This window comes from Salvia splendens, chromosome 17 (assembly GCF_004379255.2).
Source record: "Salvia splendens isolate huo1 chromosome 17, SspV2, whole genome shotgun sequence".
NCBI classification, from domain to species: domain Eukaryota; kingdom Viridiplantae; phylum Streptophyta; class Magnoliopsida; order Lamiales; family Lamiaceae; genus Salvia; species Salvia splendens.
In genome coordinates, this window is record NC_056048.1 from 13961886 (window position 1) to 14033582 (window position 71697).

Consider the following 71697-nt stretch of genomic DNA (forward strand, 5'->3'; position numbering starts at 1 on the left):
CATACTAATTAATGTTATATGTCATAACAACAATATGTTAAAATAGGGTGAAACTATAACTACATTCAAGTCATAACACAGGGATTGTATTTTATAACTCAAAAAATGAATGTATTCTAATATGTCATAACAAACAAAAAATAGGTCATGGTCATATAAATGTAACATTAAGCATAATAAACCAAAAATTGATCCATACCATATACCTATGGCCAAAAAGAAAGCCACAAAAAGAACAAGACTGAACTCCATTCATTTCTATAATCTTAACTTTGCAAACGAAGTGTTCAAACTAAATGAATTAAACAAACATCACTTTTAAAAACTATGCATCGACGGAGAATTTTTACTTATCTTCAACTGTAAAAACTATGCATAACTACATTCATTGTAATATGGTATGCAAATTCGACGGAGTATTGCAGAAGAATAAATTATGGGCTAATAAACTCAACTAGAGAGCAGTTAGAGGAGAGAATACGAAGCACGATTATAGGAATTAGTATAACTAACTATATAAAGTAATTTACTTAATTAGCCTTTGTCGATTAGAAATAATTAAAATAGTAATATCTCAAAATTAAATCTGGCCGTTATTTAATCTAATCTTAAGATTAGATTGTCTAATCCAATGGACATAATTTGGTCTGCAATTCTTGGTTTAAGGCCATTTTTATTTTGATCAAATACCCCTATGATGAATTAATGATTGATATTCGTGGTTGTTTTTGTACTCCACTAGTTAATAGTATAAAGGTATCTGAAGTTGTTGACTGACATTTTTCAGATGCACTAGAATTAATTAGCATGTTAAGTAGTTCATTCTACGTTAACTTGGTTCATTAATTTATTCCTTCCCAAATATCAAGATTAACCATGTAAATTATGTCTTTGCTTACTGCTCCTTTCTCAACTCAACTCAACTCAACTCAACTTTCTTTGCTTACTGCTCATTTCTCTTGCTTCGATCTTTCTACTACAATTTATCAATTCAATCTATGTCTTTGCCTTCTTATTGCTAATGCAAATCATGTAATACAAAAATCCCACATACATACTTGATTCATCCTTGTAGTATTTAGAAACATAGGATATACCAAATTGTCATATGCCATTCCGAGCAGTTCTACCAAGACATTTTATCATAATAAATTATTGATTCATCTTAGTAAAAGAAAATATTTTTTATTACATTTCTTAAAAACCTGTGTCCGACATACTAAAAGTGACGTGGGGAGTAGGATTCTATACACATACTACCTGTCGCTGAATGTCGACTGCTAACCTTTACACAGGGGATTTAGACCGTAAGAGCCAAACCCCATGACGTGAGAGTATGTTAAAGCCGTAGAAACCCGTTACAGCCAAACCCCATGACATGAATGGCGTTATGCACTTTACACCGAATTTACCTTGTGCTACCTTCTTGGATCGCTAGAAATCAATGCTGACTCATGCCTATGTATGTACACCTCCAGAAGACCCTTGTTGAATGTGAGGGTCCCATCTTTTTTTATATTCTCTCACAAAAATGCATTGTAACAACCTCCAAAGCTTCTATTGTGACTGGAAATAGCTGTCGTATATAGAAAGCCGGTCAAAAGCATCAAAGTTCTCCTTCATACCGACAAACTGGCTTCCAAATTGGGCACAACCGGCTTCGGGCCATCTACACCCTCCCTCTCGAGTGCGTAGAGGGCATAAAGATTCACATACCTGGTTTATAGGGTTGATGGAATCACCATCTTCATCTTCTTCACGGGTAACGTACACGAGACTGTCTGGTACAAACTAGACTGCATATCCACAATGGAAAAGAGAGATTTTTGAGGAATCTCTGCTGCGATGTTCTCGATGCCAACAATACAATCACCGTCTTCAGAAAACTGAACCTTGCACCCAAGTGATTGTATTGCCCGCTTTATAGCAACATTTTCCTTTTTGGCACTCCTAGCCCAGTCCCTTACCGAGCTGCTGTTGAGCTTCTCATTTCGCAACTCATCAGTCAAAGACGCCACAGTTGAAGTTGTTTCTCTTAGTTTTGCCTCTGCTATATCCTTTTCCTGCCAACATTTGTTAATATCTGATTAATTGGGCTTTGAATCAATCTTTATGTAAGCAGAAAAATTATTAAATCACCGATCCCAATTCCCAAACCCTTCCATCTCAACCCATCTTATATCCTAATCCTAAGCCTCTTGCCTCCACCACCAAAACCGATACAAAGATGCCAAATTCATGTACTTATTCAACTCAACTGAAACTCTGATTTAGAATGTCTTATGTGGAGAAAAGTAGCATCTTGGAGCTCGTGTTCCTTAAGCAAGAACTCTTGTGCACATTTTTACAAACAAACACACATACTACTCTTTCCTAGTTCAAGCATGACCTTGACATCGCATTGACATTATCTTCCTTACTTTGTCATGAGAATGAACAGTTTCTTTCAATTCGGTTTTTATGATGTGCGTGAATCAAATGATTGTAGAATCCCATGAGTTTCACAGACATAGATACAACGCAACAAAAATAGAGGATATAAGGGAATAATGACGAAGAGAAAATTATCAAGTTTTATTATTTGCAAGCACAAACCACTGTAAAAACAAATTACGTACCTTCTGCAATTCAGATATTTTCTCAGCCATGTTTCTACAATGTGCCTCTATCTCCCCAGCTTGGGCTTCTGATGAACATGCCCATCGAAGGTGGAACTGAGGCCAAAGTGTTGGTGCTAAAGCTGCAGCAGGAGGTAATAATGGACCTTGAACTTTTGATGCGTCGTAGAAATGGTTATGATGGCCAGAAGATCTATCTGAAGCACGCAAATCAGCCAAGTACACCCACAAGCACCCACATGCATCATAAATACCAGCTTGCTGCCTTTCTTTCTCACTGATTTAGCAAAGCATAAATGAGACAAGACTAACAATTTAAACCTTCTAACAGTCATTTAGTTTTGTTGCATAATGGAAAAGCTAGTCAAGTAGTTTTCAAAATTGAACACGGCTTTTAAAAAGGTTTCAATTATACTATTACCTTCCGATTTGTATCGAATCGGAGATCCCTCAGCGTTATAATGATGTCATTTCAACAATACACATTGTACAAAATTTGGGGATATTGGATTTCCACTGATAAAAATGAAGGTATAATTGAAATATAGAAAAGCGGTGTTGAATTTGAAAAATAGTTCAGTATGTTATGTTTTATTCAACAAGTATCCCTAATAAAAATAGTACATACAAAACAGGGAACTTGGAAGGATGATAACATAATTATTCCATTATTATGGCAGTGTGAGCAAGCAAGGAAAGAATAAATGCCTATACCTGTTACAGAAAAAGTTTCCAAACCGGCAGGAAAGTGCAGAGTCTACTAAATCTACAAGGAAAACCTGCAAAGCCATAAGTCAGTTAGCAAGCGGCATTATGGCTTAATTCATAGAGTTAGAAATCTCATTATGAATCTGATGAAGGTACATTAACTCAAAAGCGAAAGGATACATTCGTAACAGTTGCGAAACACAATCAATCCACTGTAGAAAAAAATTGTAATCAGTGACCCAGAACAGAGCAAAATGTGTCATGTGAGATATTCATCACCAAATTCAATTCAAACATAGGGCCCATCAGCGATTGAGAAAGCCAGCATTGTGACAAAAACAATCATCTGCACCAAAGTGCAACTCTTTGCCAGTTCGACCAGCTTCTATAAGTGACAACAATACACTTCCTGATGTAGCACAAGTATTAGAGGAACCTCTCTAATGTGCTAACGAAAATAAAACAACACAATTTGTTGAAGGAACAACTTCAACGTGTTGTGAGATAAGGCAATCCGAATCCACGGATAACAAGAGCTTAATCCAAGGCCCTCAAAAGAAAAGATCTAACCCAAGATCTAAAAGAGAACAAAGTTCTAATTATATTTCATATTCAAAAGTGAGTTGCATAGATTGAGGCAATGGCTCTATTTATAGGTTCAAAAAAAAACTTAACTCATTGACAACTATTAGACAACTAATACACAACCTATATTTGTGACAACTCATAAACAACTCATTCTTAGTAGCTAAGGCATCTAAATATATATAAAGGATAAACTTGCCAACTAAGTGACACCTAGTAGCAAAATTCAAAATGACTTTCTCTTCTTCGGAGTAGCAAAATTGATTTTTGATTTCTTCTCTCTTAAGTAATATGATTGGTTTTAGGACTTGAGTATTGATATTTGATGTCCCTCATCATTCTCCTCTACTTGTTTGAAACTCGACCTCGAGTTATCCTCGTAAAGTGCCTGCTCCGGGAGATAGAGTGATAAGTCTGCCACGTTAAAAGTATTTGAAATAGTCATCTCACTTGGCAATTCTACTACCTAGGCATTATCATTGATCTTCTTTAGGATAGTGTACGGGCCATATTTCTTTTGACTTAATTTTCCATGAACACCGTAGGCAGTCTCTCCTTTCTAAGGTACACCATAACCTTGTCACCAACTTTGAAAGTCATTTCCCTCTTCTTCTTATCAGCCAATTGCTTTGATTCCTTCAAGTCTTGAGCAAATTCTTTTGAATTTTGATTGATGGTCAGCATACTCTTCTCCTCTACTTTAGAAGCAATATTAGGAATTTTATCCGGAAGTATGATGATCTTCCGTTTATTCCAAATGAAAGAATACCAATTGTCTCTTCCTTTGTGTGTGATGTTTACATCATATTGCCAAGGTCTTCCAAGAAGAACATGACATGCATCCATATCAATCACATCACATAAAACATTTGAACGATAATGCTTACCCAAGGAAAGTGGTAACCAACATTGTTTGGTGATCTTGATTTTCACTTCTTTCTTGAGCCAACCAATAGTATATGGATTCGGGTGATCTCGAGTCTCAAGATTCAAGTGTTTGACCATTCTTTCAGAAACTAAATTTGTTGGGAAATAAACACAGGCAATCACGAATATGAAAGAGAATAAACACAAGAAATTGTTTACCCAGTTCGATACAATGTGTATCTACGTCTGGGGGCGATGCCAAGCCAGGGATTTCACTATATAATTTCGATTTAACAATGAGGGAGCACCTCTATTTATAAGCAACTAGAGAGCCCTAATTCTAGTCAAACTAGGAAACATATATCACAAGGAAAAAAATACTCCAAGGAAACAAATCCTAAACATGGTAGGAGATAAATTAGGCTCCATAATTAACAATCTCCCACTTGGAGACTAACAACTCCTAAACAACCATTTCCTCGTGATCTCATCCCTTCATCCGCTTAGCATCGCCTAACCTTCTCTTCAAGTTCCAAGGCCAATTGAAGCTATGCATAGCTTCAATTTCTCTAAGGTCACCACCTTAGTAAACATGTCTGCAGGATTCTCACTTCCAAGTATCTTCACAAGTTGCAGGATTTTCATCTCCACTAGGTGTCGAATGTAATGATACTTCAACTTCACATGTTTTGTCCTAGAGTGAAACGCTAGATTCTTCGCCAAGAAAATAGCACTCTGACTATCAGTGTAGAGTATGCTACTCTTGTTCTCCTTCCCAAGTTCATCTAAGAAACCCTGCAACCACACCATCTCCTTGCTTGCCTCTGTCGCAGCTACATATTCAGCCTCCGTAGTAGACAAAGCAACGGTCTTCTGCAACTTAGAAGTCCATGAAATAGCAGTACCACCATAAGTAAATACATACCCGGTTGTGCTTCTTCTCCCATCAAGATCATTGGACGTCAAGTCTGCATCCACATAACCTGCCAGCTCGACATCCTTGCCATTGAAACATAAGACACTTTCTGTAGTACCTCTCAAGTATCGAAGGATCCATTTAACTGCTTCCCAATGTTGTTTGCCCGGATCACCCATGAACCGGCTCACTACTCCCACTGCTTGTGCAATATCAGGCCTCGTACACACCATTGCATACATAATACTGCCAATTACTGAAGCATAAGGAATTTTCTTCATTTCAGCACGTTCTTCTTTTATACTCGGCGACTCCTTCGACAGCTTAAAGTGACTGCCTAAAGACACACTTACTGGCTTTGAATTATCCATGTTGGATCTTTCCAAAACCTTACCAATGTAAGCAGCTTGAGAAAGACACAATTTTCTTGCCGCCTTGTCACGCTCGATTCTCATGCCCAAAATTTGATTAGCCTCTCCAAGATCTTTCATGCAGTATCGTTCAGACAATTTCCTTTTCAACTTATCCATCTCCTTTTGATCACCTCCTGCGATCAACATATCATCAACATATAATAACAGGATAAGATAACTCTTGTCAAACCTCTTGTAGTAACAACAATGGTCAGCATAGCATCTTTGATAGCCAATCTCCATCATGAATCCATCAAACTTCTTGTACCACTGCTTTGGAGCTTGCTTTAAACCATACAAGCTCTTCTTCAACTTGCTTTAGACCAAATTTCTTGTATGCCTAAGCGTTCTTGAATAGAATCATTGAGACCGTTGACATACCTTGCAACTTGCTGGTCTTCATTTTCAAATAGATTGCACCTTACTTGTAACCGTAAGAACACCTCAGTATATTCAGAAACAAACTGGCCCCCTTGAACACAATTATGGAATTGGAGGTATAACAGTTGTTCATAATCTGCCGGCAAGAATCTCGCCTTTAAAAGTGCTTTCATCTGTGCCCAATCCCTTACACGATTCTGGCCCTTTAAACGTAGCTCTTCTTGATGACGATTCCACCAAGCTCCAGCACCTCCCTTCAATTTATATGCCACCAATGGTACTCGTCGATCAGGCGGGATGTTCATTATTTCAAAGAATGTCTCCACCTCATAGATCCAATCAAGAAATCCTTCAATATTTGCATTACCGTTGAAAGTAGGAATTTCTGCTTTAATTTTGTACATATCTCCACCATTTGCATATTCTCGTCTTCTTGGTTGCCGGTAATGATTCTCCTCCTTTGCATCATCTTCCTCTTCCATATGTTGTGGGACTCGTTGTCGCCTCGGATTTCCCCCTTGGTTGATGTTGTCTCTCTCGTACCCAACACCAACACCTTGATTAGATCTCACTAATATAATAAGTTCTTCAAACCTTCTAGTGAGATCTTGATGAAGGGCATCGATTTGTTGATCCAATCTTTCTTCTAAGCTGTTTACCCGTGTTGTAAGATCATCCATAGCTTGTTGCATAATTCCTCCGAGATATAACGACTAGAGTCGATAGATCTGGCTCTGAATACCAAACTGATGTAGCACAAGTATTAGAGGAACCTCTCTAATGTGCTAACGAAAATGAAACAACACAATTTGTTGAAGGAACAACTTCAACGTGTTGTGAGATAAGGAAATCCGAATCCACGGATAACAAGAGCTTAATCCAAAGCCCTCAAAAGAAAAGATCTAATCCAAGATCTAAAAGAACAAAGTTCTAATTATATTTCATATTCAAAAGTGAGTTGCATAGATTGAGGCAATGTCTCTATTTATAGGTTCAAAAAAAAACTAAACAACTCATTGACAACTATTAGACAACTAATACACAACCTATATTTGTGACAACTCATAAACAACTCATTCTTAGTAGCAAAGGCATCTAGAAATATATAAAGGATAAACTTGCCAACTAAGTGACACCTAGTAGCAAAATTCAAAATGACTCTCTTCTTCGGAGTAGCAAAATTGAATTTTGATTTCTTCTCTCTTAAGTAATATGATTGGTTTTAGGACTTGAGTATTGATATTTGATGTCCCTCATCACTTCCAAATTCGTGATCAAATCTGTTTCACCTTTCCATGTTATGTTGACACGGGTTGCGATCAAATAAAAACTAATTTCCAATACAGAACACATTAATTCAAATCGGCATATTAAAATTATCAACACAACATAAAAAATTGAATATCAACACAATGACATAAGTATATCAACACAAGACAGTTGATACGATCCCCCATCGATTTCACACGAAAGTGTGGAATAGCATATAAGAGGGAGTCAACCCTTTACCTTTGACCATGGTTTTGGGTTAAGTTAGGGCTTCCTATCATATATGCTTATCAACAGTTGATAAAGTTATATCTGTGTCGATAATTTTAATATACCAAAAATTGAAAAAGTTACGCATTCTGCATAGGAATTGGGAGTATTATAACGCAACCCATTTCGACACTGTTGCTAAACTTAAAAATGAGCTGCATAGAAAACTTGTTAATATATTAGTGGTGCATCAAATAATTATACCCATTTAATATCGTGAAGGTGGCCAGTGTACCATATATAAGCAGTATGAACAGGCACTTCAGCTCTACATCATATAACGCAAAGTAATGACTCTTTTCAAAACCCCCTAAAATCATTTACGAGACTAGTGCTTAATTATCTAGTTTCTAACAAGATAGCTACTTAATTACATGAATGATCTAAACAAGTGGAGACATAAACATAATCAAAGCACAAATTTAGCATACGTTGGTCAGACAATATTTCTAGTACATCTACCTGCAGGAAGATAGGTGAACAGTTATTTTGTGCATGAGTAGATGTAGACTGAGATGAGGATGATTGGCGACTAGGAGATGAGCTTAAACTCCCAGTAGATGTCTGTCGTGTAATTTCAGGGATGCTTTCACTTCCAGATACAGTAGGCAGTCCCAGACGATCTGAAAATGGATGACCAAATGCAAGCCGATCTTTTTCTACAAGAGCCTGTTTATTCAGAAAGGTTTGAACTCTGTAACAGAAGCCAGACAAATTTCACCTCATGACAGGCATAATGAACTAATTGTAATCTACATAATTAGCTATTTGCATCCAATTTGAACTACTTGTGCCACAGTTGAGCGTTTTTGTCTCACTCAATGATGGACTGATTTACCAATAAGAGGATACATACGAAAAAACAAAGAGAACCACATGAAAATCCGTATGACTTCATAATATCTATTTGAAACTGCTAGATGAAGATAGAGCAGTATATAGCCATACCTGGAAACCTTTGAACGTCCGGTAGTATGGATCTAGCAGCAAACTTGCAAGAGAAACCAGCTGAGTTGTTCTATCCCATCCATCACTACAAACATTATTTTTGAACATTTTTATAAATATCAAATCAATGGTTGTTCTCAGCCTTTGATACTAATAGTGTTGAAAACGATGCACAAAATAGACAAATTCTGCATTTGAAGCAGCCAAAAAATCTTCATGTGATATGGTTAAAAACTGAGATGTCCGCCTCTTCTGTATATGCATGCATATCAGGTTAAAGACGGAAAAAATATTTCTTCACCTGGTCCTTGGCGTCCGAAGAATTGGATAGTGATAATATGTTATGAATGACAGAGTAAAAAAATAGCATCTCTTACAAAATTAGAAACAAAGTTCCATTTTTGCCGAGTATCTTGATGAGGACAAAAGATATTACATATACTCCCTCCGTCCCACTCTTAGTGGAGCATTTCTTATTCCCACGAGATTTTATGCAATAATGTTTTCTGAGTAAAGTGGAGAGATAAAAAAGTAAGAGAGTGACATTTTTATTTTAAGAAATGTATCTTTAGATAGGAGAAAGTACTAGCAGCCTCTATATTCCCTATATAAGGCTTTCTAGATAACTAAGGGTCAGTGTTTTAGAATCAAGAAACATTTATGCTATACCTCCCACAGGACCAGTCAAAAAACAGATTGGATGAGGAATCCAGTCTGTTAATGGGTTAACCAACTGGCCAGAAGTGAGAATAATTTTATACCAAATAAGCATTTTCCAAACAGCAAAAACAAACAAAACCAGATTCAAAAGGAGGTCAGCATAAATCATGCTGAGCCAGTCAAGACACTCTGAATGTGTCTGTCAAAGGTACGACCTATCACTCACCATGACAAAACTATGGTACGGTGTATATAAAAATGATTACCATTTACAAAGACACATTCAAATATCTTACCTACAGTGAACCAGCACTGTAGCTGATTCTAGAGCAATGCGGGCAGCAATCCATGCTGAGCCAGCCAAGACACTCTGAATGTGTATCAACCAGCCACTGTCCCCCAGAGTTGAGACTGAAGCAGACATACTGCTGAGATTTCCTCCTCCCCGAGTCCATCCACCGTGCCTCTATCAACAGAAGTGCAAGAATACACATATAAACTAACAAAAATTATTAGCGAATAGACTAAAAACATTTCTTATGATCCCTACTAGCTCTGCCTACAGTTTGTGAAAGATGAAAACTCATTACCCGGCTATACCACATTACTACTACTAATAATTGGTGAAACAAAGTAACAGACAGAAAAAATAAATTAACAGAACTTTCTATTGTATATATCAGAACATAAACCCTTTGAAGAGATATTGCTAATTTATCAATCACTGCAACCTTGAAACCACCTTTCGCAGGCACAGTGACTCAATAGAAAGACAGTTAATAAAATGACAAAACAGAAACATATATTTACATGACGCATTACTTGGAGTGATGTCATTAGGGGAGTTGAGTGCATCATTAAATTTCAGGGAAGCAAGCTTCTAGATAAGAAAGTTTTTTATATTCTATGAATGAAGTGAAAAATATATAGTACAAAATAATTAGGAAGATGTGTTGTTTATCAGCTGAGAAATAGAGAAATAGAGAACAGAGATGTTGCTGCAGAAATTTACAGAATGGAAATGAAACAAAACAACCCGTTAAATGTATGTTGGATCGGTGGCATATAAATCAGATTCTCGATTAAAAATGTCCTAGTAAAAGAACATCAGGCCAGGCCAGAGCTGCAGATGTTTTCAGCCAAAAATTTGACATAACAACAGATTACAGTTAGGCATATTTAGTACTCCCTCTGTCCCATTAAAATGAACGTTTTGTTTTTTTTGGTTGTGCCATTAAAAATGCTATGTTTCCTAAAATGGAAACAACATCATATCTACTTTCCTCTCTCTTACTTTATTATCTCTTCATTAACTCACAAAACAATACTAAATGTTTCATATTTAATGGGACGGAGGGAGTAGTATATAATGAATGCAATATTGTCAATACATGAGGCAATTAATTTGCAATCTAGTTTCAGGAGTGAAAGGAGTCTAATTAAAGATGGCACAATACCAAATATCATTAAATTCTAGATGTTTAAAAGTAAATGAGTGACGAATGATTGCAACAAATGTAAGCAAAAGCCTAACTATACATAGTAAGTCTATCATTAATCTCCTAATAAAGACCAATGAGTATAAATTATAAGAAAATTATTCTCTTCAGGTGCAACAAAATCATACCAAAAATGAAGACATCCCGTCAGATGACTTGGCACCATGAGTATCAACATAGTCTCTCAGCCGAGCAAGACTCTCACGCGTTGCATGTATATTGTCTATACCAAAGAAGACAATCTGACATATTGAAAGGGGAGGATGAGAAGAAAGCACCATTTATAAAAATACAAAGTACTTCAATAAGTTAGGATGCACAATTTGTCTATAGATTTAGACAGACCTCAGACTGGGATTAGTTGGCGGAGGATTCTGACCCACCACCCATTGCACCATTTGCCAGTGCATTTTTTCTAGGCCTTGCATCAGCTATATATAGCTTCCTAGATGAAAATCTTGATTAGATGATTCACTAATGAAAGTATGAAAAAGAACTTCAGTTAAATATCTCACACTATTTAACAAATTCCAGGTTATTTAGTTGCTCGATAAACAAAACCAATTAATATAAGGGTGAGTCAGGGTAAGACCAATTGAAAACGAAACATGGTAGAACTATAGAGAAGAAAATGAATACTGTTGGTAAACAAAATTAAAATATGTTACCTCCGGCGTTCCCTTACTCCAGAAAGTTGAGTCCAAAGTGCCGCAACTAGTTTCTCATCAGCATTGCTGCAAAAAGAGTGTATGGGTTCAGCAGACCTTATATGGAAGAGTAAGAGACTACAAGCTAGTACAGAACTCTTACTTCCTATTATGATCACAATTATAAATAACAGTTTCTATGAAATCCCCCACCCACAGCCCTTTCAAATCAGCACACTGATAAGAGTAAAGGCACTTTGATGGTAATCGGGAATAGGAGCAGGTGATAGAATGGAAAATGATAACTTCAATATATGAATAGAGTGCTCAGATGTGAACAACCTCTAAACCCAATTGGCACTTGCCAATTACAACTCAATTCAGGAAAATAAAGTACTTAGCAATCTCCCAAAACCCTCCATATATAGTAAGGATGAGTAGTGGATGATAACTGACACAGACACGGAGTTAATGGAAAGTAACTGACTCTATAATGACAAATGACTGATTCTATAACGGAAAGTAACTGACTATCATGCAATAATGGAAATAACTGACTATAACTGACTCTATCATGCAATAATGGAAATAACTGACAATTGCCGCTGCACATCACTTGGCCACCTCCTGCATATCTTCATTCCAGTCAATGACGTGGCGATGACCCCGTTTGTAGACTTTCCACTTACTGCCTCCGTTATCAACTGCCTCGGGGCTGCAAAAAGCCTTGCCCACAAGGCGGAAGTAAGGAAACTGACCGCGGACATCCTCCACGTCCATCCACGTCGTGTCATCTATTGGGTAATCGAGCCACTTCAGTAACACCTGCTCCACTTCTCGCCCTTTACGATGCACCCTTCGGCTGTCGAGGACAAGTTCTGGTAGAAGGGTGGATCATCCATGTTGAGTTCTTCGGCAGGTTTGTGTCAGCAGTGTACACCTGCTCCACTTCTCGCCCTTCACGCTGCACCCTTCGGCTGTCGAGGATAAGTTCTGGTAGAAAGGGTGGATCATCCATGTTGAGTTCTTCGGGCAGGTTTGTGTCAGCAGTGTGTGCCCCGATGGCCTTTTTAAGAAGAGAGACGTGAAACACTGGGCGACTCTTAGCATCCGCTGGAAGTTGTAAGCTATATGCAACCTCACCAATACGCTCCTTAATAGGAAAGGGTCCAAAGAACCTTGGAGCAAGCTTTCGATTAGAGACCTTGAACAATGTCGCTTGACAGAAAGGCCGAAATTTCAGGAACACTAGATCTCCCACTTCAAATTCTACATCTCGGCGATGCTTATTTGCCGAAGCCACCATTTTTTGCTGAGCACCGTTGCTTGATAACATCACTGCAAGTTCGAAGTCTGTGATAAATCCATTTATCTCTCTCTTTGTATCACGGGTAGAAGATCGATGTTCATTCCTTTCCAAATGTGCATAGATTGATGTGCATTCCATTCCAAACATGCATAGGGGTGTTGAACCCAGGGGCGGAGCTAGGATTTTATTGGAGAAGGGACAAAAATATAATACATAGGAAAAATTTATGTATTTGAGAAGGGGCATTTAGTGTAGTTGAAGTATATAATCAAAAATTCATGTATAAATATACTCCTTATGTTCCATTAGAAATGAAACGTTTTCCTTTTTGGTCTGTCCCATTAAAAATGAAACGTTTCGAAAAATGGAAACAATACTCTCTGTTTTTTCTTCTCTCATACTTTATTCTCTCTTCATTAACTCACAAAACAATACTACATAAAATCTCGTGCCGAAAAGCAAATGTTGCATATTTAATGGGACAGAGGGAATATAAAAAATGAGTGGATAAGGAGGGACAAATGCCCCATATTCATGGATAATCCTCCCTTTTACAATTCTTAGGTTATTAAGGAAACGAATGACTCATTTTGTTTACACAACTAACTTCTATTGAATGTCTTCTATTTTTCTTTTTCGTCAGTCCGTCACTAATATCACAGTTTACATATATATATATATTTTTGGTAAATAAATTTCATATTCCACTAATTCATTCCACTCACACTTTATTATATTTTTCCATTAGTGTTTCGTTAAATGTCTTAATTTATTTATACTTTTAGTAATTGGACCTCACATTTCCATCACACTTTATTAGTATAACACTAATACTCCATCCACCCCCCCCCCCAAATACATCTGTTCGCCATTAAATATCTCATTTCACTTTTACAATATTCAGCAAGTCTCCCTACATTCTACTAACTTATTCCACCCGCATTTTATTGCAAACTACTCCTAGATAAGAAAGTTTTTTATATTCTATGAATGAAGTGAAAAATATATAGTACAAAATAATTAGGAAGATGTGTTGTTTATCAGCTGAGAAATAGAGAAATAGAGAACAGAGATGTTGCTGCAGAAATTTACAGAATGGAAATGAAACAAAACAACCCGTTAAATGTATGTTGGATCGGTGGCATATAAATCAGATTCTCGATTAAAAATGTCCTAGTAAAAGAACATCAGGCCAGGCCAGAGCTGCAGATGTTTTCAGCCAAAAATTTGACATAACAACAGATTACAGTTGGGCATATTTAGTACTCCCTCTGTCCCATTAAAATGAACGTTTTGTTTTTTTTGGTTGTGCCATTAAAAATGCTATGTTTCCTAAAATGGAAACAACATCATATCTACTTTCCTCTCTCTTACTTTATTATCTCTTCATTAACTCACAAAACAATACTAAATGTTTCATATTTAATGGGACGGAGGGAGTAGTATATAATGAATGCAATATTGTCAATACATGAGGCAATTAATTTGCAATCTAGTTTCAGGAGTGAAAGGAGTCTAATTAAAGATGGCACAATACCAAATATCATTAAATTCTAGATGTTTAAAAGTAAATGAGTGACGAATGATTGCAACAAATGTAAGCAAAAGCCTAACTATACATAGTAAGTCTATCATTAATCTCCTAATAAAGACCAATGAGTATAAATTATAAGAAAATTATTCTCTTCAGTTGCAACAAAGTCTGATACGAGTTGGCGGGTCTACAAAAGGGGGAATCGCCAGGTAGTTTGGCCAACCGAGTCAGAGGAAAAAGGGGAAGAATGAAGGAGAGGAAGGCGCACAAATCTCGGCTATAGTTAGGTTGTTAGGGGATTTCAAATTCAAATAAAGTTGTTGCAGATGCTGTTAGTTGTTGCTGATTTTTCTCTATTGTAAGTCTATATATTGAAGTTCCAAAATACAGAAAAGTATCTGGGGGATTTAGTATTGGGCGATCGTAGTATCGTAGGCCTCCTTGTGAGGATTTCCGTTTGTGTTCATTTCATTTCTCATATCAATAAAGCCAAGTTCTTCTATTTGAGTGAGTGTTGGGAGTTCATTTCTCCTCTGCGAATTTTATAGAGCACTTCTTGTGCTCTTCTTATTGTCCGGTACCTTTACTCTTATCAATTGGTGCGGTGACGATGGTTAACACGCGTAATACGGACACGCGGCTGGAGGGATTAGAGAAGGTCACCGGAGATCTGGAAAAAAAGACCGAGACATTGACTGCCATGGTAGATGAACTCAATCTCCAGTGTTCCAAAACGGGTGAGCAAGTTACAACGATTGGAGCGCAACTCGAGACCTTTATGGCAGAGGTCCGAACCGCCCTCGCCACAAGATCTTCTTCCAAAGCAACAGATCCACCTCCGGATGATGATTCCACCGGAAACACGACAGCAACAGGGAACAACTCGAACCTGCCTATGCCTACGTTTGACGGAACAGATACTCTAGCGTGGCTCGCGCGCGCGGAGCAATATTTCTTGGTGTCAAAAACCTCCCCGGAGAAGCGGCTGGACATCGCAATGGTGGCTTTGGCTGGGCCAGCCTTGCCATGGTTCCTACTTCTGCGACGCCGTCTTCCGACGCTCAGTTGGGAACAGTTCAAACGGGAGATAATGAAGCGTTTCGGTGATAAAATGGCTCTAGATGGCTACGAGGCTTTCGCCTCAACCCGACAGGAGGGCTCCCTCGTCGATTTCGTAGCAGCGTTCGAGGCCCGTCTTGCCCAAATACCGGATCTGGCAGATCACCAATACCTGGGGTTCTTTTTGGCAGCTCTTCGCCCAGAGATTCGGATGCACCTGAAGGCAGCGCAACTTACTTCTTATTCGGATGCAGTGCAAATGGCCTTACAACTGGATCAGCTCTCTGGCACTCATCAGGTCAGCCAACCCCTTTCATCCGCGGTTCTGCCGCCACAGGGAATGTCTCGCCCGAACCCAAAAGGTTTTTCTCCGACGCCTGCGTCGTTTTCCTCTTCAGGTCCTAATCGCCCCAGCCGTTTCCGGAATATATCCTCCGAGGAGTACAAAAAGCACATCGCCGCGGGCACCTGTTTCAAATGTGGCCTCAAGTTTGGCCCCACTCATCGCTGTCCCCCAAAGACTCTCAACGTTCTTGTCATCGACGATGATGATCCTATGTACGACGATGTGGAGACCGAGAACCAGATGGATAACGGGGCCCAACTAGAGCTCCAGCTTTCGGAACTATCTTGTAACGGCTTGGATACCTCCCGCACTATGAAGCTGTTCGGTGGCATCGAATCCCATAAGATCCTGGTCATGGTCGACAGCGGGGCAAGTCACTGTTTCATCTCAGATCAACTGGTCAGTCGTCTGCAGCTCCCAATCACGCCCACATCACCCTACTCCGTCACGCTGGGAAATGGTTCATCAGTCGGCGCTTCTGGAATCTGCACGCCGTGCCTCTTCGGTTGGCATCTGAAAACTTTTCCTTGTCCTGTTACGTATTTCCATTAAGGAATATTGATATTATTTTGGGAGTCTCTTGGTTGGAGACACTGGGCTATGTGGTCGCAAACTGGAAACGTTCGACTATGCAGTTTTTCGTCGGCGATCGGTGGGTGATGATTGAGGGCGATCCGTCCCTTACTCGTCGGGCGTGCTCTTCCTCTGACATTAATAGGCTGGATGATGGCGACTCGTGCTGGGTCCTGCGCTCCTTAGAAGCCCCAGGCCTCACGACAGAATTCGGGTTCGAACCTTCATTATCACTTGCCGACTGGTTGATCAGTTCCCTCGTGCTACCCGCCCATCATCGGCACTGCCACCTCATCGCCACACCGACCACCAGATACCGCTGAAACCAAGCTCACAGCCGGTCTCAGTACGGCCTTACCGCTACAATCACACTCAGAAAGATGAAATGGAGCGCTTGGTGGCGGAGATGCTCGACTCGGGGGTTATACAACCAAGCACCAGCCCGTACTCCAGCCCGGTGTTGCTGGTAAAAAAGGACGGGTCGTGGAGATTCTGTGTCGACTACAGGGAATTGAATAAGCGCACAGTGCCCGATAAATACCCGATTCCAATTATCCAAGAACTCCCTGACGAGCTACATGGGTCCTGCTGGTTCAGCAAGCTCGATCTGAAGGCCGGGTATCATCAGATCCAAGTGGCCGCCCACGATGTGCACAAGACTGCTTTCCGTACGCACTCCGGCCACTATGAATTCCTCGTGATGCCATTCGGCCTAACAAATGCCCCCGCCACCTTCCAAAAATACAGAAAAGTATCTGGGGGATTTAGTATTGGGCGATCGTAGTATCGTAGGCCTCCTTGTGAGGATTTCCGTTGAGTGTTCATTTCATTTCTCATATCAATAAAGCCGAGTTCTTCTATTTGAGTGAGTGTTGGGAGTTCATTTCTCCTCTGCGAATTTTACAGAGCACTTCTTGTGCTCTTCTTATTGTCCGGTACCTTTACTCTTATCAAAATCATACCAAAAATGAAGACATCCCGTCAGACGACTTGGCACCATGAGTATCAACATAGTCTCTCAGCCGAGCAAGACTCTCACGCATTGCATGTATATTGTCTATACCAAAGAAGACGATCTGACATATTGAAAGGGGGGGAAGAGAAGAAAGCACCATTTATAAAAATACAAGTACTTCTATAAGTTAGGATGCACAATTTGTCTATAGATGTAGACAGACCTCAGACTGGGAGTAGTTGGCGGAGGATTCTGACCCACCACCCATTGCACCATTTGCCAGTGCATTTTTTCTAGGCCTTGCATCAGCTATATACAGCTTCCTAGTTGAAAATCTTGATTAGATGATTCACTAATGAAAGTATGAAAAAAGAACTTCAGTTAAATATCTCACACTATTTAACAAATTCCAGGTTATTTAGTTGCTCGATAAACAAAACCAATTAAGATAAGGGTGAGTTAGGGTAAGACCAATTGAAAACGAAACATGATAGAACTATAGAGAAGAAAATGAATACTGTTGGTAAACAAAATTAAAATATGTTACCTCCGGCGTTCCCTTACTCCAGAAAGTTGAGTCCAAAGTGCGGCAACTAGTTTCTCATCAGAATTGCTGCAAAAAAGAGTGTATGGGTTCAGCAGACCTTATATGGAAGAGTAAGAGACTACAAGCTAGTACAGAACTCTTACTTCCTACTATGATCACAATTATAAATAACAGTTTCTATGAAATCACCCACCCACAGCCCTTTCAAATCAGCACACCCACAAATTTTTATACATCCTATAATTACCTTCGCATGTTCATCATGAGGCCAACCAGTGGTTGTGAAGATCGGGCGAGGACAGCTCCAGTTCCTGTAGCTAACCAGTCAGACTATCTTCAACGTGATAACAGGAAACATTATTAAAGTAAATTCAGCTTGGACCTGGATTACACCAGGAAATTACAGGCAATCTACAACGTGCAAGGAAGGTACAAGCCTGCTGTATCTCGACATCACTGACAGAAATTGCACGAAGAGACATGATGGAAACCGCTAAAATTAGAGTCTGAAAACTAGTAGTTATTCCGAGAAAAAAACAGAAACCGCATAGATTTTCTTACCTGATAGAGTTTGGGATAATCAAGGCAAATGGATAGGTAGGGCACATCGTATAGTTAGAGTTCAAATTGCTTATTCTCCACCATTCATGGAACAATGTGAATGATCCATCTTCAATTTTTCTAGAGGAAGCACGGTCTGATCCAAGCCCAAGGAGAGCCGGGAGTACTCATTCAATAACCGCCCCTTTGGGTGCTTGTTACTGTATTTTGAAGGTCCAACCACAAAAGCATAGAGATCCCGAAGTCTAGCTGGCCTAGTCAACCTTGATAGAGCATCATACACAGCACGCCTCTGTAAAATAAGCATTTACAACATCAGATCTATTGCATAACAATAATACCCATCTTCAACATCAATAGCAGAACCTACAAGCATAACTGAGATGCTTAAAAAGGTAAACTGAATTGGACTACTTCTTAATCCACACCAAACAAACGAGTATTGATACTTATCAAAAGTTCTTAGAAAGCCCAAAAACATGAAACTTTCCTGACTCTACACAGTACCTTACATCAGAAAGATATATCATTACGTACCCAGACAAATTGAAAAACAATAAATTAAGGTGGCCAAGCTTATTTTAAAAGTATTTTAAACTTCTTCATGAGTAAGGTATATTTTAAGCTTATAGAAAGCCAGATCTTCTCTTAAAATTGTTCATCTTTAGTCATGAATAAAGTCCAGCAGCTAAGCTAGTAAGTGCAGAATTTTAGTATATATGCAAACTTTAGAGGTCCAGATTGTCTATATAAGTGACTGTACATTAATAAACCCTTTCTAAATATTTCACAAAACCAACAACTTATGAAGTTTCATATAAAATCAATGCTAATTAAAATACATGCATACTGACATTATTGAAATAATTATGCTGTTATGTGTTCAATCAATGCATGCAAGTATATCACCATAGCATAAGCAAAGAGAGACTTATAGTTTCATGCCTACGATACAGAACAGAAAGCAAGAATCTTCTTCAAATATTCAGCAAAGTTATAGACTTATAGCAGAGTGTGGGTAAGTGTAAGTTTGGATTTTTCTATATAAATTAGATATTCTAATTATCTAATATGCTATTTCTGACAAAGGGAACCTCACATCTTCATACTCAGCTAGATCATTATTGAATTTAATTTTGTTTGGATAAGAATGTTTTGAATGCAAGGTCCACATGAGCCAGATGCTAGTCGATTATATATAAAGTGACTACAAGACTTTGAACAGAACAATTCCTCTGCAATCCTCACCAGAACAAACTAAAGGTTAAAATTCCATAAGCATCATGAATATAATCACCGATGTAGCATAAGAAAAAATAAATAAATGAATTTCCACATACATGATAACTGACCTGTTTCATCCGAGGCCGAAAGCCAAAGACAATAATTCTCATATCTTTACCTGCAAATTTTCATAGGATAATGAAATCAAAGAAAATCAATCACACAAGCTTAATCATGTATGAAGTACAAACACAGAGAACGAACAATAAAACATGCAAAAACTATAAGTCGCTGATGATTTAACTAAACTGGCATGCCATAATATCAATTACCACAAAAGATTGGGTTTTTTTTTCAACTTTGAGCCGAAAATAAAATAATGGTTCAAAAATGGAACCTTCTTTTTACAAAAAAACGCGTTTTCTCTGTTTTTGCAAAAAAAAAGGCGCCTCAAAGTAGGAAAAAAACCAAACGATTAGTCAATCCAAACTTCCAAAGATTATCAATTGTTCTCAATATATTTAGTTTTTAAGAAAGGATTCTGAGCATCATACCAATGACCTGAAGCAATCGTTGAGGTGGATACTTATCAATCTGCCTGGGAGCCGATGGCAGCTTCATACCCTTCAACCAATAACGAATATCAGAATTCAAGATCTTGCATTATCAAATAACAAAATAACTGCTTTAGGAAGAAAATTCAAGAAACAAATAATGCAAAAAGAAACATGAGAATATGAGATGCATAAAAGTGTAAAAGGAAAACTATCACATTTTCACAGGAAAGTGAAATTTTTATCGCACTGGAAAATGGATTGTTGTGACGATAAGTTTAAAACCAAAACCATAAGCGAGGCTATAGAATTCAGATGCCCCAAAGGCAAATTTCCAGATGGGCAGAGGACAAAGTGAAATCAGAGAAAACTATTTGTATTTAACTTTTGAAAATGATACGCAGTGATTACGAACATATAACATTCCTTCTGATTAGCATCTGTGAAGGATGTATAAGCATGAATATATTCAGCAAGACTCTAACTATGCAAAGCATCAGCATGCATCCTGTAGCCCTTGATCATCTTTATATACCACCTTATATGCACCTCCTGGCATTAGTCTAATTCCTCTAAGAAACAACTACGGATCCCATTAGAAGGATTGGTTTCTGAAATTTAAGTGCAGAACTGAGTCAGCCAGTTGACTTTTTGCGTATAAAGTTAACAACACATTGAAAGGGGCATAAAGAAGAACTCCTCTCAGAAGAAGACCAAAGATTATAGACTCCATCCATTACAACTTACAGTTTTGCTGAACTTCTCAATTGTTGCCAAAGGTGTAGTGCCAAGTTCTATAACGCTTCTAGATCCATCACTCTACAAAAGGAAAGAATGGTGCTATAAGCATAGAGTTGCATTTTATTTTACAAATGTTAATTGTTACATCAGAAGGCAGTACCATGATTAAAATAAATGGACTCGTGGTTGAAATTTTCACACGGTAAAGCACAAAATATTGTGTTTGATTCATAGTCGTGATGGTCAAAGATGGAAGTCTATCAGAAATTCTAAATCATATATAAGTTTTAATGTGGCGGAATGAAATCTAGCTAAGCAATCAGCACAGAGTTTAGTGGGTAAACTAATATGAATAAATCATTTAAAAGTAATATAAAATGGCTGCCATACAACCAACGGGTTGTGGCACAGTTGGCGGCGCGGAGCTGTGGTGACCTTAAGGTCACAGGATCAAACCCGGCCCGCAGGGAGACTTTCGGCCTTAATCCGCAAACCCGGTCAACCAAGATTAGTCGGGTTCCGCCAAAGGCGGGATAGGAACACTTGTGGTCAAACCAAAAAAAATGGCTTCCATACATGATACTTAGGCATGAGAGAAGGCTGTCAAGCTATAGCTCTTCTTTGTACAGATGGCCTTCCCGGCCCTATATTGCGTGCAGAGAACTATCAAACCATAATAAGTGCAAGACGACAATCTAACCTAACTGTTAATGATCTGCATGATAAGTGGGAACAATGTTTTCAATCTCGTATGGCGGCTTATGGCGGTTTGCCTAAAAACCGCCACTGAGATATGGCGTATTAGTATGGCGGATATGGCGGTCAAAAGTTAAATAAATAAAATAATACTTATATATTTATATATAATTCAAAAATTAAAAATATTAAAAAATATTAAAAATATAACATCTAAAACACTTTAAACAATTAATAAAGCATAATATACCACTCTAACCACCATGTTTCTTGCATAATGCCCTATTCCTAAATGCAGTACACACGCAATGTTGTCAAATGTCGGATATGGCGGTACTATGGCAGCGACATGATGCTATGGTGTTTCCACCACCGAACGCCATGCCATAGCGCCATGGCGCCGCCATATCCGCTATTTGATAACATTGAGTGGGAACTACCAAAAGTAGAAAAGCATAAAAATATAATTTAAAATGAAAGATATTGTATTAACAACAAAGGAATGAACTTCAATGTCTTACCAAGAAAAGAAGACGAAAATTTGTTACATATAAATTTCCTGCCTCGTCAGTGTTAACAAGAACAATGCCATGTCCCTGGAAATAAATCTTCAATAGTTTAATCTCTAAATATTCAAGATTATGATAGCTTCTTTTTCGATATATTTTCAGTTGGCATAAAGCATAAAGCATATATGTATACCACAAGATATGAGATTCTTAAGAATTACAGAAGAATGAATACTAGCAAGAATCAACCAAATAATATTTCATATTCCCGAAATAGGAGAAAAACACAAAAAAGCCAGAACGATGATACATTTATTAAGGACTCATAAACAACAAGGGCAACATTTATGCACACAACTTAACATAGTCTGGGACAGATAAATTCAACAAATATATTTTACATGATTGTGGCTAGCCTTGACAGCTATGTTCCACAAAATTAGGGGTTTCTCATCCATACACTCTAGCATCTATCTCAAAGAAGATAAGGTTTCAAAATTTGCAATGTTCATTAATCTTGTAAGTTGTAACAAAGATTTACTCAAGTAACATAAATATCATCTAAGTTCTTACATATTCAACAAGCCAAAGTTGTGAGAAGAAAAAAAACAGAATTAGGAATCATTGTAAGTATTATGAAGGGATGAGAAATCCCCAAAAGCTGAACTGATCCTGACTATCAATAAACTCGAATCTCTAACAACATCTAGAGATAGGCATTATAGTCATTATAAATTAAGACCTAGGCCCACCAAGCAATTCCAAACATTACTCTTTCCCACACCTCCTCTTAAGCAATGTGAAAATAGCTAACAGTAACCTAAAATTCTAAAAAGCACTAGAAACCACGTAAAAGTTCATTAACACTAATTACACCTTCATTTGATACAAGTATTTCAAAAAAAAATTCTTCACCATTTGGAAATCTTACATTAAACTCACCACTACTAGTTTCCAAATTGTGCAGTTATGATTAGCAGCTTGAAGCTAGAGAATTACTAAAATTGGGGAAAAGAAGTTTCATAATATGATCAACTTGGAGCACAATATATATTAATTGCTGCTTCCTTCAGAAGTTCTGAACTTTAAATCTAAATTCACATTCTCAAAACCACACATTAAGCAAAAATTCTAACAATCCAAATTCGAAGCCCCACAAACACTAAGAAACTCAATTTTCTGCATTACCTCTACAATGATAAACTCCGCTTCAAGCAACAGCTGCTGCAGTCCCTGCGAAACTGGCTTCGAAGCTGAAACCTGCTGAAAAGGTGAAAGGGAAATCACATACATTTGCTGGAAAAACAGAAATTGCAAAAAAGGGCGTAATGGGAGAAAATTAGAAAAACCCTAGCGGGAATTTTCAAATACATCAACTTTAGTCCATTCGATGGCGTCCCAGCTGCCGGCGCCCTCAATTTTCTCCGGCTCCAATTCACGTAGCGACGTCGTTCGGCCGGACCTCGTTCGCGGCATAGGTTGCATATACGAATTGAAGTGTAAAAAAATTAGCTTTATTTTCCCAAGAGTGGAACAAAGGGGTTTTTTCTTTTTTAGTTCTAAGATAAAACTTAGATTCCGTAATTGTAGGGTCTTTTTTTTTAATTTCGGGTTTGGGAGAGACGCATGACCCACATGCATCTCCTTTTAATGAAACGCACGAGGGAGATCGTCTTTCATAGAGACGCATGAGGGACATGCGTCTCTCATTTTTTTCGATTTTTTTTAACGACGCATGCGTCTTTCATAGTAATGATTGCTATTTGGAGAGGATTGCTATTTTGGACAATTAAATGGATAAATTCTTGAGATCGGCTGACAAGGACGGCCCCACTTGACAGCACTAGCTTCCGTACCTTCCTCAAACTAATTCAAATTGTTTTGTGCAGATTGATGTATAAAATTCATGTAAAATAAAAAATAAAAAATAAAAAAAAAGTAAAAAAATTTGAATCATAAAAATCGAAATATGGAAGAATCAGCGCATAGATAGGAATAGGAATAGGAATAGGAATAGGAATTAGGAAGAGGATAAGAAAGTAGGGAAAGTGTCGCTACAGAAGAGTTGGGGTTGGAAATGCTATGTGATCTTAATCCATTAATATCTTCAATTACAAACAAGTCATGGGTATGGGTCATGCGTCTCTCCTAAATACGGAATAAAAAAAAAGTCCAGTACACTCAAGGAATGTTATTTGTGGTCTAGAACTAAAGAAGAAAAAACCCTGGAACAAAGGGGCGAAATTGATGGATGGGATGGGAGCTGCTGACAATTTGACAAAAGATTATTCTAATACAGGAGATCAACTTCATCGTGACACGTCACTCGGTCCGGCCCCATCTGACGCTGCCCCAACCGGTTATTCTTTTAGTTAAGGCAGTGGGGCTAGGCATGCACAAGGGTCGGGAACCGCCGGTTCCGGGCCCGAACCGGCGGTTCAAGGGTCGAGAAATCCATGAACCTGAACCGGCCCGCCTAGCTCCCGGCGGTTCCGGTTCCGGTTCAAAAAACCGGCGGTTTACGCGGCGGTTCAAAACTGCCGGTTTTCGGCTTGAACCGCCGGTTCCGGGCCGGTTCGACGGTTCGACGAATTTTTTATTTTTTTTTGCATTTTTCAACTTTTCAATTTTAATCAAATTACATTACACTTTTCAAGTTTGTTTTTTTATGAAATGTGAGTAAATAAAATTGAAAAAAATACGGCTAAAGTTGCAATTTTATTAAAATTGCATGTTTACAAATTACACGTTACAAGTTACAACAATTACAAATTGAAAACATATGGCGGTCTTGAAGTCTTAAACAAAATTTAAATACAAATGAGACTACTAGTGAAGAACTAATTACAAATGACAAGAAACGACGTTGAAGTTCTTAAACGTATAAGTGTATTATATATATACTCTTAACCGGCGAAGAAGATCTTTCTACATAACTAAATTAAGGACACCTTTAGCAATTCAACTTTAAATGTTGAGTTTCGTCTAACAATCAACAATTATAGTAGAATTGTCAAAAGTTTCCCTCATTTAGCCGTATAGAGAAATATACTTCATCGACTAGAGTATATACAAATACAATTATGTAATTGTATTTGCATATTTTTAAAGTAGGAATTAATGGGAAAAAAAGAAATAAAAGAAAAAGGACTTGAGCTCAACTTAAATTAAAAATTTAAGTTGAGGTGCCTACGTATCCCAATTGCTCATTTGCATTAGGGAATCAAAGTCCACGTAGTTCTCTTACCTTACTTACCTATTTGGCTTGGCCGGCGGCGGTTGACGGTTGGCCTAATCTTCATCCCCGGTGAATTCATCTTGTGATCCCTCTTGACGATCATTCCAATCATTTTCTTGTTCTCGGACGTCAGCTTTGGCCCAATCATCAAGTAACATCACGGCTTCCATATTTTTCGCCGAGAGCTTACTTCTTGATTCATCCAAAACGCGCGAGCCAACACTAAAAGCGGACTCGACGGCGACGGTGGAAGCCGGAACAAAAAACCGCCGGTTTCTGACAAAAAACCGGCGGTTTATAACCGGTTTTGCAGGCCTAAACACTGACCCTACGACCTAGCCTCTGAAAAGTTGCCGGAACCATCGGAAACCGGCTCCCGAACCGCCGGTTTACCCCGACAAACCGCCGGTTAACCCCTCAACCCGACGGTTTACCCCGCAAACCGCCGGTTCCAACGGCTATCCTAAACCCCTACGCGAACCCTACGAACCCCTAACCTACGAAACACTGTTCGATCCTTTGAACCGGCGGTTCGAACCGCCGAACCGCCGGTTTTGAACCGCCGGTTCACGGTTCAATATATTGCCGAACCTGAACCGGCCCTTCCGACCCTTCAACCCGCCTGCCGGTTCAAACCGCCGGTTCCGGGCCCGGTTCCGGTTCATGAACCGGCGGGCCCGAACCGGCGGGCCGGGCCGGTTTGTGCATGCCTAAGTGGGGCGCCCTAAGGCGCGCCACATCATCAATTTTATCCTCCTTTCCCCCACCTGCAGTGGGGCGCCCTAAAGCGCGCCCTTAGGGCGCCACACTGCATCAGTTTTATCCTCCTTCCCCCCACCTGCAGTGGGGCGCCCTAAAGCGCGCCCTTAGGGCGCCCCACTGCATCAGTTTTATCCTCCTTCCCCCCACCTGCAATGGGGCGCTCACATCATCATTTTATTGTTTTGTTTAATTAATTTAAATGTTTTCAAATAACAAGTAACGAGTAAATAAAAAACGTCTAAATAACAAACGGCGACGCATTAATAAAAAAAAGTTACGCCATTCAACTTACAAAAAAAAACAACTAAGTCGGTGTAATTCCCAACTTCCGACGCAGCTCATCGATTAACGCCCGGAGATATTCGGCTTCGTCAGGGTCGGTACACTTCTTGAGGGCCTTGTGTGTCGCAATAACGTCCTCGCCATCGACGCTGTTGCCAACGACTCAAACGCGGTGGCCGTATGGGTCGGGAGTGTTTCCGGGAACGGAGATGGGTTTACAGCGGTCGAGGATGAGGTAGCGGCCGCCTTCTCCTTGGCCTTCGTAGCCTTGACGCCGGGAGGACGCCGGTGTGCCGGAACTCCCTTCATCCACGTACGTCCGGTTGAGGTCAACCGGGTGATTGCTGCTGCCGCTGCTCGTGTAATCACCAGCTTCGGTGGTCTTGTCCTCTTCGGCGCACCAGTGTGCAGAATTCCACCTTGGAACTTCTGCTTGTCCCTCAAGAGCGCCCAGATGGCCTCGTGCTTGAAGTCGTCGTACAACGACCGGTACGACAACAACGCTTTAGCGCGCACGTCGCTCAAGCTCTCGCCGCTCCCCTGTGCCCGCGTGAACTTCTCGAACTCCGCCGCGTACAAGTTCACTTGCTTCTTCACTTGATCCCAGTGCTTGCGGAGTTGCTCACGTTTGCGCTTGTAGGCGGTCGGCGGCTTGGCCTCATTGTAGAGGCCGGCGATGCGCTCCCAGTACGCGACCTGCCTCTGGTTGTTCGCGAAAATCGGGTTTTCCGATATATCTACCCAACACCTGGCCAAAATGAGGGTTTCATCGTCGGTGTAGTTCGTACGGCCGGGGGCGTACTCATTGCAATTTTCGGGAGGCATCAACTTCTGCGCCCGCTGCCGGTTCAGCTTCTTTTTGGGTGGGGCGGAAGCGGTCACGGCAGGTTCAGGATCGGCCGTTGCGGCGTCACGGCGGGAGGGAGCGCTTGGTCGGTTTGAAGACGGCTCCATGTCAGACAACCCGTACGATTCCGTACTGAAATCGGGATCGTACTGGTTGTCGGCGTCGAACGAACGATATTCGCCTGGTTCTGTACCCAGCCAACGCGCCTCTCCGCTAAACATAGGACTATTGGGACTTGAATCCATTTCGTAGTAATTATGTAAATGTAAGTTTCGAAAGTGATATCGTGAAATGAAATTAGAAATGAACTCTATTTATAAAAAAACGAAACCGCGTGCCATCGTCCGCGTCGATCGTCCGCGTAGCCCACAATGGGCCGGACGATGGCGCGGACGATGGCCTATCGTCCGCGGCCATCGTCCGCGTAGGCCGCAATGGGGCGGACGATGGGCATCGTCCGCGCTATACTCCGCGCCCTTAGTATAGGGCGCGACGATCCTATGTCACGCACCCGCAATGGGGCGGACGATGGCGGGCGCGGACGATGCGCGCCATCAGGCGTGCCATCGTCCGCCCCATTGCGGATGGCCTAAGAGACTAGTTTATCATATCCTCCCTAATTCAATTAATATCCACTTTTTTAAATTCCTCAAAATTTTAGAAAGATAGTTAAATATTTTAATAAAGAAAAAAATTTATTTTCAAATATTGAAAATGGAGATCTTCAATGAGACAAACTAACAAGCAAAAATAGACATCTTGAGTGGGACGAAGAGAATAGTTGATATTTCCTCCGGTCCCATTAAATATCTCATATCTGACTAGTACGTAAAAGGTTCGTGGATTGTGGATTCTACTTTTATACATTAGATTTATTATAAAAGGTGTAATATTAGTTTGTGGAATGTTAGATTCATTTGTTTGTGTACGAAGGGAAATTGCGTGTTCAAAATGCACCAAGTGATTATTTATTTGCATTGTACAAAGGGAACTCGCAAGTTTAAATATAAGGAAATAGAAACGTATTACTCCATCTGTCCCATTAGAAATTAAATGTTTTCCTTTCCGAATAGTCCTATTAAAAGTGAAACATTTCCTAAAATGGAAACAACTATGTCTCTACTTTTAGTATACAATCACTATGCACTCTCGAAACATGCTTTTAGTATACTAACCTTAATAATAGCTAACCCACAAGAGTATGGTATCCATAATGCTAAGTTTGGCCAAGTACCACAACTTGTATTAATCACTATTTAGAAAGTCATAAGGTGAGTTTGTTGATATAAACTACTACACAAATTCAAACAATAAGTAAACAGTGGTTTGAGTGTAGAACCAGAGCTAAGGACTGATGCGTTGTGTGCTTACAAGCTATACAGAGGTCCTTTCATTAATGATTCCACCTTATTGAATGGAGTAATACAGTACATCTCTTGCTTGGGCACCAAAGCATACATTATCTGTCGAATGTTAACGTGCGTTTAGAGCATTAATATTCTGCGGGAAGCTGAGCAAATTGATTTTAAGCACGCTGAGGAGAGGATGGTAGAGGCCGTGTTGCACGATGAGATATAGCAAACAACAAGGTAGACTGGTTCTAGTTAAAGAATCGTGCCATCAGTCTCTCGCCTCAGGTGGCGTGTCAAGCTGCTTCCCAGGCATTGCATCTCGAAAAGCAGGGAGTTCTTTGTATGCCTCGTTGAGCTTTGACAAAAGAGGGAACTCTTTCTGCTCACATTCAAAACCAGAGTCATGATTAGAAGGTTTTAGGTTCGTTCATAAGCATGATAGATGTAAAGGAATAAGAAATGGAAAATGGAAACCTGTAGTTTAATGGAAAAGAAACCCATGTCCATAATTTACAGAAATTAAACATCTGAATTATAAAAAAAATTCAGTACAGAAAAAGTTCATAATGTTTACCAGAAATATTTGGAGCTCAAGTATTAAGCTGTTTCAAAGCATACAAGAAACAAAAGAGTGTAATACTTGCATGATATGAAAATGTATTCCTAAGTAACTGAAACGATAAAATTTGGAGCTCAATGTACATAAATGAAAATGAATTTAAGGTATTGAAACAGTAAATTGATACAAGAAGCCCTTGTTGGTATGATGGAATGGAATAGAATGAGGGAATGGAATGTGACTCCTACTTCCATTCCATTCCATTCTTTGCTTGATATGATGGAATAGAACGGAAATGCAAAAGAATTTTCATTACATTCCTATCTTTATTCCATTCCATTCCATCATAAGTGCTTTGTGGGGTTTCAATGAAGACATACCATATCAACGCTGAACCATTAATTGCTGAGGTGCCAAATACAAATCAGCCTGCAAATTTGTACCAAAAATATAATGCTTCTCAATGTTACCGCCAGAAGTGAGTCAAATTGGATTTAACACTACTTTTATGAATGTTATCCTCTAGGAAACAGATCATTTCATGCAGATGATATGATGTTGCTTTGACAATTCTAAGTTACTACTCCCTCCGTCCCCAAAGAATATGCACTTTGGGGACGGCACAGGTTTTAATATAAAATTGGTAAAGTAAGAGAGATGTAGAGAGAAAATGTAATTAAAGTATTGTTAGTGGAGAATGAGTCCCACCTTATTAGAGAGTAAAGACTTTCCAAAATTAGAAAGTGAATATTCTTGTGGGACGGACTAAAAAGGAAATAGTGCATATTCTTGTGGGACGGTGGGAGTATTATCTTAGGAGCTGAGGATAGAAACATAAAGTTACAATTCAAATAACTACACTTCGTTTTCCAGGAGTGACAAGGGATGAATTTGATTCAAAAATGATGTTTAAAAAATATTTTTAATGATTCCCGGTACGTGGGATCTTTGAAAGAGGTTGTCTGCTAGGATTTTTTCAGAAAAATATTGTTTCATGAATATATATATTCATATATAGAAGAAAAAGTGGAGATTGCGAAGTCTATGGACAGCTGAACCGATGACTATTCATGATTCCATGACTGAATCAATTCCATACCGGTTCCAGAGTAAAAAAAATTCAACAAGAGAAGTGACGAACCAGATAAACTCCATCTCCTGTAGCATACTTTCCAGCGAATTTTTCCAAAAACTTCTCCAGAGCTGCACTCAATTAGGAAAAAAAATACTAAAATCAGTTTGGTTGTGCTATATAGAAACATTGTTAAGCTACTGTTAATAACAAAATGGTTCCAACTCTAGTTGTTTATCATTGGCATTGGACATTCGGATCAAGAAAATAAGAAACTTAAACAACTAGAATGATATTGCAATGGGATATTCACCAGAGCTCTTACCAATATATTTTTCAAAGTAAAAACAAAACTCTAACTGAATCTCTTCAATGTACAACAAGCTTGTGTGGCTATTTCGAAACTACCAAGTTTTGATACACATTATTGTCAAAACTTACCAGCAAACCTCATTTTTAATATGATGCTGAACCCATGAAAGCTTCTCATCAGCTCCCAGTTTTTGTTGAATATACCGCTGTGATTTATAAACAATCATGTGGATGTCTTCTTTGTTCATATAATACAACAATGGACTATAAATGAAAAGGGTGATTATATGCTTACAACGATGGGTACATTCTGGTAAGGTTGTATGCTTGCAAAAATAATGTTTGCTGCCTATTATGCACAAGAAACGGGAAGAGTTAGGACCGAGGACAGATACAACAACAATTACTGTAAACTTATTTAGTACAAGCTCGTAAATTGGTGGATACGCATACCATGAATACAGTTGAAGAAGGGTTAGTTTATTGTGTGTGTTTAAATTAAAGACTCTTTTAGTTTTGGTTAATAGACATATAATCAGTCTTAGTTGGATAGGTTTTTTTATATATAGTTATTCTTCTGTGTGTTTGGTCTCTGAATCAGGTTAAGAATTCAGGTATCTTCAAACAAAACTCGAATTTAACTCTATAAGAAAGAATTTCTTTCAAGCTAGGAAGACAACTGACTTAATGTCCCAACAGAGTTATCCTTATCATTGTTCCACCAGAAACTAGAGTTTCTCTACCTTATCACTGCTTAATATGACTCACGAAATATAACTCTCGCATGCATCCCTGGAGAGCTCGTAACTGCCAAGGCCACTTATGATCATCGACTACAGAAACGAAGGTTAAGGTTAATCCTTTCTAACTCGATCCACCTTCAATTATTTTGTTAGTTAGGCGGTTATATCTCGGTTACCAGGAACGGAAAGGATGATCATTGGATCCAAGTGATTGGAGGTTTCTAGGCTTATTGCATTATCTTTTATTTTGTTTTAAATTAAGTTAGGATTTCATGGGATTTGAATAACTTAGGGATTGATTGAATAATTAAATTAATTAGAGCAAATTTGATGGGATTATTGTCTACTAAACTCCTATATATTCCATAGGGGAGTTTGAAGAATGTATCCAGAGAGATCAAAGGCGGTGAGAGGATTGTAGTTTCCAAGTTCTGTTGGTTATTGTTTACAAACACTTGAGAGTTACCTTTATATTGAGCTGTTTATTCACTTGCCTTTTCACTCCTATATATACATGACAAATTATTTTTCTCCCAACCTATCTAACAATCTTAGTAGCAAGATGTTCTTCCAATTCAAATAGACAGTAGCTTGAAGGTAGAAATGTTTTGTCACCTGGTAATTGAGGGCCTTCAGCTGTATATCGTGAGGTAACAAGGGACGTTGAGGAGGATACCTCTCCTCCAGATACTGCAACTCACCATACAATCAGATAACAGCAAAAACAATGGAATTGGCATACAAAACCCAATAATACTTGCCAATAAAATTGTCTGAAACAACAGTATCTCCATCCATAAGCACAGGCACCAATCCAACCGGATTAAGCTTCAAAAAGTCTTTCAAATTCAAAATATTTATCATAATTTGCACATACATTAGAGCAAACATTAACATAACATCTCCTTTCTGCAAGTTAACCGCTATGTACTCATACTCCAGCTCTGATCATTTTTCTCACAATTAATCATATAGGTACATAAATGAAGCGGATTTTTGAGTAACTTAAAAATAAAATAAAAGGATTAGTAAATCAAAATTCCATTTACCCTTAAGATTGAGAGCAATTCGTACAACGCAGGAGCAAGAGCTCCGCCAATGAGAGAAAAGCTTCAGCCTGCTTCAACAGTGATCATGTCAATTTTAAACATCTAAGAATATACACAGATTCTTTTGCATACAAAAATAGAAATGAAGTGAAAACAAGAGTCGAATGTCTTCCCCATGATCACACTCAATTTCAACCATGAACAAAAATTCTTTCAACTTGCCCAAGAAGAAGTGAGTCTAGTCTGTCTACTTTTCTTTACCCACTTATTTAGCTTGCACACTTTTCAACTTTAATTTATCTCTCAATTTCTAGTTTCCACAACTTTTGAGGTCATTTTCATTTAAAAAATTCAGCAAAGTTTATCTAAATAACTTGAAACCACAAATTTAATTCAAATAGTCGATAGATGTGTGAAATCACATATTTGATTCTAATAGTCGATAGATATTGTATCATGAATAAAGGTCAAAATTAGTAACCACAAATTTAATTCAAATAGTCGATAGATGTGTGAAATCACATATTTGATTCTAATAGTCAATAGATATTGTATAATAAATAAAGGTCAAAATTAGCTGTGAACATATATCTATTTTATGATTTTAGTGTAGATTTTATTTTTTGAATTTTTTCGTCCTATACATTTTAAATCGAATCGCAATTAGTCCTCTTAACAACTTCGTTATTTAACCGTCAACCATTTTAATCCCTATTTTGACCAACTTGAGCATGTTGATTGTGATTACCACTCCCTAATTAAAACCTTAATTACTTTGGGGTTATCATCTTCCTCAATAATCCTAACCCCAAATTGATGAGAGAGAGGGCGGCGACAGTTGAGGAGGTGCATGGAGGTGATGGCGGCGGAATCCGGGCGAGAGAGAGAGACGGAGGGATGCGACGGCGCGCCGTGCGCAGGCGGCAGCGTGAACAGGTCCGAGAGAGGGAGAGATTGGGGGGGTGGGGAGAAAGAGAGAGAAAGGAGGGGGAGACGGAGAAGAGAAGAGGGGAAGACAGAGGAGAGAAGAGGACCGCCGCCGGAGGCGACGGCGGACGGCAGCGCTGGAGGGCGGCGGCAGCAGCAAGTAGTGAGAATGAAGAGCTTCTCTCTCATCAATTTGGGGTTAGAGCGTCCACTATAAGGCGGACACGCCCAATAGCCCCGCCCGAGTTTTTGTCCATAGCCCCAATTTTGTTGTCCATAGCCCCAAAATTCTATTTCCGCCACTATAGTGGACAACTCCAATAGCCCCGAAATTTTATAATCAATTTTTATTTTTAAATATTTTTTTGTTTCAATCAAGTGTAATTTAAATAATCGCAGTGTAAATAACTAGAATACGAGGTAATTAGGCCCGAATATTCATTGTATTGCAAACCGGTAAAATTATACAACAAATAATTAAAATAAAATACAACTACAAAACTCCGGCACCGTCTACTCGGTGTCGGAGTCGGCTTCCTCGTCTTCCTCTTCTTCTTCTTCTTCTTCTTCTTCTTCTTCTTCTTCTTCTTCTTCTTCTTCTCCTCCTCCTCCTCTCTCGCTGCTGCCGGCCGCGGTATCCCCAGGCGCATTATCAACCAACCCCAGTCGACTCTCAAGCCGATTGATGAGCCTCTTGTAGACGTTCCTGACGTACGGGTCAGTTTCCCCTGCGTATGACCTGCATACGTCTTGCAGTTGTTGCATCAACGTTACGTCTATGCTATTGGCCAATACCTCGTGGGGTTGCACCGTGGGCTGTGGGATTGGGGCAGACAGGGGGATGCGCGATCCGGACGCGGCCGCCGTTTGGCGGGAGGCACTTCTACCCTCTCTGGCTTTGCGGATAGCGGCATGTTGTCCCATGGGCCGTCGTCGCCTAATGTGAGTCGCGGCTGGCTCATCGACTTGCTCGTCGGACTGCTCGAACTCGTGCGAGCCGCTCCCACTGCTGTATTCCCCGCCAAGGTTGTGCCTCGTGCGCTTCGGGCCAGGAGCTGTTTCCACCTCGTTCGCCACGATCGACCTGAATTTCGGACTATCCGCGAGGACAAGATACTCGTCCCACAAGGTGAACTTCGGCTGGCCCGTCTTGTGGTATTGGCCCTCCGACAGGGTCTTAACATCTGCTGCGCTTCGGCCACTCTCGGCGTGGCGAAGGTTGTTCTCGTATATGGACGCGAACAGCTTGGTAGCCCGCAGTATCCTACCGAACTTTTTTCCGATCTGTTCTGGGTCGCGCTTCTCGGCGCCGTCGGGCTTGAATTCCTCGTATGCCATCATGACGCGCCTCCAAAAGCTCCCCGACTCCTGATCGGTACCCACCACGGGGTCCGAAGTTATAGAATCCCACGCCTTCGCCACGACAATGCTCTCGTCTTTGCTGTATGGCTTGCCGCGGCTGGACCCCTCGCTACCGCCGGCACCACTGCCCTCGCTACTCGCAATGCCGGGGCAGCTGCCCGAGTGTCCACCGACGTTGCCGGTGCCACGACTGCCGCCTCCGCCCCTAGGGCATCTGCCCCTACCGCCACCAGAGCCCCGACTGCCGCTACTTCCTCGGGTCGGAACGGGTGTTTCCACCCGCGCTGCCGGCGTATCTGGAATGCCGGTACTGAGCAGACCCAGCATAGTATCAAATGCGTCTTGATCTGCTTCGGTGATCGGAGATTGGCTGGCTTGAAAAGGGGAACCCGGCCGCGCCAGGTGAAGCGCGTCTAGGTTGAGGAAGATGACGACTTAGAACGAAGATGATAACCCCAAAGTAATTAAAGTTTTAATTAGGGAGTGATAATCACAATTAATATGTTTAAGTTGGTCAAAATAGGGATTAAAATGATTGACTGTTAAAAATTGATGGAATTGTTAACGGATGACCAATTGTGATCCGATTTAAAATGTACAGGACTAAAAAATTCAAAAGATAAATCTAAGACCAAAATCGTAAAATTAGCATATGTGTAGGATTAATTTTGACCTTTACTCTTGTATTATTGTCATTTGTTTTTTTGCTCGGTGATTACATATGCATGTCATAGTTATTTACAACATAATACAACTAAAATTAAAACAAAAAGGATAACCGGTTTGAACATGATAAAGATCTGAAAAATTACATAATTAATTTATAAACACAATTATTAAATTAACATATGTAACTTTTAATGTGTAATTTTTAAAATTTACTAAAATAATTAGAAAATTTACATAATTAATTTATAAACACAATTATTAAATTAAAATATGTAAATTTTAATGCCTAATTTTTAAAATTTACTAAAATAATTAGAATGTCTGAAAGTTGCTTTTTTGCTTTATGCTTTTATCCTTGCGTGCTTTTTCACTATTTTAACATGTTATAGCCAATTAGGGTAACGTGGTCTCAATTTACTTTTTCGCCAAGTCCGCCCATTTTAGTACTCCTTCCGTTCTCTCATAGCTGAGGCATAACTTTTAGGCACGAAGTTTAAGAAATAGATGTTGAGTATAATAAATAAATAGATAAAAAAGTAAGAGGTTGAAAAAAGTAGAGAGAATAAAGTAAAAAGTGAATAAAGTTGAGAGAATAAAGTAAGGGATAGTAAAGCAAGAAAGAGAAAAATGTTACTATACATAGAAATGACTCAACTATGGGGGAACTTCCCGAAATGGAAAAATGACTCAACTATATGGGAAAGAAGGGAGTAATTCTTTAGCTTGACCTGTTAGTCGTGGGTTGTCTCTCGGATTTAAATGATTACACCCTTTGCGTATTGTTTCATGCTTAGTCATTTTATTCATGCTTACGTACCTTTTCAGTCTAACGGATCAGTCTAGTCAAACTCCCATGTTCATTTTTCCAGTAAAGCAGCTAATATGACCAGTTACCTTATTTCAACCTTCATGTTTTTTCATTCTATTTGATCAGTTAGATAGAATTTATTGTTTTCTCATCCAAGTCAAGTAGTTAATTCTTAACCCACTTAAATTTGCATGACAATAGTCAACCCCTTCCAAAATGTCCTTACACACCCTCGCAACACATTCATCCTTGTGGGATTCGATCCTTACTTCCCGTGCAAATAGGTTATAGTCTCATGGGTTAAGGTTTTAAAATATGCTTAGATTGCATCTCTAACAACATGTGGACACATATCTAGCGACTCTACTTAATCATTCTAGCGAATCTATTTGATCAGTTTGCAATTTATTTATATTTACGTGCATGCAAAAGAAGCTACTTTCAATAATGAAAAGTAATTAGAAAGTGAGATTCATATCCCGAAACAAGCTAGGAGTAGTCTTCTCTTTTTATTGTAATTCCCTTGGAGTTTGCCTTCTCGATTCGTCTTGCACTTGTCTTCTGTTTAATATCCAAAATCAAACTAATTTACCGTTTTTAGTAGCTTCAGCAATGAAACCCCTCCATGAGGAATCAATACCTTTTATACTATTTTGCAGGAATTGTTGTGTGGAAGGGAATTAAATCTTGTTTTTGTGGTTTTTAAGTCACATTAATTAATACCTAGAAATAACACAACACCATCCTCGATGGATCCAAACCTGTTGTCAAACATAATCATATAGATGGTGATGTTCGTTTCGATCGAGAAGAATTCACCATATTGAAATTCCTTTTTTGAGAGTATTGGTTATGTAACAAGAGGATAAGAGAAGTTGTGAAATGAAAGTGAATATGTTTATATTTTAGAGTCACAAATTTTGATTGAAAATAAAAATCCCAATTTAGCATCTCTTCTCTCCTCGCAATGCATATCCGTCCTTATGTCAGACCCCTCACGTGCAATGCGTATCCGTCCCTGTGTAGTCCCTTCTACCAACTCGGTCTTCCATTCCTCTCTTGACCCCACCCGACTCTACACCTCTCACCCACCCTTGCAACACAAGATGGCACGAACAGCCTTCTCTGAGCTGCCAAACACCCTAGAGGTCCATGTTGCCTTTGCACATGACCAAAATGAAAAAAACAAAAATATTGATTACGAATGAAAACAATATAATTAATTAACATGGAGGTGATCAAATGCAAACTCTACAGATTAAAAACATTAAACTATGATTTGAACCGTTACAAAATGTCAACAGATGGCAATATAATAGCAACAAAAAATATCAACACAGTGTCCACCGTTGATGCTGTTGGAAGGACTTGGAAAGATGCGAAAACGCGATTAGAATGCGGATCAAGTTATATGGAATGATAACCGAACCGTTCGGATCAGTTAGCAAATGTCGTTGCCACTTAATCACTGCAGTCTTGCTCTCGCTCTTTCTTCCTTACCAAAGTAATTTGTAAACTCCCAATTTTGCACAACTTTAACAGTAAAGCGGCAAGTTCGGGGTCGATCCCACAGAGAAGTTGGTGTGTCGAGTGTGTGAGTAGTGATCAGGGGGTTGGCTGCTGCCACGCTTTAACTTAGGAGTTTTTAACTACTATTTTTACTCTAGGGTTTAGGGTTTAGTAGGGCTGGCAAATCGTGCGGATTGGGTCATTATCGGGTCAACCTGATAATGACCCAACCCAATAAGGCCTAACCTGAACCCGACCTGTTAAGGAAACTGTAAATCCGAACACGAACCCAACCTGCTACCTTAAAATCCGAACACGACCCGCACCCGACACGAACCCGTTATCGACACGATATAATATGGGTTGACACGACACGATAACAACCCGAACCTGATATTACACGATTAAAACCTAATATTACATGATTAAACCTTAATTTTTAACCTAATTTACACAATTAAAATTCGTTTTATACTATTTAAACCTAATTTATAAGAAATTAAAAAATTAAAGTAATATATATTTTTTAAAATAATAATAAAAATAATAATATTATTTCTTAATGGGTTACCCGTATCCGACCCGCATCCGACCCGAACCCAACCCGAAATTATCGGGTTCTTAATGGGTCAACCCGATAAGGACACGGATCCAATAAGACTTGACCCCAACCCAATAATTTCGTGCGGATTCGTGTCGGATTATCGTGTCGTGTCGAAAATTGCCGGCCCTAGGGTTTAGGGCTCGGGCACAAGCACGGGCTCGGGCTCGGAGGCTCGGCGGGCGGCGGCGGCGGCGCGCGTGTGGGCTCTTTCACCCATCTTGATCCACTATAATTATTAAGTAATATAAAGTCACTTAATTTAAACACATTAAAAGATGTATTAATCCTCCAATGTGGGATAATTAACACTAGTTAATTATTCCCTAAGCTCATGCTCCAAGCTTTAATTAAAAGCTAATTATGCCCAACTTTAATCTACTATTTCTCACTCACCGGAAATCGGATTAGAGAAAGTGAATATACTACATTTATCTACGTAAAATGTAGATCGACGCTATATCATTTAATTTCACAAAATTAAATATCTCGTCATATTTATTATTTGATCAAAATCCATTGACCGGACATATTTAATCCATGATTTTTACAATCCCCCACATGAGTGGAAATAGCCGAATGCATATGCATGCAGACACAAGCTCAACCCTTGAGAGGTATATAAGCATAAGGATATGTAGTCGTTGGCTTTGAACCCTCCATAGTCGACACCATCAGATACACAGGCGGCTTAGTAGCGCGATGCTTTGAACTAATCCCCCACGGCGTGCACCGAGACAATGGTGTTAACGCTTAAACACCTCAACCTCATCCGTTCTCACGTTTTGTATCCATTGCGGTCTTGGACACCACTTTGGATTCATAAGTACGTTTTATGAAGCGACCACACTTCGCACTTACATAGGTGATTCTTAGTCAAGTACCTTGCCATACTTGGTCTCTTTGAGAACTCCATCTCTTTGAGATCCTTAAGAACCATTAAAAGTCATAGACTTAGCCTATACCACTAGGCAAGTTCTCCAACACTCTATTGCTCTCTAGGGAATAGATATAGTTGAGTGTTTCTCATGAACTCTCATAGCTTAGTTGTCCCTTTGAACCAAGTTCTTGGGATCTCCAGTCATCATGGTTGGGTACCACTATGATAATTCTTTAGTTTGTAGATTTCAAACCCATTCTCTCTAGCAACTTATTCATTTGATCACGGTTTAACCCTTTGGTTAGCGGATCCGCTAGATTATCTATTGACTTCACATAGTCAATTGTAATCACCCCTGTGATCAAATGTCTCACGGTGTTATGTCGTCGACGGATATGTCGAGACTTACCGTTATAGAAGCCATTGTTTGCCCTTCCAATAGCCGCTTGGCTATCGCAGTGGATCAGCACTGGTGGCACAGGCTTAGACAGAAATGGAATATCTTCAAGGAAGTTCTTAAGCCACTCGGCTTCCTCACCAGCCTTATCTAAGGGCAATGAACTCCGATTCCATTGTTGATCGGGCTATACATGTCTGTTTTGTGGATTTCCAAGATACAACACCACCCCCAATAGTAAAGACGTATCCACTTGTTGAAAGTGAGTCTCTATTATCAGATATCCAATTCACATCACAGTACCCTTCAAGTACCGGGGGTATCTCGAGAAGTGTAGCCCATGATTTAGAGTATGTTTTAAATATCTCAAAACCCTCACAAGAGCTCTCCAATGCTCTTTGCTTGGATTACTCGTGTAACGACTCAACTTGTTCACGGCACAAGCAATGTCAGGTCGAGTGCAATTAGTCAAGTACATAATGCACCCGATGACTCGTGCATACTCTTCTTGTGCAACGGGCTCGCCTTTGTTCTTGCTCAAGTGAACGTCGAGTTCAATTGGAGTCTTAACCGGCGCGCCATCATAGGCTTTGAATTTATTCAATATCTTCTCAACATAATGTGATTGTATTAAGATGATTCCATCAGACGTTCTTAGAATCTTCATTCCAAGAATTACATCGGCTAGACCCATGTCTTTCATGTCAAAGTTTCTCTTTAACATGGCCTTTGTATCATTAATTACTTGAGTGTTGCTACCCAAGATTAACATATCATCAACGTATAGACACACTATAACATGACCGTTATTAGTGCTCTTGATGTAGACACATTTGTCGCACTCGTTGATTTTAAACCCATTTGATAACATCACATTATCAAACTTCAAGTGCCATTGCAATGGCGCTTGTTTCAATCCATATAGGGACTTTACGAGCTTGCATACCTTTTTCTCTTGTCCGGGTATTACAAACCCTTCGGGTTGTTCCATATAGATTTCGTCTTCTAGTTCACCATTTAGAAACGCGGTCTTTACATCCATTTGATGAATCTCAAGATTGTGCAATGCAGCAATAGCGAGAAGCACTTGGATAGATGTAATCCTTGTTACAGGTGAATAGGTATCGAAGAAGTCATGTCCTTCCTTTTGTTTAAAACCCTTTACTACTAGTCGGGCTTTATACTTATCCACTGTTCCATCGGCCTTAAATTTCCTTTTAAGTACCCATTTGCAACCTAGAGGTTTCGCACCTTCAGGTAGATCTACCAACACCCAAGCGTGGTTTAGCAAAATTGAATCAATTTCGCTTTGAACAGCTTCTTTCCAATGTAACCCGTCTGGGCCATCGAAGGCTACTTTTATAGATGTCGGTTCTTCATCTAACATAAAAGCAATGTAGTCAGGACCAAACGTTTTTGGTGTTCTGACCCTACTACCACGTCTTAGTGTTGTATCATTTGGATCGGGCCTTGCACGCTTGCGCGATTCAGGTTCCTCATCCGCTGATTTAGAACTAGTGGCTTCAATCTCCACTGGTTTAGAACTAGTGGGTTCTTCCTCAATTCTTGTCCCAGAATCGGTTACGACTTTTTCTTTGTCTTTGCAAGAAAATGTATTTTCGAGAAATATGGCATTTCTTGACTCGATTGTTGTTCCTACAGTAATAGTCGATATTTCAGACTTGTGAACAACAAATTGATATGCACTACTGTTAAGTGCATATCCAAGGAAGATGCAATTAACCGTTTTAGGTCCGATTGTAACTTCTTTGGACGGAGGAACCATCACCTTTGCCAAACACCCCCACACTTTGAGGTATTTGTAGGATGGTTTCCTTCCCTTCCACAACTCATAAGGAGTAACGTCTTTTCCTTTGAGAGGGATCTTATTCAAGATATAGTTGGCTGTCAAAACAGTTTCCCCCCACATGTTATCTGGTAATCCTGAAGTCAGAAGCAGTGCATTCATCATCTCTTTTAGAGTTCGATTTTTGTGTTCTGCAACACCATTAGATTGTGGTGAATATGGAGCAGTTGTTTGATGAATTATACCACTTGCGTTGCATAACTCCTCAAACGGGGCTACATATTCGCCTCTTCTATCGCTTCGAATCGTTTTGATTTTACAACCAAGTTGATTCTCAACTTCGTTCTTATAATTTTTGAACGCTTCTATTGCTTCATCTTTACTTCTTAAAAGATAAATGTAGCAATACCTTGTGCAATCATCTATGAAAGTGATAAAGTACTTTTTACCACCTCTAGTTTGCACCATCTTTAAATCACATACGTCTTTGTGAATTAATTCAAGGGGTTTTGTGCTTCGTTCAACCGAGTGAAACGGCAACTTAGTCATTTTTGCTTCAAGACAAATTTCACATTTATCTTGGGTATCCACTTCATTAGCCTTTAGTAAATCTAAATTCACTAATCTTTTAATGGCTTTTGAATTTACATGTCCCAATCTACAATGCCACAAATTTGAACACCCAGTCAAGTAAGAGGAAGTAGATGCTTTATTATTATTAGCCAAAGGCTTTGCAACACTACGAGTTGCCACACTAAGCTTGAAAAGCCTGTCGGTTACATAACCTTTTCCGAGGGATTTTCCAAACTTATACAATACAAACCTATCAAACTCAAATACAAGTTTAAACCCCTTATTAACTAGTATTGATCCTGACACTAGGTTCTTGCGGATGTCCGGGACATGCATCACATCCTTCAAAGTGATAGTGAGGCCAGATGTCATCATGAGAATCACATTGCCAATGCCGAGGACTTCGGACGATGCTTGATTCCCCATGTTGATCTTCCTCCCTTCAACAGCAGTGTAGGAGGCAAACTTGCTCCTGTTTGAGCAGACATGAGCAGTAGCGCCGGTGTCGATGTACCAGCCTCCCTTGTTATCAACAAGGTTAAACTCTTCAGTGACCACAGCAATGAGGTCGTTTTCATCCCAGTCCTTGAACTCCTTCTCAACGACGTGGGCAGCCGGCTTCTTCTTCTTGTTGCGGCAGTCCTTTGCAAAGTGGCCTGGTTTACCACATTTGTAGCAGTCGCCTTCAAACTTCTTTGAAGGATGCTTTCCCTTCCCTTTGTCACTTGGACGGTTTGGGCGAGGGCGTTTGTTGGAGGGACCGCCCCACTCCAACAGATTGGCTTTGGCTTCAAGTGGGGTGAAGCCCTTAGCCTTTTGATCGCTTTTGCGCACATCAGCTTCAATGCGCAACTTCACGATCAAGTCTCCAAGGGTCATCTGCTTTCGCTTGTGCTTGAGATAGCTTTTGAAGTCCTTCCAACTGGGAGGAAGCTTGTCAATGATCATGCACCTTAGGAATTTATCGGGCAAGGTCTCCCTTCAGCCACTAATGCGTGGATGATCATTTGGAGCTCTTGGACTTACTCCATGATGGGTCGAGAATCGACCATCTTGTAGTCCATAAATTTGAATGCTACAACTTGTTCAGTCCCTGCAGCATTATCTATGCTATACTTCTTTTCTAGGCTTTCCCACATTTGTTTAGATGTGGTTAAATTGGAGTAAACATTGTACAAACTATCATCTAATGCACTTAGAATGAAATTTTTACAAAGATAATCTCCTTTCCTCCAAGCTTCATAGTCCGCCATGACTTCGAGCCTAGTCTCTTGGTCGCTTGGCGTGGGCGGCTCGTTTTCCGTGAGGAAGTTGGCGACGCCCAATGTTGTCAAGTAGAACAACATCTTTTGGTACCACCGCTTGAAGTCAGATCCTCCAAACTTTGGTGGCTTCTCGGCAGGTGGCATCATTCTTGGTGCCAAAGGTGACGCACTTGGTCCATGGAAGGAACAAATTTCGTTGCCTCCGAAGGAGCCGACAACCTGGTTGGGCATAGAGCCCCCACCATTCATGTTGGGCATAGAGCCCGCCATGAACGTACTATCCCCGAAGGGACTAGCACCCGCATGAGACCCGAAGGCCCCAGCATTCGTGTGAGACCCGAAGGCCCCAACACTCGATCCATTAAAGGATCCGAATGAACCACTAAAAGTGGAACCAACCGATCCACTTGAGGTGGATCCACCAGTGAGCCCAAGGGGGTTAACAAACTCCCAAGGGGTTGTTGATGAAGACGGATAGGGCCCGGGAGTGGGCATCATCGTCGGAATCGACGAAGTGTTGACAGGTCCAGTGGTCGCCATGGTGGAGGAAATGGCGGCGGCGGCGGTGGCAGCAGCGGTGTTGGATTCAGTCGACATCTCCAGCAAGGGTGTTAAATGTTTCGAAAGGTTTAGTTCAGTTTTATGGTCCAAATTCCTTCAAAGGCAAGTTATATCTCGTCTTGCGATTGTTGGATTTCTGGGATTACAAGAGATAAAAGCCGGGCGTAATACAACCCAAAGAAGAAACACAGAATGGAAAACTGAAACTGAATTACAATATAAAATTGGAAACAACTAAACCGTGAACAGTAGTTAGCCGAGTCGAGGAGGCCTCTTCCCGCAGGACGAGATACGCCCCGGTAGTGCTCTCGGTTTGGCGTGTCGTCCCCAAAGGCAAAATGGCTACGTCTCTTTCGATGCAGCACCGCAATCAACAGAGCTCCGGCGAACGGGATGGAGGAGAGGGCAGAGCTTCGACAGAAAGACAATGCAGAGAGAGGGAGAGATCTTATGCTTGTGAATGTGTGTACTAATGCAGTGGTATGGCTAGCCTATTTATATGCGTGTGGCAGGAGTGTGCCTTTCGCGTGTGGAGCGTGTGGATTTCTCACGTGGCAGCCGTGTAGGCTTTGACTGTGCCACGCTTGACGATGTGTCAAGCCACTTGGATTGCTGACTCGCCTGTGGTCTAAAAAGATTAGTTTGGGCCAAGCACCAAGCCCAAAGACCACCCAAAGACCAATTGCCAAGATCAAGATCAGGATCCGCGGCCCGCGCTCGCGAGTGTGGGCTCTTTCACCCATCTTGATCCACTATAATTATTAAGTAACATAAAGTCACTTAATTTAAACACATAAAGCTCATGCTCCAAGCTTTAATTAAAAGCTAATTATGCCCAACTTTAATCCACTATTTCTAACTCACCGGAAATCGGATTAGAGAAAGTGAATATACTACATTTATCTACGTAAAATGTAGATCGACGCTATATCATTTAATTTCACAAAATTAAATGTCTCGTCACATTTATTATTTGGTCAAAATCCATTGACCAAACATATTTAATCCATGATTTTTACAGTTTTTGCATTTTTTCACTACCCTGGTAAGACATAATACTCCCTCTGTCCCACAAAAGATGTCACACTTGTGGGACGGCATGTGATTTTAGGAAGTTTTGTTTTGTTTGTTATGTGGAAAAATAAAATATAATATTTGTACTATTGCGAGAGATAATTTTTTCTAAAAATTAAAATGTGACATCTTTATTAGGACACACTAAAAAGGAAAGTGTGACATCTTTTGTGAGATGGAAAGTGTATTAAATTATACTCTCTCCATCACATAGAAATAGGGTAATTGAGAATGACACGAGTTTTAAAGCGTAATTGGTAAAGTAAGAGTTAAGGATAAAAAGTAGTTGAAATAACATAGTGGATGGTGGGGCTCATAAATGATAAAGTAAAAAAGAAGAAAAAAAAAGTTTATAAATGGATATGGACTATTTATATTAGATGGACGAATTTGGAAATTCTGCATATTTCTATTGGAATGGAGATAACTACTCCATCTGTCGCAACTAAGTTGAGCCGTATTCATTTTTTGAAAATTCCAACTAAGTTGAGTCATTTCCTTTTTCGACAAAAAACAAAACATCCAACCACTCTTACTAAATATACACACACGTCCAATTATTTTGTAATAAGAAAATTTATTATTTTATAATTTAAAAGTAAAATAGTAGTAGATCTACTTCCTTTGTTCAATTTAATATGTTCACATTTTTAGTGGCTCAGGATTTTAGTAGGAGTTGCTAGGTTGAATAAATAGATAAAAAAATATAATTAAATATATTAATAAATAAAGAGAAGATGGAGATTTATTTTTAGATATTCTACTACATAGATATTTTAAATAAAATAAACTAAAATGAAAAGATAAACATTTTGGATGGGACATAAGAAATAGTACGAAATAACATAGCCAGAGGAGTAGATCCACACTCTGTTAAAATTGGGTATACTCTCTCCGTTCCCAGAGAATATATACTTTAGGATCGGCACAGGTTTTAATGTAAAATTAGTGAAGTAAGAGAGATAAAGAGAAAACGTAAATAAAGTATTGCTAGTGGAGATTGAGTCCAAAGAAAATACTTTTCAAAATTGGAAAGTACATATTTTTGTGAGACGGACTAAAAAAGAAAGAGGATGTATTTTTGGGAAGCGAGGAAATATTTATCATAAAACATGATCATAACATTGACATCTGTGAAACACTATAGACGAGAAGTAAATTATACAATCGGTCCAGAGCCTTTATCCTAGTGGCAATGAACTTAGACATTATTGCATGAGGTACCGAGTTTAAACCCTCTTGACATTAAGTGTATTTTCCTCCTATCTATAATATAGGAGTTTACTTATAATTTCCACCATTATATAGGATTAATTAAAAAAAATAAATTATACAATCGGCAAGAATGATGATAAAAAATGTTTGGTGTGATAAAGTCTTCCTACAGGCCCACCTTCACAGAGGCGGCTCCCCTAATTCCACGTGCAAATCAAAATACATATTTGGCTTAAAATTTGCCAAGTCTAATTGTAACCACGTGACCCTGGCCTTTCAAATTTCCACCAAAGCTAATTTTTTTATACTAAGAGCATCAGCAGCGGGGCGCCCTATGACGTGCCACGTCATTAATTTTATCCTCCTACCTTCTCACCTGCAGTGGGGCGCTCTAAGGCACGCTTATGGCGCGCCACATCATCATTTTTTTAATATTTACAAAATCCATACGAATTTAAAAAAAACTAATACATTAAAATACGAATTTCAAAAACTTCATTTCATTTAATAAAAATTAATACATTACAATGCGAATTATAAAAAAATGCAAACTCAGCGACGGCGGTTACGAGCCCACACTTCTTCAATCATGTCGCTCATGAGCTGCGCATGATCCTGTTGGTTGCGCATTGAGGTCTGTCTAGATAGAACCTCATCGAAGCCTAACGGCAACCCTCTATCGAGTGTCTCGGTCGACGTGCCGAAAGAGCTAGATGCACGGTCGTCTTCATTCCAATCGGTGATGCTTCCGCCTTCATTCTCGACTATCATGTTGTGCATGATTATGCACGCATATATGACATCGGCTATGACTTCCTTGTACCAGAAACGAGCCGGCCCTTTCACAATTGCCCACCGTGATTGGAGTACCCCAAATGCCCGCTCGACATCCTTCCGCGCCGCTTCCTGCTTTTGCTCAAATAAAACCCTCTTCTCACCAATTGGGCAGCTGACCGTCTTTAGGAAAACTGGCCACCGTGGGTAGATGCCATCGGCCAAGTAGTACCCCATAAGATATTGGCGTCTGTTGGCAGTGAACTCGATGGTCAGGCCGTTGCCGTTACATTGCTCGGTGAAGAGGGTGGACGAGTTGAGGATGTTAATGTCGTTGTTCGACCCGGCTACGCCGAAGTAAGCATGCCAGATCCAGAGCCGATGGTCAGCGACGGCTTCGAGGATCATCGTCGGGTGGCTGCCCTTGTATCCACTTGTGAATTGGCCTCTCCACGCCGTCGGACAATTCTTCCACTCCCAGTGCATACAGTCGATGCTCCCGAGCATCCCAGGAAACCCGTGCGCTGTCTCGTGCATCTGCATCAGACCTTGGCAATCAGTGGTAGTCGGCTTGCGCAAATATGTGTCGCCATAGGCCTCTACAATCCCCCTACAAAAGCGCTTCAGACAATCGCGGCCTGTAGACTCCCCGCAGTGGAGGTACTCGTCGAAAAGGTCCGCCGTGGTGCCGTAGGCTAACTGACGAATAGCAATCGTGAACTTTTGCAATGGTCTAAGGCCGGGTTTGCAGATGCCGTCCTCTCGAAACGTGAAGTATTCATCACGTGAAGACAATGTCCGAACAATGCTGAAAAAAAGGTACCGCGACATTCTAAACCGGCGGCGGAAAACAGTCGGGCCCCATCGTGGTTGATCGGCAAAATAGTCTTCAACCAGACGTATGTGAGCTTCCTGGTGGTCGCGTCGGACATACGTCCTATGTCGAATAGGCCTATGGACTTGCTCAGCCCTCCTTCTCGCGCTGCATTTGCGCATAGCATGCCGCCATGGCCTCTTCAACGGCTGCATCTAATGCTTCGTCAATCGAACGACCGGAATCAGACGAACTAGAACTATTGGTGTCGTCGCCGAGATTCATTTTGGTTGGATGTTGAGAGAGAATATGTAAAGAGATAGTCGATATGTTCGTATGCACAAATGAATGAGAAACGAGATTTAAATAGAAAATAAAAAACGCGTGCCATCGTCCGTGACCATCGTCCGCGCAATCCACAGTGGGGCGGACGATGGCGCGGACGATTGCCTATCGTCCACTGCCATCGTCCGCGCAAGCCGCAATGGAGCGGACGATGGCGCGGATGATGGGCATCGTCCGCGCTATCCTCCGCGCCCTTAGTATAGGGCGCGACGATCGTCCGCGGCCTATGGCAAGCACCCGCAATGGGGCGGACGATGGAGCGCGGACGATGCGCGCCATCGGGCGTGCTATCGTCCGCCCCATTGCGGATGCTCTGACAACAACTTATCACTCTCTCTTCCATAAATTAAATGTTCTATTTATATTTTGTTTCCAAATGAGTTCTACATTCTATTAATGTATTTTATTAATATATTTTATAATAATTAAATCATTTTGAAATGTTTTATTAAAATAGAGTTATTTTCAACAAAAAAGTCCTCAATTATTTTATTCTCTATTTACTTTATTTTTTCTTTGATGTTTTATATATTTTTCTTAATCTTCATACAAAAAAAATTGATTCTATTATTATAAAATAAAAGGAGATCAAAAGTACGATTTACTTCACATTAGTTTTGTTTTTCAATTTATTTCGAAAAGTTAAACAATATGTTAAATTCATTCCAATTAAAATTGAGGCATTAATTGGTAGATATGAGGCATTAATTGAGGATAGATGACTATAAATTGAGCATAAATATATATTGAATATCAAGAGTTTGTTGTGTGAGCATATCCCGGTAATGTTTGGAGACGCCCCAAATTTTGGTTGACCCACGGCGGCGGCGCGTCTCCTCTCCACCACGCCTGGCTGGGCGCACAGATTGATGTGGCCGCGGATGATGATTGTGTTTCCAAATCCAATAACTACCGGTTAGTTTCAATTTTGGAGCTTTGAATTTCTTTGTTTTGGATCTCAATTTGTTTGTTTATGTTTGCAAATGCGCACATTGAGTGTTTGAGGAAAGGACAAGAAGCCAACAACTGGCTGGCTGATGAATTAAGAGCTGATGTATCTCATTTTAATAGGAATATCATTCATTTCATTTCTTAAATTTCATATTCATTCGGATATTTGTGCTGTATTTTAGGTGGTTCAAGAGCTCTCGAAAAGTAGTAGAATGGTGAACTTTTATTTCTTCAAATAAGTGTATTATATTAGTTGCCAATTTTCAGCACAGCGCAATATTGTTGCAGGTCTATTGATGAAGAGTTTGAAATGTATGTGAAAAGGATTGAAAAGCCTTATATTATTGCTTGTGTGCTCACATATTCTCAGGTGAGTGAATTGAGTTACTGTTTTTTTTCTTCTCCTCAGAATTCAAAATTCACAATATTGCTTTGCTTTGCTATACTTTACATCCGAGTGTCAAATAGTAATTTAATCAAAGTAGCAACCTATGGTGCTGTGATGAATACACAAAGGAGGAAGACTAAGATAATTCGATTAACGTTTTGTTTCATGGATATGGGCATTATGACAGTTCTACAAGACACAGAGTAAGACTACTTTATTACCAAAAATGTGTTGTTACTCGAACTATTAAAATGCTTCGGATTGTCTTGATTGGTTTTTGGATTTGCAATTGGTCATACAATGTATGTATGATATCAAATAATTATTTCAACATCAGCAAGCTGTGATAGTCAGCTTACTTATTTTTTCTAAATAAATGTACTCAGTTTTAAATATTTCTCATCATCTTAGTATGATAACCTCTGCTCTGCTTGCATCAGTATTTAAGGCTGTTTAGTTGTTTTTTGTTTTTCTTCTTTTCCCTAAATATATTGGAATACTTGAAAGTTAACTCTATGTTGGCAAAAATTGGAATGTATTATATCTTTTCCTTCTATTTTCCACGTCTCTTGCTTAACAAATAAAATAACTCCATCTAAAATTTGTGACAAATATATAAAAGTATTTCACTTTGAATGGGTTAGAGAAAGCAATAAGTGTTGAGGACAAGGGTGATAATAACTTTGATCGGTGTTGAAACTTGTGTCTCGAACGAAGGAGTTGTCAAATTGATTATTGTAAATTCTAGAAATATAATTCACTCTAAACTATTCCCTCCGTTACCGAAAAATATAGTATACTCTCTCCGTTCCATTCAAGATAACCACCTTTCCTTTTTCTTTTGTTTGTTCCAATCAAGATGACCACTTTTCAATTTTAGAAAAACCTCCTCTCTCATATCTTCTCATTAGAATATTCAACTACTTTTTTCCTCTCTACTTTATTCCACCTAACAATACTTCATAAAATCCTGTGACACTCAAGAATATGGCCATCTTGAGTGGGACGGAGGGAGTATTTGTCATTTTTGGTTGTCTACGAAAAATAGAGCACATTTAAAAAAGAAAAGTTTTCAACAATTTTTTTCTCTTCTCTTTTACTAATAACATGGATCCCACATTCCACTACACTACTTTTCTCTTACTTTTTCTCATCCTCTCTTACGTTACCAATTCTACATTAAAACTCGTGTAATTCATAATGTGTCCTATTTTTTTTTTGGACGGATGGAGCATACAATAATAGAAATCGTTTAAGCTATCTAAGTTACTTTAAATGTTATCTTACTCTCATAATTATATAACTTGAATTGGGAATTTGAACAAGACTAAGTGAGGACTATAATTATTAAAGTTGTCATAGTAGATATTCTTTATATTTTTAAATGGACAAAAATTTAAAAGATGTATCATGATATACTCGGACTCAAGAATTTAGGCGACAAAGTTAACATGAAATTCTCTCTTTCACTAACATTGTGTTAAATTTTATGTTTTAACACAGAAAATTGTTTGATCGAAACACTTCACCTTTCATGTTTTAAGTCCTCTCATCTCGCCAAGAAGAGATGGGGTGACACTCATTGTGAGGGTCTCCTCCCAGGGAGCAGCTCGTGATGGAGAGGAAGGGGCAAGCCAACTGTCCACACGCCCTCCACGTGTTCTCTTGGGAGGTGAAACCCACTCGTCCCCCTTGAGTGAACTTCGTCTTTTACTGTTGACAATTAATATTATATATAATCTTAATTTAAGTTAAAAGCCATAAAATTATAGTAACACTTTACTAAATATAACTTCTTTTCCTCTTTTTTGATTTTTTTCATTTTTCTTTTCAAATTCATTCCAATCATTTATAGTATAGATACCTCATTCAACAAAAAAATTACACACCCAAAAAATTATTTATGACTCAATTTTCTCTCTAATTTCTATTCTCAATTCAAATATGACTTATGATCCAGACATAGCTCAGTTAATTGCCTTAGCGGAGCAACATAGAAAAGAGTATTACGATAACCTTGCCCGCTCTTCCTCCTCCTTGCATGAAGAAGTCGACGCTATATCCTTCATGACCGGGAGGAAGCCGTGCAAAGGCTCGTTTGAGATCATTTTTTCGAGAAAACCACGGTAGGGATAGGCATACTTCCGATGCCGTTTTTGAACGCAGAGAGTTATTATTGTGCATCGCAAATACGTTGGTGGCCCGTGACTCGTTTTTTCAAGAATGAGTTGATGCTATCGGCCAGCAGAGTCTTACGACAATGCAATCTGATAACATACTACTAGGCAAACGTCGAATATCTTCGACTAGTACTTGCACGTTGCTGACTCTACTAGTCATGAATGCTTGAAAGAGTTTTGCAGAGGTGTTCGTGAAGCCTTCGGTGCAAAATTTGGAAACCCACCACCTACGATTGCCAACAGCTGATTCGGCTTCAAGAAGCACGCCACAACCTCCCTAAGATGCTTGACTGTATGCATTGGTAATGGAAGAAACGCCCCACGTCATGGAGGGGGCGTATACAAGTGACTACAAAGCCTCTCATCCATCATCATGCATAGATGATACTCGTGGATGAAGATGAAGGAGTGACCAATTGGGGCGATGAGGACGTTGTACCTAGCTCCAGTGTAGCCAATGAACCACAGCATTAGGGTGCACCGCCCCAATGCCAAGATTTTTCTCTTCGAAGAGCTACAATGCGCGAGGAATGCGTCTACATTCAACTCCAGTGAGATTTAATAGAAGAAATTTGGACCCATGACCATTGAAGTTTGCTTGTACCTATTCTTTGTAGTTTGTTTCTATTTATACTTTTCTCTACATTTATAATTACAATTTATTATTAATTGTAGTTAATAATGTCATATTGGTATTTTTAATTTTAGTTTTGTAATTTCAAAAGATGATTTGAGATCAAGTGATTGAAAAAGTGAAGTGAAAAATCTCATTTCATACACTCAAATTATAAGAAAATATCAAACCTAATACTAGAGAAAGATATAGAGAAAATATAATACCTAGTAACCGAGTATCTCAATTTTATGAATGGACAAAAATGCCCTTCAGCTACACAATTGCTTTGGGGATATTTTAGCCTAAAAATCGCGATAAACAGTAAAAAAAAATGACCAACGGCGTGATTAAAGCAAAATCCAGGAATCTGTAAGTATATATTTTTAAAATCCAAAAACAATTTGCGTGCAAAACTCATAATTCAGGGACTGAATATGTAGTTCACTAGAAATTTGGACCTTGAATATTTTTGCACATTTTAGATTCCTAAATTAAGGAAAATATTGTTAGAAAGTATCTGAATTAGAAAAAAAAACATCATTGAGTTCCTTAACTCTCATTTTTATCTCGAGCTCTCAAAAAATATAAAAACTTTTTTTTCCTTTCTCCACCATTAATTCTCATTTAAATCTCATAATAATGAGAAAAGAGAAGTGTGAGAAAAAAAATATTACTCCTCCGTCTCATATTAGGAGTCATATTTGGTGCAAGCACGAGTTTTAAAAAAATGTAAAGAATAGTGGGTTGGAAAAATTAGTGGAATATGAGGTCCACTTTTTTATTAGTTTTATAACAGAATATAAGTGAAGTGACTTAGCGGAATGTGAAATATACTTACCGTTTATGGTAAAAGTAAAATGTGATTCTTATTATGGGACGGTTCTAAATAGGAAAATGTGACTCTTAGTATTGGACGGAAGGAGCAAAAGAGAAATGAGAGAAAAAAGACAAAATAAAGTCTTTTATGCCTTTTTGGAGGGCAAACATGATAATAAGGAGTTTATATAATATTTTTTCTAATTGAGATTTATGAATATATATTTTTATAATTCGGGAACCTAAAATGTGCTAAATGCATTTTTCATGGATTAAATTTAAAGATCACTCTTATTATTATTAATAAAAAATTTCTTCTCAAAATCCTACTATCTTGTTTTTCTATAGGGCAATGGTGAATTATAAAGAAATCTAAAAACAATTTATGGTGTGTGACAGAAAACAAAAAAATTGAAAAATAACTTTAGTACTACTATGAAATGGAGGGAGTAATGGTTGGAGTTACATTCAACTTGGTTTGGGAAATATAACCATTGGAGGACGGTCCCGCGGAGAATATATTCAGTGATCCGTTCATACCAAAGTAGCAAAATAAGGTGGTGTGACCAACTAATGAATCTTTGACAAGTGGATATATAAAGGGGTCCAAATCCACTAGACATACACACTTGTAGAGTTATTTTTAGGGTATATTCATTAGACTATTTTCATTGAAAACTACTTTATCATTAAATATGGAAATTACCAATATTATTATTATTATTGTTATTATTACTACTTCCGTAAAAATATGTGCACTTTTCATTTTTGTCCATCCCACAAAAATATGTGCATTCCATTTTTAAAAAGTTATATAAATTTAATAATGTAAGTCTCACTATCTACTAACACTACTTTAACTACCATTCTCCTCCCCTCTCTTACTTTTACCATACTATTCTCCTCCTCTCTTTTACTATAACAATTTTATCTTAATTCTCGTACCATACTCATTGCCCATATTTTTATGGGACGGGAGTATTATTATTATATAGGAGGTAACTAAAAATTTTACAGTCCAAATATCTCTTGGTTGGACAATCCACCTAATAATCCATTTTGGTATGGATGTATCACTAAATATTTTCTGAGCCGACGGCAAGAACTATTCCCCAAGTCTGAAAATAGAGAAATAAAGTACTCCCTCCGTCTTAACTAAATTGATAATATAAATCTTTTGGGCACGGAGATTAAGAAATTGTGTTGAAAAATAAGAGAGATGAATAAAGTAAGAAATATATAGAGAGTAAAGTAGGTGATAGAGAAAAGTAAGATTAATCAGATGTTTTGTTTTTAGTTAAAAAAAGGAAATGACCCAACTTAATTGGGACATTCCAAAAAGAAATACGTCTTAACATAGTTGGGACGGAAGGAGTATAAGTATTTTGTATATTGGACGCATTCCACATGGATTCTGTGAGACTGAAATGGAAGGTTTGTTTTGGTTATTCTATTTACATTCCTTGTGTTTGTGTGCTCGTCTAACAATCCTTTTTTTCAGCTCTCTTTCAGCAATTTGGTGCGGTTAAGAGACTCAGGATCGCTAGGAATAGGACGGTTAGTTTTTCATTGCGTCATACTTGTTTGTTCGGTTATACTTGTATTGTAATGTTAAGACAATATTATGATAGGGGTACCTTATGGTGACACGTAGTTAAAATGACAACTTGACAACATAAGCAAGCAATCTGCGATACATAGACAATCAACTCGACATATGGTCCAAGCAACATGCGATAAGAAATCAGAGCACTATGGTGATATCATGGTTAAAATGACAACCCAGGGAAGCAATGTGCGATACATAGGCAAGCTACTCGGCATATGATTCCAAGCAATTTGTGATATGAAATCAGATATAATCAAACAATTTGCGATACATAGGCAAGCAAGCAAGCCTGCCACGTGGCAGGCTAATGTTGAATCTGCTCTTAAATCTAAGGTTCGTCATTGATGATAGATTATCATTTTGATTAGGGTTGTCATTTTAGCATAACCCTATTATCATATGTGTAGATCTCAGATTCCTAAGTATTGACATACTACAATCTCTGCCAATTTGATTCAACTAGTGTATCTAAGATCAAACATTTTTTATGGGTTCATTATGTGCATATTAAAGTTGTTAACATTCTACTCCTTCCTGATGTCACATTCAGGATATCCACTTTTTATATTTGAAAATAAATATGTCTCTCATCTCTCATCATTAAAATATTCTACTACATTTTTTCCTCTCTACTTATTCCGCTTAACAATTTTCCCTAAAATCTCGTGCCACTCAAGAGTCTAGACATCTTAAGTAGGATGGAGGAAGTACTTTTTATATAACAAACTCTATTTCTTCATTCGTTTGTGCATCTTGTTTCTTTTGTACTGGCGGGCAAATCAAAGCATTTAAGTGGGCAAAAGTTGTTGAAGAATGTATGCATAACTATCTAATGTATGTGCATCTCCTGCAAGTTAGTATTGTTCCTCCTGAGAAAGTTCATCCAAGACTCTCAGTATAACCTTACCCTACGATCAATCCAGTTTCGTAGAGTGAAAGACATTGAGGTCGAAATCAGTATGTTCCATATCATGTGATCATTATTCATTATTCCATGGTAGCTAAACATGCTTATTCTGACCTATAATAATGAAATTTTTAGGTGTGTGCCGCTCTTACAAGCCATTGGATCGGGCACACACTGACAGGAAGCACGACGACAAGGTGAACAAGATAGACTTGTCAAAAAGTATTTACTCCCCCTGTCCCAGAAAATTTATCACATATTTCCATTTCCGTCCGTCCCACAAAATTTATCACTTTTACTTTTTATCATTTTTAGTAGTGGACTTCATATCTGACTAACTCATTCTCACTCACATTTTATGCTCCATCCGTCCCATAAAAATATGGACAATGAATATGACACGTGAATGAAGACAAAATTAGTAAAGTTAGAGAGAGAAGAAGAATGGTATGGTAAAGTAAGAGAGAGGATGAAGATGGTAGTTAAAGTAGTGTTAGTGGATAATGTGACCTACATTATTTTATTGATATAACTTTCCAAAAATGGAATGCACATATTTATGTGGGATGGATGAAAATGTAAAGTGTACGTATTTTTATGGGACGGAGGGGGTATTAGTTACCGCATTTCACTAACTCATTTTCACTCACATTTTATTATAAACTAATACTTCCTCCTTCCCACAAAAATATGCACTCTTTTCTTTTTAGTTTGTCTCATAATAATATGCACTTTCTAAATTTGAAAACATTTTCTCTCTAATGAGGTGAGAATCATTCTCCACTAACAATACTTTAATTTGTTTTTTCTGTCTACCCCTTTCTCTTACTTTGAAATTTTTAAATTAAAGCTCATTCTCCATATTTTTTGGGACAGGTGGAGTATTTAAAAGTAGGACACATATTCCACTAAACGTTTTTTAGCTCACTTTCATTACATTTCTTAAAACTCGTGCCCAATCAAAATGTAACAAAATTTAAGGGCGAATGGAGTAATTTGATTTCTTCCATCCTCAGACATTAATTTTATGACCTCACGTGAAAGACCCATGACAAGGTCCATGGCGGGGCGGCTACGAGGGGGCTATCACTTTCATTCAAAAGGTCATGCGGGAGGAGTCTATGAAGACCAAGGAGCCACTGACGAGGATTGTTTTGAAGAATGAAGGCCTGTCGGGAGTGCTAGGATCGTTGGGGCAGAATGGAGCCTAAATGGGGCACCCAGCCGGGTGATTTCTATCCTTAGAAATGCACCCGGCCGGGCGGAGCGCCAGGAAGGGTTCTAAACTGAACACTCCACTGGGTGTTTTATTCGCTTTGTAATTCACCCGCCCGGGTACGTGATGCAGAGATAGATTTTGTGGGCTTCTCTTGGAATTTGGGCATAAGGTATAAATAAATACTCCCTCCGTCCCAGCCTAAGTAAGACGTATTCATTTTTGGTACGTCCCAACCTAAGTGGAACGTTTCCTTTTTTGGCAACAATCAACTCACTCCTCTCTCCTACTTAATCCTCTTACTTCTCCTAGTTTATCATCTCTCTTACTTTATTCTATCTTTCTCTTTCTTACTTTTTCCTCTCTTTCTCTTTCTTACTTTTTTCTTTCTTTTTCTTTTTTCTTTATTCTCTCTTACTTTACTATTAATAATTTAATTCACTAAACACCACTACCTAAATTCTTGTGCCAAAATAGAAACGTCTCGCTTTGGCCGGGACGGAGGAAGTAGTATTTTTCCTTATTTTCCAAATGAGATTTTGATTGAATTAAGAGCTTGAGATTTGTTTCCCCTTTGGGGGGTTTTATCAAAATTTCTAGTTATAGGTTGTTTGAATCATCAATTCTTAGTGAAACATGGATCAAGTAAATGTATACTTTGAGGCTTGTGGATTCCTTGAAGGTTTAGCCATTGATACTTGTTAGCATGATTTAAGTGCATTTTGCTTATTCCATCAATCACATTTTTTTCCGTATTCTCCTTTCCTTGATCTTCCATCCTTCTTAGATTCAATATTTATTGTTGGATCTATTCTTATCCTTTGTTTGTCTTTGAAAATTGAAAATTACAAGTAAAAAAAAGGAGTAAGATCAAAACATCAATTTGAGTTTTACTCACAATACTTGTCAGTTCTACTTACCAAAAATGGCCCACTTGGAGCCCTCGATTCCTTGGCGCAGCTCAACGTAGCAACCGCGCCGTCCTACCTATTTAAAGTTTGAGGATAGGTCAAGGGCGTTGCGCCCCCGATGCCTCTAATCATTGGCTTTACCGGATAGAACTCGCACTCGAGCTCCAGCTATAACCAGCTACGACGCGCATGAATGGATTAACGAGATTCTCATTTTCCCTGGGCTTTTCCCGGTTCGCTTGCCGTTAGTAGGGGAATGCTTGTAAGTTTATCCATATCATTATAGCAACCGACCCGATCCTAGAACAACAGAAATTAGTTAGTGGTGTGCTGAAAAGAGAGGAGAGAGAATTGAGGCAGCTGGTATCGATTATGAATGCCCAGAAATGGTAAGAATGCTACAATCTCTGGAATCTTTGTTGTTCATGCTCAATTGTGATTTGCCATCCATAACTATGATGTGTATTAAATTTAAACGTGTACTACTAACTATATAGTTTAGTTTTCATATAATCAATCATCAGCAAATTGAAGATGATGATCTATTTCAGTTTTAACTCATGGTTTGGTTATTGTGTTGTTTTTGGCTGCGATTGATGGTTAGCTGTTGTTGTGTACGAAGAAAGATGTGTTGATTGAATGGAGAGAGCTTATGCCAATTTTGTAGTAGTATTTATCTCATAGATTTATTTCATCAAGTATCCCTTGGCTTGAATTCAGGATTTGGGCAATTCAAAACCACCCTACCCTTCCATTACTATCTGCTACACAATTCTTCCTAACATCTATTCCTTTCAATTTTACATTGGACTTCCATTTCACTTTTCACCATCTATTTTATTTTATGTTGCCACAACAAGTTTTTTCTTCTAACAATGTTATGAAATTTGCCCCTCATTGCGAGCAATATGTGCTCTCCCATTTTTATGCAATGGATATATTCTGACTTTTGGGTAATTTGGGGGATTTTGGTTTGTTTTAGGAATATAGAGATATGACTCTCATCAAATAATAACTATTATCCAATACATAATACATAACTTTTTTAATTTTGTATATTAAAATTGAACTCCCTTTTTTGTTCAATAAGATACCAAAGTGGATGATTGACTCATTCCATACTAGAAATAATCTATCGCAGGAAATCCTTTGATAACGCGGATTCCTATTTCTCAATGATATTCCGCAATCAAGACAATTGCAAAGAAAGAGCTTTAATTTCATTAAATCTTTACTGAATGTGACATTGGATCTATACATTTTGAACGTCATAAATTTTCGATCTAGAAAACTAACTTCAACTCAAACATATAATTTATCAACTATTTTGTGTTGATATTTAAATTTACGTAACTTACTTTAAGGCGACAGTTTTAGTTTGAATTAGCTAGAACATAGTATTGTCTAGTTCAATTTGGATTCATTTGATTTGATAATTTTCTTCAGAAGAAACAATGAAGTTAACTGAATATTCAAGTTATTTATTAAGGAAATGAAAAAACATTTGATGGATCTTACAAACAATAGAAGCACTAAATCCTTTGGATAGCTATCTCCTTTGGAAATTCAAGACCTTGATGCCATAGACAAAGACAACAAAGAAGAGCAAAGCCCATCCAACATGAGCCAAGGCAACACATCCAAGAAAATCAGAGTCATAACCTAAGACAACTTTAAGGTAGTCCTTAATAGGCATATCACCATGGTCCGGTACAAGAACTTGCTCCGTCTTGTCTCCCAGCTGTGACGTCACCAGCCCGTATATCGTCCATGCCACCGGAGAGCCCCAGTAGTACCACCTCCACCACACCGGGATCAACTGCAACATTAATTGCAATTTCAATACCACACCATGACAAACAACTACTACATGTGTTTTCTTACCACTTAATCCTAGATGGATGGATAATAAAAAATAAAATAAAAATACATGTGTTGTCTTACCATCCTGGGAATGAGAAAACCAGAGAAGAGATTCCAGAAGCTGAGAAAAAATGACATGAGAATTGCAGCAATCTGGTAGCTAGGTGTGAGAGCCACAAGCATCATGCCGTAGAAGGTGAAGTAGACGAAGCACATGAACACATAGTAGTAGAACCATATGAACTTGGATGCTCCCCACTCAAATCCAATCATCGAGTACAGGAGAAGGCTGTACAAGAATGTCTGTGCCGCGATGTAGCTTGTCTCAACAGAAACCTGCCAAGAATATATAAAAGGCTCAGTAAGGCACAATCAAGCCAGGCGCCATTAAACTTGTTTTGCACCTGTGCGAATGCATAAGGCAATGCTGAGAACATCCCTGCAGCTCTCTCGCGATAGAACACTGTTCTCTCTATGGCCACAACCGATTGAACTGCAGATGTGTTTGTTCCACCTAGGAATAGCACTGCTGCATACATTGCGCCTAGAAGATTCGTCAGATCCTGTTCTTTATACCTGCAAAATATACTTGTTTAATAAACACCATTTTTTGAACCTTCATCTTTCCATTTTCTGTAACATAAACTTGTACATTGTTGTTCCTTTGTTCCAGAAGATGACGCCGAATATAAGGCCAATCACTGTTGTCATGAAGAATCTGATCGCATTATACTGAGGATTCCTCCAGTAAGACCAATATTGTTTCCAAAAACACGCCACGAATTGGACCAAAAGAGGTTGTGAGTATTTGGTGGGGAAGAAGAGGTCATGTGATCCTGCTTCTGGATTGCTCAACTTCTGGATAAGTTCTAGATTCTTCCTGCAGTTGATACATAGGATTAGCTTCTTTTTTATTATGGTAGATTGAAATGATAGCCTCTATATATTTTGATACCTGTTGAGATCAGAGTTAGAGTAGATTTCTGCAAAGTCCATGTCTAGTTGAGATTCAACTGCTGCAGAGCTAACTTCTAGCATCCATGTAGCTGGATTGTAGTCTTGTCTGATTTGAGGAACTCCGGAAATAGACTGGAATGAGTGAAAAAAATGCGTAAGCACATGGTGTGTAGTACTAGTTTGAGAAGAAAGTGGTGATGAAATTAACCTCAAAGTAGTCTACTAGAAGTTGAGAGTTGCTGCCCAAAGGTCCTGCATATATGACTTGCCCACCTCTCTTCATTAAAAATAGCTGAATGAAAAGAGAATTTGGAATTAGGCCTTTAGAAAGGGATTATGAGAAGGTGACTATGTTACCTCATCAAATGATTCAAAGATGTCTATGCTTGGTTGATGGATTGTGCAAACGACGGTTCTCCCTGTATCGACCGTGTTCCTCACAGCACGCATGACAATGGCTGCAGCTCGAGCATCCAAGCCCGACGTTGGCTCATCCATGAAGATGATTGATGGATTTGCAACTAGCTCAACTGCAATGGTGAGCCTTTTCCTCTGTTCTGTTGATAAACCATCGACTCCAGGAAGCCCGACTAGGGAGTTTCTCAGCGAGTTCAGCTCAACTAAGTCCATCACTTCCTCCACAAACATCTGAAATAACACTATGGATATGATCATAAAAGGGAAAATAAAAAGAACTCCAAGAAAGATGCAAGTTGTGTAAAGATTTGCCTGCCGTGTTGCCTTGTTTACATCTGCTGGAAGACGGAGCCAGGCTGAATATAGGAGAGATTCATAGACAGTGACATGTGGGGAATGGATGTCATTCTGCTCACAGTAGCCACTCACACGAGCAAATGTTTCTTGATTCTTTGGGAAACCGGAAACTCTGATGTCTCCTTCAATGTATCCACCTGTTTTCCTTCCGGCTAGAACATCCATCAATGTGGTTTTTCCGGCACCACTTACTCCCATCAATGCTGTCAAAACTCCTGGTCTAAATGCACCACTGACGCCCCTCAGTAGCTGCAGACGTGTCTCCTCAACCCCTTCGCCTTTCATTTCCTGTTAAAAAGTGTCATTCTAATAGGCCCTTGTTTAACTTTGATGATGAGAGAGATGAGATGTGTACAAGCTACTTACTGCAGGCATATCAACGTAGTAGTTCACATTATCAAAGGAAAGTGACAAGGGCTTGAAGGGAAGCACCATCCCGCGTTTGGTATCTTGTTCTTGAGCATCTCTCACTGCAAAATCAATCAATATATAAGCGATTATGACTAGAAATAGAATGCTACCTAATGAAGAAAACTGATGGTTTCAAACCTTCATTTATTTGGCTATTAGCACTAATTCTGCTTTTCTTAGTTTCATCCTCCAAGATTGAACCACCAGATTTTGAATCACCAAACGCTGCATGCAAGAAAGAGATGTAAGATTCAGACAGTTTCACAACTTATGATGAAACAGAAACTTAGAGTCTTACGTTTCAAGTATGTTAGTGCAGCAACAAAGCACAAGTTGAAGAAGAGAGAGAATCCGAAGAGTGCAATAACACAAATCCAATACCAGTGTTGTTCGGTAAACATTCCCCTTCCAGCCAATAGCTCTTCTCCCACGGTTCTTCCAGCAAATCTGCCATCGTCATTTTTCTGGAAGTCGAGTTTCACAACATAAGCGAAGTAAACATTGTCTACGGCTATGTAGTTATATATAGTATCACCCAGCTTACCCCAGACCATCTAGGATCGAGAAATTCTACTATGACAATTGCGTTTTGGCCATACGACATAGGAGAAAGATAGTAAGCCCATCTCATCCACGGTTGAAGATCATCTGCAGCAAAAGAGATGACACACGTTGCAGTATAGAGGTATATGGCCTCAGTATTAGTATTATTCAAGAGGTTTTGTTGCTAACCTTTGGCAATGATGAATCCACCAAGTACGAACACCAACAACAATGTGAAGGTTCCTAGAGTGTTTGCAACTACCTGCGTTCTTCCAAGCGCTGCTATGAATCGAAAGAGGCCTAATGCCATCTGATGGATGCCCACAAATGCCAGGAACTGCATAAAGAACCTGTGTTTTTTTTGGCTTGTTTTGGTTAGAAATTTGATGTGAATTATGCCTTTACAAACTCACTAGTAATAGACTATCGAAAAGTATAAACGTTGAAACTCGTACCTACTAGCAGAAGGTGCATATCCCACAGTGTAATATGTGAGAATGATCCAAATCCCGGACTCCATGACCGAGATGGGAAGCCTCAGGAGCCAAATTGGGAGGGCAAAAGCCCAAGCCGGGTAGAACAAGTCATCCCGTTGTTTGAAAAACACAGGAAGCCTAAAAATGGTCATTGCAAGCTCAGCCATCCCATTGAAAATGACATTGATTAGGCTGAAAAACAAGGCACCATAAAATTTTCCTCCGTCATCAATGTGCCCATGCTTCATCTGTGTTCTGAAGAACACAGTGAAGGTGAAGAGAGCCATGATGGTGATCTGCGTCGTCTTGAAAATATAAACAAAGGAATTGCGCTTCATTAGCAGCCATTCCCTAGACAGGCATGCCTTAAACAGATCATTGTTGGAGATGCCGTACTTTTCCTTCACCAATGCAGCTGGATGAACTCTACTCTTGTCGTATGGCACTCCCAACTCGCCATAGATCTTCTGCCCAGCGTGGAAGGATTGAAAGCGAAAGGCGAAATCAGAATCTGATACATATTCATAAGGCACATTTTTCCTTGACCAGTACTGTTCTTGATCCTTCTTGGAGGTGACTTCTTGCAGAAAATCGGCTACTCCTTTCCTCTCTGGGCATTTGAACCCCACACTCTCAAAGAAACCAAGAACGTGCTCAAGTGGGCCTTGGTAGACAATCTGCCCTTCTGAAAGCAAGATTATGTCATCAAAAAGTTCGAAAGTTTCAGGGGCAGGTTGGAGGAGGGAGATGATCATGGTTATGTCCATAATGTGGACCATTTGCTTCATGTATTTGATGATTTGATACGTCGTGGAGCTGTCTAGACCAGTCGAGATTTCATCCATCAAGAAAACTTTTGCAGGGCCAACCAACATCTCTCCTGCATTATATGTCAATTCATTAGCATTTCTTTCAAATTAGTAGAAGAAATGTAGAATTTTTCGGTCATTTAGACATACCAGTCGTCACACGCTTCTTCTGCCCTCCAGAAATTCCTCTCCTCATCTCATCACCAACCATTGTATCAGCACAAATATCAATCCCAAGAACCTATTTATCAATCAATTGATCACTTGATTAATATACAATGCTGGTAGACTAAATTTGATGAATAAAAACTTACCTTGAGCACAGAATCTGTCACCAAACTAGTCCTCTGCCCAGAAACAGCAATGGCTTTCATGAAGGCATCTATTTCAGGATCTGGCTTAATGCCTGCATCTTTCTCCCTTCTAGAAAGCTCTGCTAGCAGTTCATACCTAGCTCCAACACCAAAGCAACGGCTCGAGAAATCCAAGGTCTCCCTCACTGTCATCTCCCCATGGTGAAGATCATGCTGGCTTATGTAGGCACAAGTTCTCTGAGGAATGAACTCCCTCAGCTCATGTCCACAATAGGTGACCTTCCCACTCTCCTGGTTTCAGAAAACGAGGCACGAACCGTTATAAAGTAGTAAAATTTGATGTTCCATGGGTTGAAGGTGCTCATACCCTTAGATCTTGTTCTAGCTTCCCAGCAAGCGACTTCAGCAACGTCGTCTTACCAGAGCTCGGAGGGCCTAATAGAAGTGTCAATCTGCTTACAGGAAACAGTTGTAAATACTAGAACTGTGAAGCAAGTAACTATAAAAAGATGATGATTTAGTTGTTATGTGTTTATACCTTGATGGCCTCACTATTCCAGAAACATCGGTTAGTATCCTAACAGTCTTCTTTTTAGATGGGAAAAGCCTCAAGAAATCAAGAATTCCCTATTCATAACAAAGAAACTCCATCTAATATTTGCAAAGAAAAATATTTCAGCCCAAGACTAAAAAACAATACCTCAACGGCGTTTATAGTCGAATTGTAAAGAGTAGGAAGAGCTCTGCTTCCAGCAAATGCATCTCCTTCAACAGATAAATGCTCAAATCTCACTTCACATTTTGGCACATTGATTCCAACCCTATTCAAGAAAACATAAACAACTTCAGTTTTCTCCCTCAAAAAAGTCCAAATGAGTAAAGATCATTTTACCTATTGATTCTGTCTCTAAGCCTCAGAAGAAACCTCTCATTATCATCTTCAAGAACTTTCAACATGGTGTCCATGATATGCTTCTTGTTGTGGACTCCGAGGTTACCAAAATCGATTTCTTCATGAATCACGTTGCCATTGTCCAAGACTTGCTTCAAGATCCCTTTCCTCATCCGATCATAAGTAGGGAGCCTCTCAATGGCAGCCCACTTGAGCTGCTCCTCGTCGTCTTCTCTCCCACTTTTCTGGAACACGTCACCTCCCTGAGCTCCAAACGCCTCCCGGAAGCTTGCAGAAGCCAAGCCTTTAGTACTGGACGATGCAAAACTCGCCTTACGGCTCATGGACCGTGTCAACTCGTCTCGTGCCACTGCAGCCGCCATTTCTAGCCTGCTACAGAGCTCTCTGTTTGTTTGCTTTTGCAAACAATGTTACAATGTTTCTCTTTGTTTTCAAGATGGCTGAGGTGTTGTAATGTTACAATGTTGGGGTTGGTATATATATAGAACTGACAAAAAGGTGAGAAACATTTACAAACTTTGGCATAAGGGAATTTTGTAGGTGACAATATTATATCTAAAATATATTCTATGCTTTGTCTGCTAACGGCATTAAAAATGCCATGCATATGCATTTGAATTATCCATATTTTTGTCGTACAATGTTATCATTTTTAGCTTCTGTATACATAAGAATATATGATTGTTTCTATTTATAATCCCTTGTTGCATGCAAAGAGAAAAATCATACTCCATCCGCCCAAAAAAAATAGACAAGTTTTACAATTTTAGGCCATTCATTAAAATTAGACTACTTTTAATATGAAAATTTTTAAATATTTAAATACTATTAATAATATTGACCCCACAATCCACTAATATGAAAATTTTTAAATATTTAAATACTATTAATAATATTGACCCCACAATCCACTAATACTATTCATCTCTTACTTTTTTTTTCACCTCTCTTACTTACTTATCAAAATAGCCTGACAAGTTCACTAATTTATAGACTGTCACATTAAACTATTTGATCTCGCCTTATAAACAACTGAGCTTGCTTATTTTAAAAAAAACGGAGAAAATACGTTTACTATCAATATTGTTGATGATTTACGATGTCAATCACAACTTCTAATATATTAAAATTAAATAAAATATATAAGTAAAACAAACAACACATATAATTAAATACTATACAGGCAAAACAAACAACACATGCCTTATATGAATATACATGGTGCTCACATATTTGTGAGATATATTTATAAGAGTAAATATCAAAATTGGTCCTAAACATATAGTATGAATATGAATTTGGTTTAAAACATCAACTTTTTGAAAATCGGGTCCAAAACATTTTAAATCGTTATCGAAGTGGTCCTAAACATTTGAAATCGTTGTCGAAGTGGTCCTTTTCCGTCAAAAACTAACGGTCAACGCATAATTAAATATGAATTTGGTCTAAAACATCCACTTTTTGAAAATTGGGTCCAAAACTTTTTAAATCGTTATCGAAGTGGTCCTAAACATTTGAAATCGTTGTTCCGTCAAAAACTAACGGTCAACGCCTAATTAATGATTTTTTAACTTAATTAATTAACTATTGCATAATTAATTAAACAAAATTAGATATAAAATTAATAAAATGCTATAAAATTTCAAAATCGACTATTTCTCCCTCTTTTTCCTTCTCTTTCATCTCTCATTCGTTCTTCCTAAATCAGAATCTATCTATTTTTCTCTCTGGTGCGAGCAGGCAGAGGCGACGGAGCGAAACCATCTTCCAGCAACAGCTATCGCGTCGACGGAGATAACAACGCCGGACCGCCGAGAAAGAAAATTGAGAGAGAGATGAGGAGGATCGAAAGAAATGAGGGTTGATGGTGACAACAATGGTGGACGGCAACGATTTTGATCTCAGACAACAGCAATGTGGAGAAACACACGATGATGACGATTTGTGGAGGAGCGAGTAGAGAGAGAAAGACGCGACGACGTTGAGCGTCGGAGAGAAGAAGAGAGAGATTCCGATTTAGGAAGAACGAAGGAGAGATGGAAGAGAAGGAAAAAGAGGGAGAAGTAGTCGATTTTGAAATTTCTTAGCATTTTATCAATTTTATATTTAATTTTATTTAATTAATTATGCATTAGTATATTAATTAAGTTAAAAAATCATTAATTAGGCGTTGACAGTTAGTTTTTGAGGGAAAAGGACCACTTCGATAACGATTTCAAATGTTTTGGACCCGATTTTCAAAAAGTGAATGTTTTGGACCAAATTCGTATTCTGACTATATATTTAGGACCAATTTTGACATTTACTCTATTTATAAATATTAAATTATTATTAATAATAAAAATACATTGACAAATTTTCATTAACTCTTAGATTGACTAGCATTTTGGATTAGTTCGGAACATAAATGAGTATAATTAGAGTAAATGTCAATTTTGGTCTTAAATATATGACTAAAATACGAATTTGGTAAAAAATATTCACTTTTTTGAAAAATAGGTCCATAACTAATGAAATTTTTGTTGGAGTAGTCCTTTTTTTACGGTTCCGTAAAAAAACTAAAGGTCATGCCATTGTGCAATTAGCGTTGACCGTTAGTTTTTTTACGAAACCGTAAAAAAATGACTGCTTCGTCAACATTTTCATTTGTTATTGACATATTTTTTCAAAAAGTGAATGTTTAGGACCAAATTTGTATTTTGTTATTATGTTTATGACCAAATTTTGACCTTTAGTGTTATGATTTTTTGACATAATTACTTTTGGGTACATAGCAATAAAATATAAAAGAAAATAGTTCCATTTTACAAATTTGGAGTGTCCACAATATATACTCATATGAAAACTTTTTCTTATACTTTATCCACATTTTCTCATTCCATTTATTACTTTTTCTCCTTCCTCTTTTATTTTATCTTTTCCCTCTTCTTTCCTATTTTTATCAATTTTTCATTAAAATATCATCCATACAAATAAGACTATTTTTTTTGGATAAATATTCAAATATTTAAATAACCATAGAAGTTTCCTTCTAAATTCATTTACTCCTATTTTCTTATTATAATTAAATTTTTTCTCATACCTTTCAATGTCGCTTGAGAGCATCCATAATGGCAGCGAGCGGACCGGCTAGCCGATCTCCGGCGCTCGCCGAACCATTGTAACCAGCGAGCTCCATTTCGATGAAAAATCGGCGAGCGCACGCCGATCCGCGAGCGCTGACCGATGCGCTCGCCGGTCCGCTCGCCGCCATTGCAGGCTCCGGACCGGCGAGCGAAATTTTCTTTTTTTTTTAAATTTTCGAAACACTATATATACGCACTTTGCACGTCATTTTCATTCGCACCACTTGTTTTAACGAGTACTCTCTCTATCTTAATTTATGTACAAGATCAACAACGTGGAATGGAGAACAACAACGAAGGTACTCCAATGACGAGCGGGTCTCAAACTCCCCCATTACCCGTGGGAGGTGTATGGGTTCCGATGTCCGGGTACTACATCAAGTACCCGTGGCAGCAGATGATGTCCGGGATGGCAGCCGGGGGAGTATGCCGGAGGGGTTATCGGCGATGCTGGGGTGGGCACCCGGTATGCATATGATGCCGGGGTGGACACCCGGGATGCAGACGATGCGGGGGGGTGGGTACTGGCGACGCAGGGAACGCCGGGGTGGACAACGTCTATCGCCCCAGTTTTGATTTTTCGACTGCTTCTTCGCACACGTCGACCCCAACGGAGGCGCAGTTCACGCAATATGAGACTTTCTCCTTAGAGGAGTTGGGGTTTGATCTTCTCGGTGTTCCGGAAACTCCCGTTCAAACGGGGGGAGTAGGGCGGGGTCGGGGCCCCCCAAAGAAGAAGGGCAAGGGGAAGGGCAAGAGGGTCGGCGAGTCGTCGCAGCCGGGTGAGGACGACTGCTCGGTACGGAGGAAGTGGACGGATGCGGAGAACGCCGCGCTGTCCAAGGCGTGGGTGGGTGTTTGCGATGATCCCCTCACTTCGAACAATCAGAGGATCGTCAACATGTGGGCCAAAATAGCAGCAGCCTACAAGGCATTTTTCCCGGAGGGGAGGCCGCGCACAGTGGAGAAGTGCCGGAAGGCGTGAGACCGAATCAGGGCTGTGGTCTCCCAATTTTCGGGCTTGTACGCCAACGCCCTCCGCATGCAGAGCAGTGGCCAAACAGAGGATGACTGCAGGAGGATAGCGGAGAAAGCCTTCCCCCAGCCCAGGTTGTATAAGGAGTTCACCTACTCGAACTGCTATGAGGTGCTGAACGACTCCAATAAGTTCCGGGCAGGTGTCGACGCTGGCTGGCCGAAGAAGCAACGACTCAACTATACCGGTGATTACAGCGGCAGCAGCGGTTCCCACAACCTCCCCGAGGGTGCTCAGGAGCTCCCGTCCCCTCCATCATTCGCTCGCCGAACTCGCCCAGCGCCCGCCTTTGACCAACAGGAGGCGGGGGGGCTCCGGGGGGTCCCAGGAGGTCCAGTCGGCATCCCCCCCTTGGCCAGTCGACAGAGGATCTCAAATAGACGTCACCACGGTTCGGGAACCGGCGGTTCACGGTTCGGAACCGCCGGTTCCGGTTCGAAAATAAGTGGAACCGGAACCGGCCCGGCCAAGGATCGGCGGTTCCGGTTCCGGTTCCGGAACCGTGAACCGCGAAACCGCCTAGGTTTGCCCGATTCCGGGCCGGTTCCGGGCCGGTTCATCCGGTTCGGCGGTTTTTTTTTTTGCATTTTAAATTTGTAATTCAAGTAAAATATGTAGATATATTTGCATAAATACAATTAGAATAAAGCGATGTTCAAATGCAATTTTATTGATATAAATTACAACTTTAAAATTACAAATTACAACTTTAAAATTGCAAACTACAAACAACTTTAAAATTACAAATTACAACTTAAAATTACAAATTACAACTTTAAAATTACAAATTACAACATAAAAATTAGAAATTACAACTTCAAAATTATAAATTACAAAAACTTAAAGTCTTGATTACAATTTACAAAATTACATATTCGAAATAAAGGGGAGAAAAAAGAAATAAAGGAAAAGGACTTGAGCTCAAATTAAATTTAAACTTAAATTTAAAATTTAAGTTGAAATTTAAGTTGAGATGCCTACGTATCCTCAATGCTCAATTGCATTTTGGAATCAAAGTCCACGTAGTTCTCTTACCTTGCTTACCTTTTTGGCTTGATTGGAGGAATTGACGCCTACTCTTCTTCGTCGGGGAAGTAGTCTTGGTCGGGTTGTACTACTTGATTGTCCCAATTCGGTTCTTGGTCTCTAATTTCGGCGGAGCACCAATCATCAAGTAACATGGTGGCTTCCATGTTTTGCCCGGTGAGTCTACTTCTTCGGTCGTCCAAGACGTTGCCTCCAACACTAAAGGCGGACTCGACGGCGACAGTGGAAGCCGGAACCGCAAAGATCTCCTTGGCCATTGATGCAAGGATTGGAAAATCTTTCTCGTGTGATCCCCACCATTCTAGGACGTCAATTTGTTGGGGAACGGGACCTCCTTCTTCCTCATTTAATGAAAAATGTGAGTCAAAATATAAATCTAACTCACTTGTCGAATGTGCCATCCTTCCTCCGCTGCTGAAGCCGTATAGGTCCGCCAATTGGGATTGGGCGTCGGGGTCATCAACTTGGAAGAAGCCAAAGTTATGTGTTTGACGGGGGGTCTAGGTCGAACTTGGTGGGTAGTGTTGTACTTGACTTCGTAATCGTGAAAGAGAGACCGCAAGTCGAACTCAAAATTTCTTTGGAGGCTTGGGAGGTGGGGGAGGTTTATTTGGAATGTTTGGGCAAGGTTTATGTAGTTGTCGTCGTCTTCGTCAGTTTGCAAAGCTCGGAGTGGTTCAAGATCAATAGAAGCTAAATTGTTGTAATAAAATTCTAAAATTTTGAAAGTACCAACTAGTTTCCACTTTGGATCCAAAACTTTGGCAAGCAAAAAAACAGTTGGGATCTCATTGAAATACTTGAGCCATTTTTCAATCATGTAATATAAAACACACATTAGCTCAAGATTGTTTGTGGAATTTTTTATTGCAGTTTTAAAACCAAGTGATATGATCATGCAATGTTCTAAAACACGAACGGATGTGCAATAATACACACCCGATAACTCCATAGTGGCATTTCGAAAACCTTTGAATAATTTAAATAAGCTCATGCTTTGTTCCCAACAAGAAGATGTTAGATACAAATCATCAACAGGGTAAGTTCTATAAAAATCAACTAAATAATCTATATGCTCTAATGTAGATTGCAACATGTCATATGTAGAGTTCCATCTAGTAGACAAGTCTAAAGTAAACTTTGTGTACCTTATTTTCTTCGAGTGGCAATACTTCTTCCACGCCTTGCCAATTTGAGGCTTCCAGTGGATCAAGGATACAGCTGTAGTAATAGGTTGAATATGTCTTTGTCATAAAGACAAAGCATCTTGTACACATAAGTTTAAAATATGACAAATACATCGTTGGTGAAAATACTTACCACTTATCACCGGGGAACAAGCCGCAATTAAATCGGATATACTTGCGGTGTTGGCGGTTGCGTTATCAAAACCAACCGAAAATATCTTGTTGAATAACTCATACTCATTCAATAATTAGAGATGCAATTGCTTGTGCGGTGTGTGGGGAAGGAAATTGTCTAAAACCAATTAAACGTTTATTTAAAGACCAACTATTGTCTATAAAATGACATGAAATTCTCATGTAGGAATTTCGTTGGAAAGAATCCGTCCACACATCGGAGCAAATATTAACTTTGTGCCCCAAGGTGAATAGAAATTTTCCAATCTCCCTTTTTTTGTCAAAAAA

General features: G+C 39.2%; 4 protein-coding genes and 1 long non-coding RNA gene across 24 annotated transcripts; 2 read left to right on the plus strand and 3 right to left on the minus strand.

Annotated features, from left to right (window-relative positions):
- Positions 1–1137: 1137 nt before the first annotated feature.
- On the minus strand, positions 1138–18740 carry LOC121773560 (phosphatidylinositol-3-phosphatase myotubularin-2-like). 8 transcript variants are annotated; one of them, XM_042170444.1, is made up of 15 exons: positions 18666–18740; positions 18487–18560; positions 18352–18415; positions 18105–18170; positions 17781–17880; positions 12406–13119; positions 11803–11868; positions 11480–11579; positions 11263–11376; positions 9932–10101; positions 8976–9060; positions 8490–8696; positions 3333–3397; positions 2619–2895; positions 1138–2063 (listed from the first exon to the last, which is right to left on the minus strand). In XM_042170444.1, exons 9-15 carry the CDS (start codon positions 11275–11277, stop codon positions 1722–1724), a joined length of 1161 nt encoding a protein of 386 aa, XP_042026378.1. In that variant the 5' UTR covers positions 11278–11376; positions 11480–11579; positions 11803–11868; positions 12406–13119; positions 17781–17880; positions 18105–18170; positions 18352–18415; positions 18487–18560; positions 18666–18740; the 3' UTR covers positions 1138–1721. The 8 variants fall into 8 exon arrangements, with proteins under 8 accessions (XP_042026378.1, XP_042026380.1, XP_042026374.1 ...); XM_042170446.1 differs by having other exon boundaries at positions 11480–11575; positions 12379–13119; XM_042170440.1 differs by having other exon boundaries at positions 12379–13119.
- On the plus strand, positions 10502–17678 carry LOC121773559. Its single transcript, XM_042170439.1, has 2 exons — positions 10502–11245; positions 14781–17678. Exon 2 carries the CDS (start codon positions 15235–15237, stop codon positions 16579–16581), a length of 1347 nt encoding a protein of 448 aa, XP_042026373.1. The 5' UTR covers positions 10502–11245; positions 14781–15234; the 3' UTR covers positions 16582–17678.
- Positions 18741–28739: 9999 nt separating the features above from the next.
- Positions 28740–32893, minus strand: LOC121774970 (glutathione S-transferase 2-like). Of its 12 annotated transcripts, none has more exons than XR_006045074.1 (8): positions 32318–32893; positions 32172–32246; positions 31109–31162; positions 30943–31019; positions 30571–30632; positions 29810–29858; positions 29345–29397; positions 28740–29249 (listed from the first exon to the last, which is right to left on the minus strand). XR_006045074.1 is itself a non-coding variant. In XM_042171896.1 (7 exons), exons 2-7 carry the CDS (start codon positions 32348–32350, stop codon positions 29854–29856), a joined length of 306 nt encoding a protein of 101 aa, XP_042027830.1. In that variant the 5' UTR covers positions 32351–32395; positions 32606–32893; the 3' UTR covers positions 28740–29853. The 12 variants fall into 12 exon arrangements, 6 of the variants coding, with proteins under 6 accessions (XP_042027830.1, XP_042027834.1, XP_042027833.1 ...); XR_006045073.1 differs by lacking the exon at positions 29345–29397 and adding an exon at positions 29445–29472 and having other exon boundaries at positions 28740–29344; XR_006045072.1 differs by lacking the exon at positions 29345–29397 and adding an exon at positions 29445–29541 and having other exon boundaries at positions 28740–29344.
- A 15866-nt stretch (positions 32894–48759) lies between these two features.
- Positions 48760–49898, plus strand: LOC121773421. Its single transcript, XR_006044751.1, has 2 exons — positions 48760–49101; positions 49426–49898. It is a non-coding gene; the product is annotated as an uncharacterized LOC121773421 (long non-coding RNA).
- A 9323-nt stretch (positions 49899–59221) lies between these two features.
- LOC121773356 (pleiotropic drug resistance protein 2-like) lies at positions 59222–65207 on the minus strand. 2 transcript variants are annotated; one of them, XM_042170184.1, is made up of 20 exons: positions 64820–65207; positions 64628–64748; positions 64466–64554; positions 64295–64379; positions 63928–64218; positions 63764–63854; positions 62784–63684; positions 62518–62678; positions 62330–62433; positions 62084–62249; positions 61924–62010; positions 61741–61844; positions 61351–61662; positions 60958–61248; positions 60809–60892; positions 60599–60732; positions 60296–60523; positions 60048–60219; positions 59725–59979; positions 59222–59599 (listed from the first exon to the last, which is right to left on the minus strand). In XM_042170184.1, the coding sequence occupies exons 1-20, from the start codon at positions 65200–65202 to the stop codon at positions 59330–59332; spliced, it is 4329 nt and encodes a 1442-aa protein (XP_042026118.1). In that variant the 5' UTR covers positions 65203–65207; the 3' UTR covers positions 59222–59329. The 2 variants fall into 2 exon arrangements, with proteins under 2 accessions (XP_042026118.1, XP_042026117.1); XM_042170183.1 differs by having other exon boundaries at positions 60958–61662.
- Positions 65208–71697: the final 6490 nt, after the last annotated feature.

Bases quoted from the DNA above. Each gene is read 5' to 3' on its own strand.
- LOC121773560 (XM_042170447.1), bottom strand. The intron at 8,697-8,975 runs GTATGGCTATAT...CTGAATAAACAG, and splicing joins GGACGTTCAAAGGTTTCCAG to GCTCTTGTAGAAAAAGATCG. The intron at 3,398-8,489 runs GTAGATGTACTA...ATGGCTTTGCAG, and splicing joins GTTCACCTATCTTCCTGCAG to GTTTTCCTTGTAGATTTAGT.
- LOC121773559 (XM_042170439.1), top strand. From the start codon at position 15,235: ATGGTTAACACGCGTAATACGGACACGCGGCTGGAGGGATTAGAGAAG.
- LOC121774970 (XM_042171896.1), bottom strand. From the start codon at position 32,350: ATGGAGATACTGTTGTTTCAGACAATTTTATTG. The intron at 31,020-31,108 runs GTAAGCATATAA...TATAAATCACAG, and splicing joins ACCAGAATGTACCCATCGTT to CGGTATATTCAACAAAAACT. The intron at 30,633-30,942 runs GTAAGTTTTGAC...AATTGAGTGCAG, and splicing joins ATTAAAAATGAGGTTTGCTG to CTCTGGAGAAGTTTTTGGAA.
- LOC121773356 (XM_042170183.1), bottom strand. From the start codon at position 65,202: ATGGCGGCTGCAGTGGCACGAGACGAGTTGACACGGTCCATGAGCCGT. The intron at 63,685-63,763 runs GTATGTCTAAAT...CATATAATGCAG, and splicing joins GAAGAAGCGTGTGACGACTG to GAGAGATGTTGGTTGGCCCT. The intron at 61,663-61,740 runs GTAAGTAGCTTG...ACTTTTTAACAG, and splicing joins ACTACGTTGATATGCCTGCA to GAAATGAAAGGCGAAGGGGT.